Here is a 69,742-nt window from a genome sequence, read left to right as displayed (position 1 = left end):
CTAAGCGGTGAATCTAAGTGATGTGTCTAAGCGGTGAATCTAAGCGATGTGTCTAAGCGGTGAATCTAAGCGATGTGCCTAAGCGGTGAATCTAAGCGATGTGCCTAAGCGGTGAATCTAAGCGATGTGTCTAAGCAGTGAATCTAAGCGATGTGCCTAAGCGGTGAATCTAAGCGATGTGCCTAAGCGGTGAATCTAAGCGATGTGCCTAAGCGGTGAATCTAAGCGGTGAATCTAAGCGATGTGCTTAAGCGGTGAATCTAAGCGATGTGCCTATGCGGTGAATCTAAGCGATGTGCCTAAGCGGGTAGTCTAAGCGATGTGCCTGAGCGGTGAATCTAAGAGATGTGCCTGAGCGGTGAATCTAAGCGATGTGTCTAAGCGGTGAATCTAAGCGGTGAATCTAATGGGTGTGCATAAGCGGTGAATCTAAGCGGTGAATCTAAGCGGTGAATCTAAGCGATGTGCCTAAGCGATGAATCTAAGCGATGTGCCTGAGCGGTGAATCTAAGCGATGTGCCTAAGCGGTGAATCTAAGCGGTGAATCTAATGGGTGTGCATAAGCGGTGAATCTAAGCGGTGAATCTAAGCGGTGAATCTAAGCGGTGAATCTAAGCGATGTGCCTAAGCGATGAATCTAAGCGATGTGCCTGAGCGGTGAATCCAAGCGATGTGCCTAAGCGGTGAATCCAAGCGATGTGCCTGAGCGGTGAATCTAAGCGATGTGTCTAAGCGGTGAATCTAAGCGGTGAATCTAATGGGTGTGCATAAGCGGTGAATCTAAGCGGTGAATCTAAGCGGTGAATCTAAGCGATGTGCCTAAGCGATGAATCTAAGCGATGTGCCTGAGCGGTGAATCCAAGCGATGTGCCTAAGCGATGTGCCTAAGCGGTGAATCCAAGCGATGTGCCTAAGCGATGTGCCTAAGCGGTGAACCTAAGCGGTGAATCTAAGCGATGTGCCTAAGCGGTGAATCTAAGCGATGTGCCTGAGCGGTGAATCTAAGCGATGTGTCTAAGCGGTGAATCTAAGCGATAAGCCTAAGCGGTGAATCTTAGCGATGTGCCTAAGCGGTAAATCTAAGCGATGTGCCTAAGCGGTGAATCTAAGCGATGTGTCTAAGCGGTGAATCTAAGCGATGTGCCTAAGTGCTGAATCTAAGTGGTGAATCTAAGGGGTGTGCCTAAGCGGTGAATCTAAGCGGTGAATCTAAGCGGTGAATCTAAGCGATGTGCCTAAGCGGTGAATCTAAGCGATGTGTCTAAGCGGTGAATCTAAGCGATGTGCCTAAGCGGTGAATCTAAGCGGTGAATCTAAGCGGTGAATCTAAGCGATGTGCCTAAGCGGTGAATCTAAGCGATGTGCCTAAGCGGTGAATCTAAGTGATGTGTCTAAGCGGTGAATCTAAGCGATGTGTCTAAGCGGTGAATCTAAGCGATGTGCCTAAGCGGTGAATCTAAGCGATGTGCCTAAGCGGTGAATCTAAGCGATGTGTCTAAGCAGTGAATCTAAGCGATGTGCCTAAGCGGTGAATCTAAGCGATGTGCCTAAGCGGTGAATCTAAGCGATGTGCCTAAGCGGTGAATCTAAGCGGTGAATCTAAGCGATGTGCTTAAGCGGTGAATCTAAGCGATGTGCCTATGCGGTGAATCTAAGCGATGTGCCTAAGCGGGTAGTCTAAGCGATGTGCCTGAGCGGTGAATCTAAGCGATGTGCCTGAGCGGTGAATCTAAGCGATGTGCCTAAGCGGTGAATCTAAGAGATGTGCCTGAGCGGTGAATCTAAGCGATGTGTCTAAGCGGTGAATCTAAGCGGTGAATCTAATGGGTGTGCATAAGCGGTGAATCTAAGCGGTGAATCTAAGCGGTGAATCTAAGCGATGTGCCTAAGCGATGAATCTAAGCGATGTGCCTGAGCGGTGAATCTAAGCGATGTGCCTAAGCGGTGAATCTAAGCGGTGAATCTAATGGGTGTGCATAAGCGGTGAATCTAAGCGGTGAATCTAAGCGGTGAATCTAAGCGGTGAATCTAAGCGATGTGCCTAAGCGATGAATCTAAGCGATGTGCCTGAGCGGTGAATCCAAGCGATGTGCCTAAGCGGTGAATTTAAGCGATGTGCCTGAGCGGTGAATCTAAGCGATGTGCCTAAGTGCTGAATCTAAGTGGTGAATCTAAGGGGGGTGCCTAAGCGGTGAATCTAAGCGGTGAATCTAAGCGGTGAATCTAAGCGATGTGCCTAAGCGGTGAATCTAAGCGATGTGCCTGAGCGGTGAATCAAAGCGATGTGCCTAAGCGATGAATTTAAGCGATGTGCCTGAGCGGTGAATCTAAGCGATGTGCCTAAGTGCTGAATCTAAGTGGTGAATCTAAGGGGGGTGCCTAAGCGGTGAATCTAAGCGGTGAATCTAAGCGGTGAATCTAAGCGATGTGCCTAAGCGGTGAATCTAAGCGATGTGCCTAAGCGGTGAATCTAAGTGATGTGTCTAAGCGGTGAATCTAAGCGATGTGTCTAAGCGGTGAATCTAAGCGATGTGCCTAAGCGGTGAATCTAAGCGATGTGCCTAAGCGGTGAATCTAAGCGATGTGTCTAAGCAGTGAATCTAAGCGATGTGCCTAAGCGGTGAATCTAAGCGATGTGCCTAAGCGGTGAATCTAAGCGATGTGCCTAAGCGGTGAATCAAAGCGATGTGCCTGAGCGGTGAATCTAAGCGATGAGCCTAAGCGGTGAATCTCAGCGATGTGCCTGAATCTAAGCGGTGTGCCTAAGCGATGAATTTAAGCGATGTGCCTGAGCGGTGAATCTAAGCGATGTGCCTAAGCGGTGAATCTAAGCGATGTGCCTGAGCGGTAAATCTAAGCGATGTGCCTAAGCCGTGAATCTAAGCGATGTGCCCTAGCGGTGAATCTAAGCGATGTGTCTAAACGGTGAATCTAAGCAGTGTGCCTAAGCGGTGAATCTAAGCGATGTGTCTAAGCAGTGAATCTAAGCGATGTGCCTAAGCGGTGAATCTTAGCGATGTGCCTAAGCGGTGAATCTAAGCGATGTGCCTGAGCGGTGAATTTAAGCGATGTGCCTGAGCGGTGAATCTAAGCGATGTGCCTAAGCGGTGAATCTAAGCGGTGAATCTAAGCGATGTGCTTAAGCGGTGAATCTAAGCGATGTGCCTGAGCGGTGAATCTAAGTGGTGTGCCTAAGCGGTGAATCTAAGCGATGTGCCTGAGCGGTGAATCTAAGCGATGTGCCTGAGCGGTGAATCTAAGCGGTGAATCTAAGCGATGTGCTTAAGCGGTGAATCTAAGCGATGTGCCTAAGCGGTGAATCTAAGCGATGTGCCTAAGCGGTGAATCTAAGCGATGTGCCTGAGCGGTGAATCTAAGCGATGTGCCTGAGCGGTGACTCTAAGCGATGTGCCTAAGCAGTGAATCTAAGCAATGTGCCTAAGCGGTGAATCTAAGCAGTGTGCCTAAGCGGTGAATCTAAGCGATGTGCCTGAGCGGTGAATCTAAGCGATGTGCCTAAGCGGTGAATCTAAGCGATGTGTCTAAGCGGTGAATCTAAGCGATGTGCCTAAGTGCTGAATCTAAGTGGTGAATCTAAGGGGGGTGCCTAAGCTGTGAATCTAAGCGGTGAATCTAAGCGGTGAATCTAAGCGATGTGCCTAAGCGGTGAATCTAAGCGATGTGCCTAAGCGATGAATCTAAGTGATGTGTCTAAGCGGTGAATCTAAGCGATGTGTCTAAGCAGTGAATCTAAGCGATGTGCCTAAGCGGTGAATCTAAGCGATGTGCCTAAGCGGTGAATCTAAGCGGTGAATCTAAGCGATGTGCTTAAGCGGTGAATCTAAGCGATGTGCCTAAGCGGTGAATCTAAGCAGTGTGCCTAAGCGGTGAATCTAAGCGATGTGCCTGAGCGGTGAATCTAAGCGATGTGCCTAAGCGGTGAATCTAAGCGATGTGTCTAAGCGGTGAATCTAAGCGGCTGTGCCTAAGCGGTGAATCTAAGCGATGTGCCTAAGTGGTGAATCTAAGCGATGTGTCTAAGCAGTGAATCTAAGCGATGTGCCTAAGCGGTGAATCTAAGCGATGTGCCTAAGCGGTGAATCTAAGCGATGTGCCTAAGCGGTGAATCAAAGCGATGTGCCTAAGTGGTGAATCTAAGCGATGAGCCTAAGCGGTGAATCTCAGCGATGTGCCTGAATCTAAGCGGTGTGCCTAAGCGATGAATCTAAGCGATGTGCCTGAGCGGTGAATCCAAGCGATGTGCCTAAGCGATGTGCCTAAGCGGTGAACCTAAGCGATGTGCCTAAGCGATGTGCCTAAGCGGTGAATCTAAGCGATGTGCCTGAGCGGTGAATCTAAGCGATGTGCCTAAGCGGTGAATCTAAGTGATGTGTTTAAGCGGTGAATCTAAGCGATGTGTCTAAGCGGTGAATCTAAGTGGTGAATCTAAGGGGTGTGCCTAAGCGGTGAATCTAAGCGGTGAATCTAAGCGGTGAATCTAAGCGATGTGCCTAAGCAGTGAATCTAAGCAATGTGCCTAAGCGATGTGCCTAAGCGGTGAATCTAAGCGATGTGCCTGAGCGGTGAATCTAAGCGATGTGCCTAAGCAGTGAATCTAAGCAATGTGCCTAAGCGGTGAATCTAAGCAGTGTGCCTAAGCGGTGAATCTAAGCGATGTGCCTGATCGGTGAATCTAAGTGATGTGCCTAAGCGGTGAATCTAAGCGATAAGCCTAAGCGGTGAATCTAAGCGATGTGCCTAAGCGGTGAATCTAAGCGATGTGCCTAAGCGGTGAATCTAAGCGATGTGCCTAAGCGGTGAATCTAAGCGATGTGTCTAAGCGGTGAATCTAAGCGATGTGCCTAAGTGCTGAATCTAAGTGGTGAATCTAAGCGATGTGCCTCAGCGGTGAATCTAAGCGGTGAATCTAAGCGGTGAATCTAAGCGATGTGCCTAAGCGGTGAATCTAAGCGATGTGCCTAAGCGATGAATCTAAGTGATGTGTCTAAGCGGTGAATCTAAGCGATGTGTCTAAGCGGTGAATCTAAGCGGTGTGCCTAAGTGCTGAATCTAAGTGGTGAATCTAAGCGATGTGCCTCAGCGGTGAATCTAAGCGGTGAATCTAAGCGGTGAATCTAAGCGATGTGCCTAAGCGGTGAATCTAAGCGATGTGCCTCAGCGGTGAATCTAAGCGGTGAATCTAAGCGGTGAATCTAAGCGATGTGCCTCAGCGGTGAATCTAAGCGGTGAATCTAAGCGGTGAATCTAAGCGATGTGCCTAAGCGGTGAATCTAAGCGATGTGCCTAAGCGATGAATCTAAGTGATGTGTCTAAGCGGTGAATCTAAGCGATGTGTCTAAGCGGTGAATCTAAGCGGCTGTGCCTAAGCGGTGAATCTAAGCGATGTGCCTAAGCGGTGAATCTAAGCGATGTGTCTAAGCAGTGAATCTAAGCGATGTGCCTAAGCGGTGAATCTAAGCGATGTGCCTAAGCGGTGAATCTAAGCGATGTGCCTAAGCGGTGAATCAAAGCGATGTGCCTAAGTGGTGAATCTAAGCGATGAGCCTAAGCGGTGAATCTCAGCGATGTGCCTGAATCTAAGCGGTGTGCCTAAGCGATGAATCTAAGCGATGTGCCTGAGCGGTGAATCCAAGCGATGTGCCTAAGCGATGTGCCTAAGCGGTGAACCTAAGCGATGTGCCTAAGCGATGTGCCTAAGCGGTGAATCTAAGCGATGTGCCTAAGCGGTGAATCTAAGCGATGTGCCTAAGCGGTGAATCTAAGCGATGTGCCTGAGCGGTGAATCTAAGCGATGTGCCTGAGCGGTGAATCTAAGCGATGTGCCTAAGCAGTGAATCTAAGCGATGTGCCTAAGCGGTGAATCTAAGCGATGTGCCTGAGCGGTGAATCTAAGCGATGTGCCTAAGCGGTGAATCTAAGCGATGTGTCTAAGCGGTGAATCTAAGCGGCTGTGCCTAAGCGGTGAATCTAAGCGATGTGCCTAAGCGGTGAATCTAAGCGATGTGTCTAAGCAGTGAATCTAAGCGATGTGCCTGAGCGGTGAATCCAAGCGATGTGCCTAAGCGATGTGCCTAAGCGGTGAACCTAAGCGATGTGCCTAAGCGATGTGCCTAAGCGGTGAATCTAAGCGATGTGCCTGAGCGGTGAATCTAAGCAATGTGCCTAAGCGGTGAATCTAAGCGATGTGTCTAAGCAGTAAATCTAAGCGATGTGCCTAAGCGGTGAATCTAAGCGATGTGCCTAAGTGGTGAATCTAAGTGATGTGTCTAAGCGGTGAATCTAAGCGATGTGTCTAAGCGGTGAATCTAAGTGGTGAATCTAAGGGGTGTGCCTGAGCGGTGAATCTAAGCGGTGAATCTAAGCGATGTGCCTAAGCGGTGAATCTAAGCGATGAGCCTAAGCGGTGAATCTCAGCGATGTGCCTGAATCTAAGCGGTGTGCCTAAGCGATGAATCTAAGCGATGTGCCTGAGCGGTGAATCCAAGCGATGTGCCTAAGCGATGTGCCTAAGCGGTGAACCTAAGCGATGTGCCTAAGCGATGTGCCTAAGCGGTGAATCTAAGCGATGTGCCTAAGCGGTGAATCTAAGTGATGTGCCTAAGCGGTGAATCTAAGCGATGTGCCTACACGGTGAATCTAAGCGATGTGCCTGAGCGGTGAATCTAAGCGATGTGCCTAAGCGGTGAATCTAAGCGATGTGCCTGAGCGGTGAATCTAAGCGATAAGCCTAAGCGGTGAATCTAAGCGATGTGCCTAAGCAGTGAATCTAAGCAATGTGCCTAAGCGGTGAATCTAAGCGATGTGCCTAAGCGGTGAATCTAAGCGATGTGCCTAAGCGGTGAATCTAAGCGATGTGCCTGAGCGGTGAATCTAAGCGATAAGCCTAAGCGGTGAATCTAAGCGATGTGCCTAAGCGGTGAATCTAAGCGATGTGCCTAAGCGGTGAATCTAAGCGATGTGCCTGAGCGGTGAATCTAAGCGATGTGCCTAAGCAGTGAATCTAAGCAATGTGCCTAAGCGGTGAATCTAAGCGATGTGCCTGAGCGGTGAATCTAAGCGATGTGCCTAAGCGGTGAATCTAAGCGATAAGCCTAAGCGGTGAATCTAAGCGATGTGCCTAAGCGGTGAATCTAAGCGATGTGCCTGAGCGGTGAATCTAAGCGATGTGCCTGAGCGGTGAATCTAAGCGATGTGCCTAAGCAGTGAATCTAAGCGATGTGCCTAAGCGGTGAATCTAAGCGATGTGCCTGAGCGGTGAATCTAAGCGATGTGCCTAAGCGGTGAATCTAAGCGATAAGCCTAAGCGGTGAATCTAAGCGATGTGCCTAAGCGGTGAATCTAAGCGATGTGCCTAAGCGGTGAATCTAAGCGATGTGTCTAAGCGGTGAATCTAAGCGATGTGCCTAAGTGCTGAATCTAAGTGGTGAATCTAAGGGGGGTGCCTAAGCGGTGAATCTAAGCGGTGAATCTAAGCGGTGAATCTAAGCGATGTGCCTAAGCGGTGAATCTAAGCGATGTGCCTAAGCGATGAATCTAAGTGATGTGTCTAAGCGGTGAATCTAAGCGATGTGTCTAAGCGGTGAATCTAAGCGGCTGTGCCTAAGCGGTGAATCTAAGCGATGTGCCTAAGCGGTGAATCTAAGCGATGTGTCTAAGCAGTGAATCTAAGCGATGTGCCTAAGCGGTGAATCTAAGCGATGTGCCTAAGCGGTGAATCTAAGCGATGTGCCTAAGCGGTGAATCAAAGCGATGTGCCTAAGCGGTAAATCTCAGCGATGTGCCTGAATCTAAGCGGTGTGCCTAATCGATGAATCTAAGCGATGTGCCTGAGCGGTGAATCCAAGCGATGTGCCTAAGCGATGTGCCTAAGCGGTGAACCTAAGCGATGTGCCTAAGCGATGTGCCTAAGCGGTGAATCTAAGCGATGTGCCTAAGCGGTGAATCTAAGCAATGTGCCTAAGCGGTGAATCTAAGCAGTGTGCCTAAGCGGTGAATCTAAGCGATGTGCCTGAGCGGTGAATCTAAGCGATGTGCCTAAGCGGTGAATCTAAGCGATAAGCCTAAGCGGTGAATCTAAGCGATGTGCCTAAGCGGTGAATCTAAGCGATGTGCCTAAGCGGTGAATCTAAGCGATGTGCCTAAGCGGTGAATCTAAGCAGTGTGCCTAAGCGGTGAATCTAAGCGATGTGCCTGAGCGGTGAATCCAAGCGATGTGCCTAAGCGGTGAATCTAAGCGATGTGTCTAAGCGGTGAATCTAAGCGGCTGTGCCTAAGCGGTGAATCTAAGCGATGTGCCTAAGCGGTGAATCTAAGCGATGTGCCTAAGCGGTGAATCTAAGCGATGTGTCTAAGCAGTAAATCTAAGCGATGTGCCTAAGCGGTGAATCTAAGCGATGTGCCTAAGCGGTGAATCTAAGCGATGTGCCTGAGCGGTGAATCTAAGCGATGTGCCTAAGCGGTGAATCTAAGCGATGTGTCTAAGCAGTAAATCTAAGCGATGTGCCTAAGCGGTGAATCTAAGCGATGTGCCTAAGTGGTGAATCTAAGTGATGTGTCTAAGCGGTGAATCTAAGCGATGTGTCTAAGCGGTGAATCTAAGTGGTGAATCTAAGGGGTGTGCCTGAGCGGTGAATCTAAGCGGTGAATCTAAGCGATGTGCCTAAGCGGTGAATCTAAGCGATGTGCCTAAGCGGTGAATCTAAGTGATGTGTTTAAGCGGTGAATCTAAGCGATGTGTCTAAGCGGTGAATCTAAGCAGTGAATCTAAGCGATGTGCCTAAGCGGTGAATCTAAGCGATGTGCCTGAGCGGTGAATCTAAGCGATGTGCCTAAGCGGTGAATCTAAGCGATAAGCCTAAGCGGTGAATCTAAGCGATGTGCCTAAGCGGTGAATCTAAGCGATGTGCCTAAGCGGTGAATCTAAGCGATGTGTCTAAGCGGTGAATCTAAGCGATGTGCCTAAGCGGTGAATCAAAGCGATGTGCCTAAGCGGTAAATCTCAGCGATGTGCCTGAATCTAAGCGGTGTGCCTAAGCGATGAATCTAAGCGATGTGCCTGAGCGGTGAATCCAAGCGATGTGCCTAAGCGGTGAATCTAAGCGATGTGCCTAAGCGGTGAATCTAAGCAGTGTGCCTAAGCGGTGAATCTAAGCGATGTGCCTGAGCGATGAATCTAAGCGATGTGCCTAAGCGGTGAATCTAAGCGATGTGTCTAAGCGGTGAATCTAAGCGGCTGTGCCTAAGCGGTGAATCTAAGCGATGTGCCTAAGCGGTGAATCTAAGCGATGTGCCTAAGCGGTGAATCTAAGCGATGTGCCTAAGCGGTGAATCTAAGCAGTGTGCCTAAGCGGTGAATCTAAGCGATGTGCCTGAGCGGTGAATCTAAGCGATGTGCCTAAGCGGTGAATCTAAGCGATGTGTCTAAGCGGTGAATCTAAGCGGCTGTGCCTAAGCGGTGAATCTAAGCGATGTGTCTAAGCAGTGAATCTAAGCGATGTGCCTAAGCGGTGAATCTAAGCGGCTGTGCCTAAGCGGTGAATCTAAGCGATGTGTCTAAGCAGTGAATCTAAGCGATGTGCCTAAGCGGTGAATCTAAGCGATGTGCCTAAGCGGTGAATCTAAGCGATGTGCCTAAGCGGTGAATCAAAGCGATGTGCCTAAGTGGTGAATCTAAGCGATGAGCCTAAGCGGTGAATCTCAGCGATGTGCCTGAATCTAAGCGGTGTGCCTAAGCGATGAATCTAAGCGATGTGCCTGAGCGGTGAATCCAAGCAATGTGCCTAAGCGATGTGCCTAAGCGGTGAACCTAAGCGATGTGCCTAAGCGATGTGCCTAAGCGGTGAATCTAAGCGATGTGCCTGAGCGGTGAATCTAAGCGATGTGCCTAAGCGGTGAATCTAAGCGATGTGTCTAAGCAGTAAATCTAAGCGATGTGCCTAAGCGGTGAATCTAAGCGATGTGCCTACACGGTGAATCTAAGCGATGTGCCTGAGCGGTGAATCTAAGCGATGTGCCTAAGCGGTGAATCTAAGCGATGTGCCTGAGCGGTGAATCTAAGCGATAAGCCTAAGCGGTGAATCTAAGCGATGTGCCTAAGCAGTGAATCTAAGCAATGTGCCTAAGCGGTGAATCTAAGCGATGTGCCTAAGCGGTGAATCTAAGCGATGTGCCTAAGCGGTGAATCTAAGCGATGTGCCTGAGCGGTGAATCTAAGCGATAAGCCTAAGCGGTGAATCTAAGCGATGTGCCTAAGCGGTGAATCTAAGCGATGTGCCTAAGCGGTGAATCTAAGCGATGTGCCTGAGCGGTGAATCTAAGCGATGTGCCTAAGCAGTGAATCTAAGCAATGTGCCTAAGCGGTGAATCTAAGCGATGTGCCTGAGCGGTGAATCTAAGCGATGTGCCTAAGCGGTGAATCTAAGCGATAAGCCTAAGCGGTGAATCTAAGCGATGTGCCTAAGCGGTGAATCTAAGCGATGTGCCTGAGCGGTGAATCTAAGCGATGTGCCTGAGCGGTGAATCTAAGCGATGTGCCTAAGCAGTGAATCTAAGCGATGTGCCTAAGCGGTGAATCTAAGCGATGTGCCTGAGCGGTGAATCTAAGCGATGTGCCTAAGCGGTGAATCTAAGCGATAAGCCTAAGCGGTGAATCTAAGCGATGTGCCTAAGCGGTGAATCTAAGCGATGTGCCTAAGCGGTGAATCTAAGCGATGTGTCTAAGCGGTGAATCTAAGCGATGTGCCTAAGTGCTGAATCTAAGTGGTGAATCTAAGGGGGGTGCCTAAGCGGTGAATCTAAGCGGTGAATCTAAGCGGTGAATCTAAGCGATGTGCCTAAGCGGTGAATCTAAGCGATGTGCCTAAGCGATGAATCTAAGTGATGTGTCTAAGCGGTGAATCTAAGCGATGTGTCTAAGCGGTGAATCTAAGCGGCTGTGCCTAAGCGGTGAATCTAAGCGATGTGCCTAAGCGGTGAATCTAAGCGATGTGTCTAAGCAGTGAATCTAAGCGATGTGCCTAAGCGGTGAATCTAAGCGATGTGCCTAAGCGGTGAATCTAAGCGATGTGCCTAAGCGGTGAATCAAAGCGATGTGCCTAAGCGGTAAATCTCAGCGATGTGCCTGAATCTAAGCGGTGTGCCTAAGCGATGAATCTAAGCGATGTGCCTGAGCGGTGAATCCAAGCGATGTGCCTAAGCGATGTGCCTAAGCGGTGAACCTAAGCGATGTGCCTAAGCGATGTGCCTAAGCGGTGAATCTAAGCGATGTGCCTAAGCGGTGAATCTAAGCAATGTGCCTAAGCGGTGAATCTAAGCAGTGTGCCTAAGCGGTGAATCTAAGCGATGTGCCTGAGCGGTGAATCTAAGCGATGTGCCTAAGCGGTGAATCTAAGCGATAAGCCTAAGCGGTGAATCTAAGCGATGTGCCTAAGCGGTGAATCTAAGCGATGTGCCTAAGCGGTGAATCTAAGCGATGTGCCTAAGCGGTGAATCTAAGCAGTGTGCCTAAGCGGTGAATCTAAGCGATGTGCCTGAGCGGTGAATCCAAGCGATGTGCCTAAGCGGTGAATCTAAGCGATGTGTCTAAGCGGTGAATCTAAGCGGCTGTGCCTAAGCGGTGAATCTAAGCGATGTGCCTAAGCGGTGAATCTAAGCGATGTGCCTAAGCGGTGAATCTAAGCGATGTGTCTAAGCAGTAAATCTAAGCGATGTGCCTAAGCGGTGAATCTAAGCGATGTGCCTAAGCGGTGAATCTAAGCGATGTGCCTGAGCGGTGAATCTAAGCGATGTGCCTAAGCGGTGAATCTAAGCGATGTGTCTAAGCAGTAAATCTAAGCGATGTGCCTAAGCGGTGAATCTAAGCGATGTGCCTAAGTGGTGAATCTAAGTGATGTGTCTAAGCGGTGAATCTAAGCGATGTGTCTAAGCGGTGAATCTAAGTGGTGAATCTAAGGGGTGTGCCTGAGCGGTGAATCTAAGCGGTGAATCTAAGCGATGTGCCTAAGCGGTGAATCTAAGCGATGTGCCTAAGCGGTGAATCTAAGTGATGTGTTTAAGCGGTGAATCTAAGCGATGTGTCTAAGCGGTGAATCTAAGCAGTGAATCTAAGCGATGTGCCTAAGCGGTGAATCTAAGCGATGTGCCTGAGCGGTGAATCTAAGCGATGTGCCTAAGCGGTGAATCTAAGCGATAAGCCTAAGCGGTGAATCTAAGCGATGTGCCTAAGCGGTGAATCTAAGCGATGTGCCTAAGCGGTGAATCTAAGCGATGTGTCTAAGCGGTGAATCTAAGCGATGTGCCTAAGTGCTGAATCTAAGTGGTGAATCTAAGGGGGGTGCCTAAGCGGTGAATCTAAGCGGTGAATCTAAGCGGTGAATCTAAGCGATGTGCCTAAGCGGTGAATCTAAGCGATGTGCCTAAGCGATGAATCTAAGTGATGTGTCTAAGCGGTGAATCTAAGCGATGTGTCTAAGCGGTGAATCTAAGCGGCTGTGCCTAAGCGGTGAATCTAAGCGATGTGCCTAAGCGGTGAATCTAAGCGATGTGTCTAAGCAGTGAATCTAAGCGATGTGCCTAAGCGGTGAATCTAAGCGATGTGCCTAAGCGGTGAATCTAAGCGATGTGCCTAAGCGGTGAATCAAAGCGATGTGCCTAAGCGGTAAATCTCAGCGATGTGCCTGAATCTAAGCGGTGTGCCTAAGCGATGAATCTAAGCGATGTGCCTGAGCGGTGAATCCAAGCGATGTGCCTAAGCGATGTGCCTAAGCGGTGAACCTAAGCGATGTGCCTAAGCGATGTGCCTAAGCGGTGAATCTAAGCGATGTGCCTAAGCGGTGAATCTAAGCAATGTGCCTAAGCGGTGAATCTAAGCAGTGTGCCTAAGCGGTGAATCTAAGCGATGTGCCTGAGCGGTGAATCTAAGCGATGTGCCTAAGCGGTGAATCTAAGCGATAAGCCTAAGCGGTGAATCTAAGCGATGTGCCTAAGCGGTGAATCTAAGCGATGTGCCTAAGCGGTGAATCTAAGCGATGTGCCTAAGCGGTGAATCTAAGCAGTGTGCCTAAGCGGTGAATCTAAGCGATGTGCCTGAGCGATGAATCTAAGCGATGTGCCTAAGCGGTGAATCTAAGCGATGTGTCTAAGCGGTGAATCTAAGCGATGTGCCTAAGCGGTGAATCTAAGCGATGTGCCTAAGCGGTGAATCTAAGCGATGTGCCTAAGCGGTGAATCTAAGCAGTGTGCCTAAGCGGTGAATCTAAGCGATGTGCCTGAGCGGTGAATCTAAACGGTGTGTCTAAGCGGTGAATCTAAGCGGCTGTGCCTAAGCGGTGAATCTAAGCGATGTGCCTAAGCGGTGAATCTAAGCGATGTGCCTAAGCGGTGAATCTAAGCGATGTGCCTAAGCGGTGAATCTAAGCAGTGTGCCTAAGCGGTGAATCTAAGCGATGTGCCTGAGCGGTGAATCTAAGCGATGTGCCTAAGCGGTGAATCTAAGCGATGTGTCTAAGCGGTGAATCTAAGCGGCTGTGCCTAAGCGGTGAATCTAAGCGATGTGTCTAAGCAGTGAATCTAAGCGATGTGCCTAAGCGGTGAATCTAAGCGGCTGTGCCTAAGCGGTGAATCTAAGCGATGTGTCTAAGCAGTGAATCTAAGCGATGTGCCTAAGCGGTGAATCTAAGCGATGTGCCTAAGCGGTGAATCTAAGCGATGTGCCTAAGCGGTGAATCAAAGCGATGTGCCTAAGTGGTGAATCTAAGCGATGAGCCTAAGCGGTGAATCTCAGCGATGTGCCTGAATCTAAGCGGTGTGCCTAAGCGATGAATCTAAGCGATGTGCCTGAGCGGTGAATCCAAGCGATGTGCCTAAGCGATGTGCCTAAGCGGTGAACCTAAGCGATGTGCCTAAGCGATGTGCCTAAGCGGTGAATCTAAGCGATGTGCCTGAGCGGTGAATCTAAGCGATGTGCCTAAGCGGTGAATCTAAGCGATGTGTCTAAGCAGTAAATCTAAGCGATGTGCCTAAGCGGTGAATCTAAGCGATGTGCCTAAGTGGTGAATCTAAGTGATGTGTCTAAGCGGTGAATCTAAGCGATGTGTCTAAGCGGTGAATCTAAGTGGTGAATCTAAGGGGTGTGCCTGAGCGGTGAATCTAAGCGGTGAATCTAAGCGATGTGCCTAAGCGGTGAATCTAAGCGATGTGCCTAAGCGGTGAATCTAAGTGATGTGTTTAAGCGGTGAATCTAAGCGATGTGTCTAAGCGGTGAATCTAAGTGGTGAATCTAAGGGGTGTGCCTAAGCGGTGAATCTAAGCGGTGAATCTAAGCGGTGAATCTAAGCGATGTGCCTAAGCGGTGAATCTCAGCGATGTGCCTGAATCTAAGCGGTGTGCCTAAGCGATGAATCTAAGCGATGTGCCTGAGCGGTGAATCCAAGCGATGTGCCTAAGCGATGTGCCTAAGCGGTGAACCTAAGCGATGTGCCTAAGCGATGTGCCTAAGCGGTGAATCTAAGCGATGTGCCTGAGCGGTGAATCTAAGCGATGTGCCTAAGCAGTGAATCTAAGCAATGTGCCTAAGCGGTGAATCTAAGCAGTGTGCCTAAGCGGTGAATCTAAGCGATGTGCCTGAGCGGTGAATCTAAGTGATGTGCCTAAGCGGTGAATCTAAGCGATAAGCCTAAGCGGTGAATCTAAGCGATGTGCCTAAGCGGTGAATCTAAGCGATGTGCCTAAGCGGTGAATCTAAGCGATGTGCCTAAGCGGTGAATCTAAGCGATGTGTCTAAGCGGTGAATCTAAGCGATGTGCCTAAGTGCTGAATCTAAGTGGTGAATCTAAGGGGGGTGCCTCAGCGGTGAATCTAAGCGGTGAATCTAAGCGGTGAATCTAAGCGATGTGCCTAAGCGGTGAATCTAAGCGATGTGCCTAAGCGATGAATCTAAGTGATGTGTCTAAGCGGTGAATCTAAGCGATGTGTCTAAGCGGTGAATCTAAGCGGCTGTGCCTAAGCGGTGAATCTAAGCGATGTGCCTAAGCGGTGAATCTAAGCGATGTGTCTAAGCAGTGAATCTAAGCGATGTGCCTAAGCGGTGAATCTAAGCGATGTGCCTAAGCGGTGAATCTAAGCGATGTGCCTAAGCGGTGAATCAAAGCGATGTGCCTAAGTGGTGAATCTAAGCGATGAGCCTAAGCGGTGAATCTCAGCGATGTGCCTGAATCTAAGCGGTGTGCCTAAGCGATGAATCTAAGCGATGTGCCTGAGCGGTGAATCCAAGCGATGTGCCTAAGCGATGTGCCTAAGCGGTGAACCTAAGCGATGTGCCTAAGCGATGTGCCTAAGCGGTGAATCTAAGCGATGTGCCTAAGCGGTGAATCTAAGCGATGTGCCTAAGCGGTGAATCTAAGCGATGTGCCTGAGCGGTGAATCTAAGCGATGTGCCTGAGCGGTGAATCTAAGCGATGTGCCTCAGCAGTGAATCTAAGCGATGTGCCTAAGCGGTGAATCTAAGCGATGTGCCTGAGCGGTGAATCTAAGCGATGTGCCTAAGCGGTGAATCTAAGCGATGTGTCTAAGCGGTGAATCTAAGCGGCTGTGCCTAAGCGGTGAATCTAAGCGATGTGCCTAAGCGGTGAATCTAAGCGATGTGTCTAAGCAGTGAATCTAAGCGATGTGCCTGAGCGGTGAATCCAAGCGATGTGCCTAAGCGATGTGCCTAAGCGGTGAACCTAAGCGATGTGCCTAAGCGATGTGCCTAAGCGGTGAATCTAAGCGATGTGCCTGAGCGGTGAATCTAAGCAATGTGCCTAAGCGGTGAATCTAAGCGATGTGTCTAAGCAGTAAATCTAAGCGATGTGCCTAAGCGGTGAATCTAAGCGATGTGCCTAAGTGGTGAATCTAAGTGATGTGTCTAAGCGGTGAATCTAAGCGATGTGTCTAAGCGGTGAATCTAAGTGGTGAATCTAAGGGGTGTGCCTGAGCGGTGAATCTAAGCGGTGAATCTAAGCGATGTGCCTAAGCGGTGAATCTAAGCGATGTGCCTAAGCGGTGAATCTAAGTGATGTGTTTAAGCGGTGAATCTAAGCGATGTGTCTAAGCGGTGAATCTAAGTGGTGAATCTAAGGGGTGTGCCTAAGCGGTGAATCTAAGCGGTGAATCTAAGCGGTGAATCTAAGCGATGTGCCTAAGCGGTGAATCTAAGCGATGAGCCTAAGCGGTGAATCTCAGCGATGTGCCTGAATCTAAGCGGTGTGCCTAAGCGATGAATCTAAGCGATGTGCCTGAGCGGTGAATCCAAGCGATGTGCCTAAGCGATGTGCCTAAGCGGTGAACCTAAGCGATGTGCCTAAGCGATGTGCCTAAGCGGTGAATCTAAGCGATGTGCCTGAGCGGTGAATATAAGCGATGTGCCTAAGCAGTGAATCTAAGCAGTGTGCCTAAGCGGTGAATCTAAGCGATGTGTCTAAGCAGTGAATCTAAGCGATGTGCCTAAGCGGTGAATCTTAGCGATGTGCCTAAGCGGTGAATCTAAGCGATGTGCCTAAGCGGTGAATCTAAGCGGTGAATCTAAGCGATGTGCTTAAGCGGTAAATCTAAGCGATGTGCCTAAGCGGTGAATCTAAGCGATGTGCCTAAGCGGTGAATCTAAGCGATGTGCCTGAGCGGTGAATCTAAGCGATGTGCCTAAGCAGTGAATCTAAGCAATGTGCCTAAGCGGTGAATCTAAGCGATGTGCCTGAGCGGTGAATCTAAGCGATGTGCCTAAGCGGTGAATCTAAGCGATAAGCCTAAGCGGTGAATCTAAGCGATGTGCCTAAGCGGTGAATCTAAGCGATGTGCCTGAGCGGTGAATCTAAGCGATGTGCCTGAGCGGTGAATCTAAGCGATGTGCCTAAGCAGTGAATCTAAGCGATGTGCCTAAGCGGTGAATCTAAGCGATGTGCCTGAGCGGTGAATCTAAGCGATGTGCCTAAGCGGTGAATCTAAGCGATAAGCCTAAGCGGTGAATCTAAGTGATGTGCCTAAGCGGTGAATCTAAGCGATGTGCCTAAGCGGTGAATCTAAGCGATGTGTCTAAGCGGTGAATCTAAGCGATGTGCCTAAGTGCTGAATCTAAGTGGTGAATCTAAGGGGGGTGCCTAAGCGGTGAATCTAAGCGGTGAATCTAAGCGGTGAATCTAAGCGATGTGCCTAAGCGGTGAATCTAAGCGATGTGCCTAAGCGATGAATCTAAGTGATGTGTCTAAGCGGTGAATCTAAGCGATGTGTCTAAGCGGTGAATCTAAGCGGCTGTGCCTAAGCGGTGAATCTAAGCGATGTGCCTAAGCGGTGAATCTAAGCGATGTGCCTAAGCGGTGAATCTAAGCGATGTGCCTAAGCGGTGAATCTAAGCAGTGTGCCTAAGCGGTGAATCTAAGCGATGTGCCTGAGCGGTGAATCTAAGCGATGTGCCTAAGCGGTGAATCTAAGCGATGTGTCTAAGCGGTGAATCTAAGCGGCTGTGCCTAAGCGGTGAATCTAAGCGATGTGCCTAAGCGGTGAATCTAAGCGATGTGTCTAAGCAGTGAATCTAAGCGATGTGCCTAAGCGGTGAATCTAAGCGATGTGCCTAAGCGGTGAATCTAAGCGATGTGCCTAAGCGGTGAATCAAAGCGATGTGCCTAAGTGGTGAATCTAAGCGATGAGCCTAAGCGGTGAATCTCAGCGATGTGCCTGAATCTAAGCGGTGTGCCTAAGCGATGAATCTAAGCGATGTGCCTGAGCGGTGAATCCAAGCGATGTGCCTAAGCGATGTGCCTAAGCGGTGAACCTAAGCGATGTGCCTAAGCGATGTGCCTAAGCGGTGAATCTAAGCGATGTGCCTGAGCGGTGAATCTAAGCGATGTGCCTAAGCGGTGAATCTAAGCGATGTGTCTAAGCAGTAAATCTAAGCGATGTGCCTAAGCGGTGAATCTAAGCGATGTGCCTAAGTGGTGAATCTAAGTGATGTGTCTAAGCGGTGAATCTAAGCGATGTGTCTAAGCGGTGAATCTAAGTGGTGAATCTAAGGGGTGTGCCTGAGCGGTGAATCTAAGCGGTGAATCTAAGCGATGTGCCTAAGCGGTGAATCTAAGTGATGTGTTTAAGCGGTGAATCTAAGCGATGTGTCTAAGCGGTGAATCTAAGTGGTGAATCTAAGGGGTGTGCCTAAGCGGTGAATCTAAGCGGTGAATCTAAGCGGTGAATCTAAGCGATGTGCCTAAGCGGTGAATCTCAGCGATGTGCCTGAATCTAAGCGGTGTGCCTAAGCGATGAATCTAAGCGATGTGCCTGAGCGGTGAATCCAAGCGATGTGCCTAAGCGATGTGCCTAAGCGGTGAACCTAAGCGATGTGCCTAAGCGGTGAATCTAAGCGATGTGCCTGAGCGGTGAATCTAAGCGATGTGCCTAAGCAGTGAATCTAAGCAATGTGCCTAAGCGGTGAATCTAAGTGATGTGCCTAAGCGGTGAATCTAAGCGATAAGCCTAAGCGGTGAATCTAAGCGATGTGCCTAAGCGGTGAATCTAAGCGATGTGCCTAAGCGGTGAATCTAAGCGATGTGCCTAAGCGGTGAATCTAAGCGATGTGTCTAAGCGGTGAATCTAAGCGATGTGCCTAAGTGCTGAATCTAAGTGGTGAATCTAAGGGGGGTGCCTCAGCGGTGAATCTAAGCGGTGAATCTAAGCGGTGAATCTAAGCGATGTGCCTAAGCGATGAATCTAAGTGATGTGTCTAAGCGGTGAATCTAAGCGATGTGTCTAAGCGGTGAATCTAAGCGGCTGTGCCTAAGCGGTGAATCTAAGCGATGTGCCTAAGCGGTGAATCTAAGCGATGTGTCTAAGCAGTGAATCTAAGCGATGTGCCTAAGCGGTGAATCTAAGCGATGTGCCTAAGCGGTGAATCTAAGCGATGTGCCTAAGCGGTGAATCAAAGCGATGTGCCTAAGTGGTGAATCTAAGCGATGAGCCTAAGCGGTGAATCTCAGCGATGTGCCTGAATCTAAGCGGTGTGCCTAAGCGATGAATCTAAGCGATGTGCCTGAGCGGTGAATCCAAGCGATGTGCCTAAGCGATGTGCCTAAGCGGTGAACCTAAGCGATGTGCCTAAGCGATGTGCCTAAGCGGTGAATCTAAGCGATGTGCCTACGCGGTGAATCTAAGCGATGTGCCTAAGCGGTGAATCTAAGCGATGTGTCTAAGCAGTGAATCTAAGCGATGTGCCTAAGCGGTGAATCTAAGCGATGTGCCTAAGCGGTGAATCTAAGCGATGTGCCTAAGCGGTGAATCAAAGCGATGTGCCTGAGCGGTAAATCTAAGCGATGAGCCTAAGCGGTGAATCTCAGCGATGTGCCTGAATCTAAGCGGTGTGCCTAAGCGATGAATTTAAGCGATGTGCCTGAGCGGTGAATCTAAGCGATGTGCCTAAGCGGTGAATCTAAGCGATGTGCCTGAGCGGTAAATCTAAGCGATGTGTTTAAGAGGTGAATCTAAGCGATGTGCCTAAGCCGTGAATCTAAGCGATGTGCCCTAGCGGTGAATCTAAGCGATGTGTCTAAACGGTGAATCTAAGCAGTGTGCCTAAGCGGTGAATCTAAACGATGTGTCTAAGCAGTGAATCTAAGCGATGTGCCTAAGCGGTGAATCTTAGCGATGTGCCTAAGCGGTGAATCTAAGCGATGTGCCTAAGCGGTGAATCTAAGCGGTGAATCTAAGCGATGTGCTTAAGCGGTGAATCTAAGCGATGTGCCTAAGCGGTGAATCTAAGCGATGTGCCTAAGCGGTGAATCTAAGCGATGTGCCTGAGCGGTGAATCTAAGCGATGTGCCTGAGCGGTGAATCTAAGCGATGTGCCTAAGCAGTGAATCTAAGCAATGTGCCTAAGCGGTGAATCTAAGCGATGTGCCTGAGCGGTGAATCTAAGCGATGTGCCTAAGCGGTGAATCTAAGCGATGTGCCTAAGCGGTGAATCTAAGCGATGTGTCTAAGCAGTGAATCTAAGCGATGTGCCTAAGTGCTGAATCTAAGTGGTGAATCTAAGCGGTGAATCTAAGCGGTGAATCTAAGCGATGTGCCTAAGCGGTGAATCTAAGCGATGTGCCTAAGCGATGAATCTAAGTGATGTGTCTAAGCGGTGAATCTAAGCGATGTGTCTAAGCGGTGAATCTAAGCGATGTGTCTAAGCGGTGAATCTAAGCGGCTGTGCCTAAGCGGTGAATCTAAGCGATGTGCCTAAGCGGTGAATCTAAGCGATGTGTCTAAGCGGTGAATCTAAGCGATGTGCCTAAGCGGTGAATCTAAGCGATGTGCCTAAGCGGTGAATCTAAGCGATGTGCCTAAGCGGTGAATCAAAGCGATGTGCCTGAGCGGTGAATCTAAGCGATGTGCCTGAATCTAAGCGGTGTGCCTAAGCGATGAATCTAAGCGATGTGCCTGAGCGGTGAATCCAAGCGATGTGCCTAAGTGATGTGCCTAAGCGGTGAACCTAAGCGATGTGCCTAAGCGATGTGCCTAAGCGGTGAATCTAAGCGATGTGTCTAAGCAGTAAATCTAAGCGATGTGCCTAAGCGGTGAATCTAAACGATGTGCCTAAGTGGTGAATCTAAGTGATGTGTCTAAGCGGTGAATCTAAGCGATGTGTCTAAGCGGTGAATCTAAGTGGTGAATCTAAGGGGTGTGCCTGAGCGGTGAATCTAAGCGGTGAATCTAAGCGATGTGCCTAAGCGGTGAATCTAAGCGATGTGCCTAAGCGGTGAATCTAAGTGATGTGTTTAAGCGGTGAATCTAAGCGATGTGCCTAAGCGGTGAATCTAAGTGGTGAATCTAAGGGGTGTGCCTAAGCGGTGAATCTAAGCGATGTGCCTGAGCGGTGAATCTAAGTGATGTGCCTCAGCGGTGAATCTAAGCAGTGTGCCTAAGCGGTGAATCTAAGCGATGTGCCTGAGCGGTGAATCTAAGTGATGTGCCTAAGCGGTGAATCTAAGCGATGTGCCTAAGCGGTGAATCTAAGTGATGTGTTTAAGCGGTGAATCTAAGCGATGTGTCTAAGCGGTGAATCTAAGTGGTGAATCTAAGGGGTGTGCCTAAGCGGTGAATCTAAGCGATGTGCCTGAGCGGTGAATCTAAGTGATGTGCCTAAGCGGTGAATCTAAGCGATGTGCCTAAGCGGTGAATCTAAGCGATGTGTCTAAGCGGTGAATCTAAGCGATGTGCCTAAGTGCTGAATCTAATTGGTGAATCTAAGGGGGGTGCCTAAGCGGTGAATCTAAGCGGTGAATCTAAGCGGTGAATCTAAGCAGTGTGCCTAAGCGGTGAATCTAAGCGATGTGCCTGAGCGGTGAATCTAAGTGATGTGCCTAAGCGGTGAATCTAAGCGATGTGCCTAAGCGGTGAATCTAAGCGATGTGTCTAAGCGGTGAATCTAAGCGATGTGCCTAAGTGCTGAATCTAATTGGTGAATCTAAGGGGGGTGCCTAAGCGGTGAATCTAAGCGGTGAATCTAAGCGGTGAATCTAAGCGATGTGCCTAAGCGGTGAATCTAAGCGATGTGCCTAAGCGATGAATCTAAGTGATGTGTCTAAGCGGTGAATCTAAGCGATGTGTCTAAGCGGTGAATCTAAGCGGCTGTGCCTAAGCGGTGAATCTAAGCGATGTGCCTAAGCGGTGAATCTAAGCGATGTGTCTAAGCAGTGAATCTAAGCGATGTGCCTAAGCGGTGAATCTAAGCGATGTGCCTAAGCGGTGAATCTAAGCGATGTGCCTAAGCGGTGAATCTAAGAGGTGAATCTAAGCGATGTGCTTAAGCGGTGAATCTAAGCGATGTGCCTGAGCGGTGAATCTTAGCGATGTGCCTGAGCGGTGAATCTAAGCGGTGTGCCTAAGCGGTGAATCTAAGCGATGTGCCTAAGCGGTGAATCTAAGCGACAAGCCTAAGCGGTGAATCTAAGCGATGTGCCTAAGCGGTGAATCAAAGCGATGTGCCTAAGTGGTGAATCTAAGCGATGAGCCTATGCGGTAAATCTCAGCGATGTGCCTGAACCTAAGCGATGTGCCTAAGCGGTGAATCTAAGCGATGTGCCTAAGCGGTGAATCTAAGCGATGTGCCTAAGCGGTGAATCTAAACGATGTGCCTAAGCGGTGAATCTAAGCGATGTGTCTAAGCAGTGAATCTAAGCGATGTGCCTAAGCGGTGAATCTAAGCGATGTGCCTGAGCGGTGAATACAAGCGATGTGCCTAAGCGATGTGCCTAAGCGGTGAATCAAAGCGATGTGCCTAAGTGGTGAATCTAAGCGATGAGCCTAAGTGGTGAATCTAAGTGATGTGCCTGAATCTAAGCGGTGTGCCTAAGCGATGAATCTAAGCGATGTGCCTGAGCGGTAAATCCAAGCGATGTGCCTAAGCGATGTGCCTAAGCGGTGAACCTAAGCGATGTGCCTAAGCGATGTGCCTAAGCGGTGAATCTAAGCGATGTGCCTAAGCGGTAAATCTAAGCGATGTGCCTAAGCGGTGAATCTAAGCGGAGATGTGCCTGAGCGGTGAATCTAAGCGATGTGCCTAAGCGGTGAATCTAAGCGATGTGCCTGAGCGGTGAATCTAAGCGATGTGCCTAAGAGGTGAATCTAAGCGATGTGCTTGAGCGGTGAATCTAAGCGATGTGTCTAAACGGTGAATCTAAGCAGTGTGCCTAAGCGGTGAATCTAAGCGATGTGCCTAAGCGGTGAATCAAAGCGATGTGTCTAAGCGATGAATCTAAGCGATGTGCCTAAGCGGTGAATCTTAGCGATGTGCCTAAGCGGTGAATCTAAGCGATGTGCCTGAATCTAAGCGGTGAATCTAAGCGATGTGCCTAAGCGGTGAATCTAAACGATGTGTTAAGCGGTGAATCTAAGCGATGTGCCTAAGCGGTGAATCTAAACGGTGTGCCCAAGCGGTGAATCTAAGCGATGTGCCTAAGCGGTGAATCTAAGCGATGTGCCTAAGCGGTGAATCTAAGCGGTGTGTCTAAGCAGTGAATCTAAGCGGTGAATCTAAGCGATTAATCTAAGCGGTGAATCTAAGCGATGTTCCTAAGCGGTGAATCTAGGCGATGTGCCTGAACGGTGAATCTAAGCGATGTGCCTAAGCGGTAAATCTAAGCGATGTGCCAAAGCGGTGAATCTAAGCGATGTAACTGAATCTAAGCGGTGAATCTAAGCGATGTGCCTAAGCGGTGAATCTAAGCGATGTGTTAAGCGGTGAATCTAAGCGATGTGCCTAAGCGGTGAATCTAAACGGTGTGCCTAAGCGTTGAATCTAAGCGATGTGCCTAAGCGGTGAATCTAAGCGATGTGCCTAATCGGTGAATCTAAGTGATGTGTCTAAGCGGTGAATCTAAGCGATGTGCCTAAGCGGTGAATCTAAGCGATGTGCCTAAGCGGTGAATCTAAGCGATGTGCCTAAGCGGTGAATCAAAGCGATGTGCCTAAGTGGTGAATCTAAGCGATGAGCCTAAGTGGTGAATCTAAGCGATGAGCCTAAGCGATGTGCCTGAGCGGTGAATCTAAGCGATGTGCCTAAGCAGTGAATCTAAGCAATGTGCCTAAGCGGTGAATCTAAGCAGTGTGCCTAAGCGGTGAATCTAAGCGATGTGCCTGAGCGGTGAATCTAAGCGATGTGCCTAAGCGGTGAATCTAAGTGATGTGTCTAAGCGGTGAATCTAAGCGATGTGCCTAAGTGCTGAATCTAAGTGGTGAATCTAAGGGGTGTGCCTAAGCGGTGAATCTAAGCGGTGTGTCTAAGCAGTGAATCTAAGCGGTGTGCCTAAGCGGTGAATCTAAGCGATGTGCCTAAGCGGTGAATCAAAGCGATGTGCCTAAGTGGTGAATCTAAGCGATGAGCCTAAGCGGTGAATCTCAGCGATGTGCCTGAATCTAAGCGGTGTGCCTAAGCGATGAATCTAAGCGATGTGCCTGAGCGGTGAATACAAGCGATGTGCCTAAGCGATGTGCCTAAGCGGTGAATCTTAGCGATGTGCCTAAGCGGTGAATCTAAGCGATGTGCCTGAGCGGTGAATCTAAGCGATGTGCCTAAGAGGTGAATCTAAGCGATGTGCTTGAGCGGTGAATCTAAGCGATGTGTCTAAACGGTGAATCTAAGCAGTGTGCCTAAGCGGTGAATCTAAGCGATGTGCCTAAGCGGTGAATCAAAGCGATGTGTCTAAGCGATGAATCTAAGCGATGTGCCTAAGCGGTGAATCTTAGCGATGTGCCTAAGCGGTGAATCTAAGCGATGTGCCTAAGCGGTGAATCTAAGCGATGTGCCTGAATCTAAGCGGTGAATCTAAGCGATGTGCCTAAGCGGTGAATCTAAACGATGTGTTAAGCGGTGAATCTAAGCGATGTGCCTAAGCGGTGAATCTAAACGGTGTGCCCAAGCGGTGAATCTAAGCGATGTGCCTAAGCGGTGAATCTAAGCGATGTGCCTAAGCGGTGAATCTAAGCGGTGTGTCTAAGCAGTGAATCTAAGCGGTGAATCTAAGCGATTAATCTAAGCGGTGAATCTAAGCGATGTTCCTAAGCGGTGAATCTAGGCGATGTGCCTGAACGGTGAATCTAAGCGATGTGCCTAAGCGGTAAATCTAAGCGATGTGCCAAAGCGGTGAATCTAAGCGATGTAACTGAATCTAAGCGGTGAATCTAAGCGATGTGCCTAAGCGGTGAATCTAAGCGATGTGTTAAGCGGTGAATCTAAGCGATGTGCCTAAGCGGTGAATCTAAACGGTGTGCCTAAGCGGTGAATCTAAGCGATGTGCCTAAGCGGTGAATCTAAGCGATGTGCCTAAGCGGTGAATCTAAGTGATGTGTCTAAGCGGTGAATCTAAGCGATGTGCCTAAGCGGTGAATCTAAGCGATGTGCCTAAGCGGTGAATCTAAGCGATGTGCCTAAGCGGTGAATCAAAGCGATGTGCCTAAGTGGTGAATCTAAGCGATGAGCCTAAGCGATGTGCCTGAGCGGTGAATCTAAGCGATGTGCCTAAGCGGTGAATCTAAGCAGTGTGCCTTAGCGGTGAATCTAAGCGATGTGCCTGAGCGGTGAATCTAAGCGATGTGCCTAAGCGGTGAATCTAAGCGATGTGTCTAAGCGGTGAATCTAAGCGATGTGTCTAAGCGGTGAATCTAAACGGTGTGCCTAAGCGGTGAATCTAAGCGATGTGCCTAAGCGGTGAATCTAAGCGATGTGCCTAAGCGGTGAATCTAAGTGATGTGTCTAAGCGGTGAATCTAAGCGATGTGCCTAAGCGGTGAATCTAAGCGATGTGCCTAAGCGGTGAATCTAAGCGATGTGCCTAAGCGGTGAATCAAAGCGATGTGCCTAAGTGGTGAATCTAAGCGATGAGCCTAAGCGATGTGCCTGAGCGGTGAATCTAAGCGATGTGCCTAAGCGGTGAATCTAAGCAGTGTGCCTTAGCGGTGAATCTAAGCGATGTGCCTGAGCGGTGAATCTAAGCGATGTGCCTAAGCGGTGAATCTAAGCGATGTGCCTAAGCAGTGAATCTAAGCAATGTGCCTAAGCGGTGAATCTAAGCAGTGTGCCTTAGCGGTGAATCTAAGCGATGTGCCTGAGCGGTGAATCTAAGCGATGTGCCTAAGCGGTGAATCTAAGCGATGTGCCTAAGTGCTGAATCTAAGTGGTGAATCTAAGGGGTGTGCCTAAGCGGTGAATCTAAGCGGTGTGTCTAAGCAGTGAATCTAAGCGGTGTGCCTAAGCGGTGAATCTAAGCGATGTGCCTAAGCGGTGAATCTAAGCGACAAGCCTAAGCGGTGAATCTAAGCGATGTGCCTAAGCGGTGAATCTAAGCGATGAGCCTAAGCGGTGAATCTCAGCGATGTGCCTGAATCTAAGCGGTGTGCCTAAGCGATGAATCTAAGCGATGTGCCTGAGCGGTGAATACAAGCGATGTGCCTAAGCGATGTGCCTAAGCGGTGAATCTTAGCGATGTGCCTAAGCGGTGAATCTAAGCGGAGATGTGCCTGAGCGGTGAATCTAAGCGATGTGCCTAAGCGGTGAATCTAAGCGATGTGCCTAAGAGGTGAATCTAAGCGATGTGCTTGAGCGGTGAATCTAAGCGATGTGTCTAAACGGTGAATCTAAGCGATGTGCCTAAGCGGTGAATCTTAGCGATGTGCCTAAGCGGTGAATCTAAGCGATGTGCCTAAGCGGTGAATCAAAGCGATGTGTCTAAGCGATGAATCTAAGCGATGTGCCTAAGCGGTGAATCTTAGCGATGTGCCTAAGCGGTGAATCTAAGCGATGTGCCTAAGCGGTGAATCTAAGAGGTGAATCTAAGCGATGTGCTTAAGCGGTGAATCTAAGCGATGTGCCTAAGCGGTGAATCTAAGCGATGTGCCTGAGCGGTGAATCTAAGCGATGTGCCTAAGCAGTGAATCTAAGCGATGTGCCTAAGCGGTGAATCTAAGCAGTGTGCCTAAGCGGTGAATCTAAGCGATGTGCCTGAGCGGTGAATCTAAGCGATGTGCCTGAGCGGTGAATCTAAGCGATGTGTCTAAGCGGTGAATCTAAGCGATGTGCCTAAGTGCTGAATCTAAGTGGTGAATCTAAGGGGTGTGCCTAAGCGGTGAATCTAAGCGGTGAATCTAAGCGGTGAATCTAAGCGATGTGCCTAAGCGGTGAATCTAAGCGGTGAATCTAAGCGGTGAATCTAAGCGATGTGCCTAAGCGGTGAATCTAAGCGATGTGCCTAAGCGGTGAATCTTAGCGATGTGCCTGAGCGGTGAATCTAAGCGGTGTGCCTAAGCGGTGAATCTAAGCGATGTGCCTAAGCGGTGAATCTAAGCGACAAGCCTAAGCGGTGAATCTAAGCGATGTGCCTAAGCGGTGAATCAAAGCGATGTGCCTAAGTGGTGAATCTAAGCGATGAGCCTATGCGGTAAATCTCAGCGATGTGCCTGAACCTAAGCGATGTGCCTAAGCGGTGAATCTAAGCGATGTGCCTAAGCGGTGAATCTAAGCGATGTGCCTAAGCGGTGAATCTAAACGATGTGCCTAAGCGGTGAATCTAAGCGATGTGTCTAAGCAGTGAATCTAAGTGATGTGCCTAAGCGGTGAATCTAAGCGATGTGCCTGAGCGGTGAATACAAGCGATATGCCTAAGCGGTGAATCAAAGCGATGTGCCTAAGTGGTGAATCTAAGCGATGAGCCTAAGTGGTGAATCTAAGTGATGTGCCTGAATCTAAGCGGTGTGCCTAAGCGATGAATCTAAACGGTGTGCCCAAGCGGTGAATCTAAGCGATGTGCCTAAGCGGTGAATCTAAGCGATGTGCCTAAGCGGTGAATCTAAACGGTGTGCCCAAGCGGTGAATCTAAGCGATGTGCCTAAGCGGTGAATCTAAGCGATGTGCCTAAGCGGTGAATCTAAGCGGTGTGTCTAAGCAGTGAATCTAAGCGGTGAATCTAAGCGATTAATCTAAGCGGTGAATCTAAGCGATGTTCCTAAGCGGTGAATCTAGGCGATGTGCCTGAACGGTGAATCTAAGCGACGTGCCTAAGCGGTAAATCTAAGCGATGTGCCAAAGCGGTGAATCTAAGCGATGTAACTGAATCTAAGCGGTGAATCTAAGCGATGTGCCTAAGCGGTGAATCTAAGCGATGTGTTAAGCGGTGAATCTAAGCGATGTGCCTAAGCGGTGAATCTAAACGGTGTGCCTAAGCGGTGAATCTAAGCGATGTGCCTAAGCGGTGAATCTAAGCGATGTGCCTAAGCGGTGAATCTAAGTGATGTGTCTAAGCGGTGAATCTAAGCGATGTGCCTAAGCGGTGAATCTAAGCGATGTGCCTAAGCGGTGAATCTAAGCGATGTGCCTAAGCGGTGAATCAAAGCGATGTGCCTAAGTGGTGAATCTAAGCGATGAGCCTAAGCGATGTGCCTGAGCGGTGAATCTAAGCGATGTGCCTAAGCAGTGAATCTAAGCAATGTGCCTAAGCGGTGAATCTAAGCAGTGTGCCTGAGCGGTGAATCTAAGCGGTGTGCCTAAGCGGTGAATCTAAGCGATGTGCCTAAGCGGTGAATCTAAGCGACAAGCCTAAGCGGTGAATCTAAGCGATGTGCCTAAGCGGTGAATCAAAGCGATGTGCCTAAGTGGTGAATCTAAGCGATGAGCCTATGCGGTGAATCTCAGCGATGTGCCTGAACCTAAGCGATGTGTCTAAGCGGTGAATCTAAGCGATGTGCCTAAGTGCTGAATCTAAGTGGTGAATCTAAGGGGTGTGCCTAAGCGGTGAATCTAAGCGGTGAATCTAAGCGATGTGCCTAAGCGGTGAATCTAAGCGGTGAATCTAAGGGGTGTGCCTAAGCGGTGAATCTAAGCGGTGAATCTAAGCGATGTGCCTAAGCGGTGAATCTAAGCGGTGAATCTAAGCGATGTGCCTAAGCGGTGAATCTAAGCGGTGAATCTAAGCGGTGAATCTAAGCGATGTGCCTAAGCGGTGAATCTAAGCGATGTGCCTAAGCGGTGAATCTTAGCGATGTGCCTGAGCGGTGAATCTAAGCGGTGTGCCTAAGCGGTGAATCTAAGCGATGTGCCTAAGCGGTGAATCTAAGCGACAAGCCTAAGCGGTGAATCTAAGCGATGTGCCTAAGCGGTGAATCAAAGCGATGTGTCTAAGCAGTGAATCTAAGCGGTGTGCCTGAGCGGTGAATCTAAGCGATGTGCCTAAGCGGTGAATGTAAGCAATGTGCCTAAGCGGTGAATCTAAGCGATGTGCCTAAGCGGTGAATCTTAGCGATGTGCCTGAGCGGTGAGTCTAAGCGGTGTGCCTAAGCGGTGAATCTAAGCGATGTGCCTAAGCGGTGAATCTAAGCGACAAGCCTAAGCGGTGAATCTAAGCGATGTGCCTAAGCGGTGAATCAAAGCGATGTGCCTAAGTGGTGAATCAAAGCGATGTGCCTATGCGGTGAATCTAAGCGATGTGCCTAAGTGGTGAATCTAAGCGGTGAATCTAAACGGTGTGCCTAAGCGGTGAATCTAAGCGGTGAATCTAAACGGTGTGCCTAAGCGGTGAATCTAAGCGATGTGTCTAAGCAGTGAATCTAAGCGATGTGCCTAAGCGGTGAATCAAAGCGGTGTGCCTAAGTGGTGAATCAAAGCGGTGTGCCTAAGCGGTGAATCTAAGCGATGTGCCTAAGCGGTGAATCTAAGCGATGTGCCTAAGCGGTGAATCAAAGCGATGTGCCTAAGTGGTGAATCAAAGCGGTGTGCCTAAGCGGTGAATCTAAGCGATGTGCCTAAGCGGTGAATCTAAGCGATGTGCCTAAGCGGTGAATCTAAGCGATGTGCCTAAGCGGTGAATCTAAGCGATGTGCCTAAGCGGTGAATCTAAGCGACAAGCCTAAGCGGTGAATCAAAGCGATGTGCCTAAGTGGTGAATCAAAGCGATGTGCCTAAGCGGTGAATCTAAGCGATGTGCCTAAGCGGTGAATCAAAGCGATGTGTCTAAGCAGTGAATCTAAGCGATGTGCCTAAGCGGTGAATCTTAGCGATGTGCCTAAGCGGTGAATCTAAGCGATGTGCCTAAGCGGTGAATCTAAGCGGTGAATCTAAACGATAAGCCTAAGCGGTGAATCTAAGCGATGTGTCTAAGCAGTGAATCTAAGCGATGTGCCTAAGCGGTGAATCAAAGCGATGTGTCTAAGCAGTGAATCTAAGCGATGTGCCTAAGCGGTGAATCTTAGCGATGTGCCTAAGCGGTGAATCTAAGCGATGTGCCTAAGCGGTGAATCTAAGCGGTGAATCTAAGCGATAAGCCTAAGCGGTGAATCTAAGCGATGTGTCTAAGCAGTGAATCTAAGCGATGTGCCTAAGCGGTGAATCTAAGCGATGTGCCTGAGCGGTGAATCTCAGCGATGTGCCTAAGCGGTGAATCTAAGCGATGTGTCTAAGCGGTGAATCTAAGCGATGTGCCTAAGCGGTGAATCTAAGCGAAGTGCCTAAGCGGTGAATCTAAGCGATGTGCCTGAGCGGTGAATCTAAGCGGTGTGTTAAGCGGTGAATCTAAGCGATGTGCCTAAGCGGTGAATCTTAGCGATGTGCCTAAGCGGTGAATCTAAGCGGCGATGTGCCTGAGCGGTGAATCCAAGCGATGTGCCTAAGCGGTGAATCTACGCGATGTGCCTAAGCGGTGAATCTAAGCGATGTGCCTAAGCGGTGAATCTAAGCGATGTGCCTAAGCGGTGAATCTAAGTGATGTGCCTGAGCGGTGAATCTAAGCGATGTGCCTAAGAGGTGAATCTAAGCGATGTGCCTGAGCGGTGAATCTAAGCGATGTGCCTAAGCGGTGAATCAAAGCGATGTGTCTAAGCAGTGAATCTAAGCGATGTGCCTAAGCGGTGAATCTTAGCGATGTGCCTAAGCGGTGAATCTAAGCGATGTGCCTAAGCGGTGAATCTAAGCGACAAGCCTAAGCGGTGAATCTAAGCGATGTGCCTAAGCGGTGAATCTAAGCGATGTGCCTATGCGGTGAATCTTAGCGATGTGCCTGAGCGGTGAGTCTAAGCGGTGTGCCTAAGCGGTGAATCTAAGCGATGTCCCTAAGCGGTGAATCTAAGCGACAAGCCTAAGCGGTGAATCTAAGCGATGTGCCTAAGCGGTGAATCAAAGCGATGTCCCTAAGTGGTGAATCTAAGCGACAAGCCTAAGCGGTGAATCTAAGCGATGTGCCTAAGCGGTGAATCAAAGCGATGTGCCTAAGTGGTGAATCTAAGCGATGAGCCTAAGCGGTGAATCTAAGCGATGTGCCTAAGCGGTGAATCAAAGCGATGTGCCTAAGTGGTGAATCTAAGCGATGTGCCTAAGCGGTGAATCTAAGCGATGTGCCTAAGCGGTGAATCTAAGCGATGTGCCTAAGCGGTGAATCTAAACGATGTGTCTAAGCAGTGAATCTAAGCGATGTGCCTAAGCGGTGAATCTAAGCGATGTGCCTAAGCGGTGAATCTAAGCGATGTGCCTAAGCGGTGAATCTAAACGATGTGTCTAAGCAGTGAATCTAAGCGATGTGCCTAAGCGGTGAATCTAAGCGATGTGCCTAAGCGGTGAATCAAAGCGATGTGTCTAAGCAGTGAATCTAAGCGATGTGCCTAAGCGGTGAATCTAAGCGATGTGCCTAAGCGGTGAATCTAAGCGATGTGCCTAAGCGGTGAATCTAAACGATGTGTCTAAGCAGTGAATCTAAGCGATGTGCCTAAGCGGTGAATCTAAGCGATGTGTCTAAGCAGTGAATCTAAGCGATGTGCCTAAGCGGTGAATCTAAGCGGTGTGCCTGAGCGGTGAATCTAAGCGATGTGCCTAAGCGGTGAATGTAAGCAATGTGCCTAAGCGGTGAATCTAAGCGATGTGCCTATGCGGTGAATCTTAGCGATGTGCCTGAGCGGTGAGTCTAAGCGGTGTGCCTAAGCGGTGAATCTAAGCGATGTCCCTAAGCGGTGAATCTAAGCGACAAGCCTAAGCGGTGAATCTAAGCGATGTGCCTAAGCGGTGAATCAAAGCGATGTGCCTAAGTGGTGAATCTAAGCGATGAGCCTATGCGGTGAATCTCAGCGATGTGCCTGAACCTAAGCGATGTGTCTAAGCGGTGAATCTAAGTGGTGAATCTAAGGGGTGTGCCTAAGCGGTGAATCTAAGCGGTGAATCTAAGCGATGTGCCTAAGCGGTGAATCTAAGTGGTGAATCTAAGGGGTGTGCCTAAGCGGTGAATCTAAGCGGTGAATCTAAGCGAAGTGCCTAAGCGGTGAATCTAAGCGATGTGCCTGAGCGGTGAATCTAAGCGGTGTGTTAAGCGGTGAATCTAAACGATGTGCCTAAGCGGTGTGTCTAAGCAGTGAATCTAAGCGGTGAATCTAAGCGATTAATCTAAGCGGTGAATCTAAGCGGTGTGTCTAAGCAGTGAATCGAAGCGATGTGCCTAAGCGGTGAATCTTAGCGATGTGCCTAAGCGGTGAATCTAAGCGGCGATGTGCCTGAGCGGTGAATCCAAGCGATGTGCCTAAGCGGTGAATCTACGCGATGTGCCTAAGCGGTGAATCTAAGCGATGTGCCTAAGCGGTGAATCTAAGCGATGTGCCTAAGCGGTGAATCTAAGTGATGTGCCTAAGAGGTGAATCTAAGCGATGTGCCTGAGCGGTGAATCTAAGCGATGTGCCTAAGAGGTGAATCTAAGCGATGTGTCTAAACGGTGAATCTAAGCAGTGTGCCTAAGCGGTGAATCAAAGCGATGTGTCTAAGCAGTGAATCTAAGCGATGTGCCTAAGCGGTGAATCTTAGCGATGTGCCTAAGCGGTGAATCTTAGCGATGTGCCTAAGCGGTGAATCTAAGCGATGTGCCTAAGCGGTGAATCTAAGCGATGTGCCTAAGCGGTGAATCTAAGCGGTGTGCCTAAGCGGTGAATCTAAGCGATGTGCCTAAGCGGTGAATCTAAGCGACAAGCCTAAGCGGTGAATCTAAGCGATGTGCCTAAGCGGTGAATCAAAGCGATGTGCCTAAGTGGTGAATCTAAGCGATGAGCCTATGCGGTAAATCTCAGCGATGTGCCTGAACCTAAGCGATGTGCCTAAGCGGTGAATCTAAGCGATGTGCCTAAGCGGTGAATCTAAGCGATGTGCCTAAGCGGTGAATCTAAACGATGTGCCTAAGCGGTGAATCTAAGCGATGTGTCTAAGCAGTGAATCTAAGCGATGTGCCTAAGCGGTGAATCTAAGCGGTGTGCCTGAGCGGTGAATCTAAGCGATGTGCCTAAGCGGTGAATGTAAGCAATGTGCCTAAGCGGTGAATCTAAGCGATGTGCCTAAGCGGTGAATCTTAGCGATGTGCCTGAGCGGTGAGTCTAAGCGGTGTGCCTAAGCGGTGAATCTAAGCGATGTCCCTAAGCGGTGAATCTAAGCGACAAGCCTAAGCGGTGAATCTAAGCGATGTGCCTAAGCGGTGAATCAAAGCGATGTGCCTAAGTGGTGAATCTAAGCGATGAGCCTAAGCGGTGAATCTAAGCAGTGTGCCTAAGCGGTGAATCAAAGCGATGTGTCTAAGCAGTGAATCTAAGCGATGTGCCTAAGCGGTGAATCTTAGCGATGTGCCTAAGCGGTGAATCTAAGCGATGTGCCTAAGCGGTGAATCTAAGCGATGTGTCTAAGCAGTGAATCTAAGCGATGTGCCTAAGCGGTGAATCTAAGCGATGTGCCTGAGCGGTGAATCTCAGCGATGTGCCTAAGCGGTGAATCTAAGCGATGTGTCTAAGCGGTGAATCCAAGCGATGTGCCTAAGCGGTGAATCTACGCGATGTGCCTAAGCGGTGAATCTAAGCGATGTGCCTAAGCGGTGAATCTAAGCGATGTGCCTAAGCGGTGAATCTAAGTGATGTGCCTGAGCGGTGAATCTAAGCGATGTGCCTAAGAGGTGAATCTAAGCGATGTGCCTGAGCGGTGAATCTAAGCGATGTGCCTAAGCGGTGAATCAAAGCGATGTGTCTAAGCAGTGAATCTAAGCGATGTGCCTAAGCGGTGAATCGTAGCGATGTGCCTAAGCGGTGAATCTAAGCGATGTGCCTAAGCGGTGAATCTAAGCGATGTGTATAAGCGGTGAATCTCAGCGATGTGCCTAAGCGGTGAATCTAAGCGATGTGTCTAAGCGGTGAATCTAAGCGATGTGCCTAAGCGGTGAATCTAAGCGAAGTGCCTAAGCGGTGAATCTAAGCGATGTGCCTGAGCGGTGAATCTAAGCGGTGTGTTAAGCGGTGAATCTAAACGATGTGCCTAAGCGGTGTGTCTAAGCAGTGAATCTAAGCGGTGAATCTAAGCGATGTGCCTAAGCGGTGAATCTAAGCGATTAATCTAAGCGGTGAATCTAAGCGGTGTGTCTAAGCAGTGAATCTAAGCGATGTGCCTAAGCGGTGAATCTTAGCGATGTGCCTAAGCGGTGAATCTAAGCGGCGATGTGCCTGAGCGGTGAATCCAAGCGATGTGCCTAAGCGGTGAATCTACGCGATGTGCCTAAGCGGTGAATCTAAGCGATGTGCCTAAGCGGTGAATCTAAGCGATGTGCCTAAGCGGTGAATCTAAGTGATGTGCCTGAGCGGTGAATCTAAGCGATGTGCCTAAGAGGTGAATCTAAGCGATGTGCCTGAGCGGTGAATCTAAGCGATGTGTCTAAACGGTGAATCTAAGCAGTGTGCCTAAGCGGTGAATCAAAGCGATGTGTCTAAGCAGTGAATCTAAGCGATGTGCCTAAGCGGTGAATCTTAGCGATGTGCCTAAGCGGTGAATCTAAGCGATGTGCCTAAGCGGTGAATCTAAGCGGTGAATCTAAGCGATGTGCCTAAGCGGTGAATCTAAGCGATGTGCCTAAGCGGTGAATGTAAGCGATGTGCCTGAGCGGTGAATCTAAGCGATGTGCCTAAGCTATGTGCCTGAGCGTTGAATCTAAGCGATGTGCCTAAGCGGTGAATCTAAGCAGTGTGCCTAAGCGGTGAATCTAAGCGATGTGCCTGAGCGGTGAATCTAAGCAATGTGCCTAAGCGGTGAATCTAAGCGATGTGCCTAAGTGCTGAATCTAAGTGGTGAATCTAAGGGGTGTGCCTAAGCGGTGAATCTAAGCGGTGAATCTAAGCGGTGAATCTAAGCGGTGAATCTAAGCGATGTGCCTAAGCGGTGAATCAAAGCGATGTGCCTAAGTGCTGAATCTAAGTGGTGAATCTAAGGGGTGTGCCTAAGCGGTGAATCTAAGCGGTGAATCTAAGCGGTGAATCTAAGCGGTGAATCTAAGCGATGTGCCTAAGCGGTGAATCAAAGCGATGTGTCTAAGCAGTGAATCTAAGCGATGTGCCTAAGCGGTGAATCTTAGCGATGTGCCTAAGCGGTGAATCTAAGCGATGTGCCTAAGCGGTGAATCTAAGCGGTGAATCTAAGCGGTGAATCTAAGCGATGTGTCTAAGCGGTGAATCTAAGCGATGTGCCTAAGCGGTGAATCTAAGCGAAGTGCCTAAGCGGTGAATCTAAGCGATGTGCCTGAGCGGTGAATCTAAGCGGTGTGTTAAGCGGTGAATCTAAACGATGTGCCTAAGCGGTGTGACTAAGCAGTGAATCTAAGCGGTGAATCTAAGCGATGTGCCTAAGCGGTGAATCTAAGCGATTAATCTAAGCGGTGAATCTAAGCGGTGTGTCTAAGCAGTGAATCTAAGCGATGTGCCTAAGCGGTGAATCTTAGCGATGTGCCTAAGCGGTGAATCTAAGCGGCGATGTGCCTGAGCGGTGAATCCAAGCGATGTGCCTAAGCGGTGAATCTACGCGATGTGCCTAAGCGGTGAATCTAAGCGATGTGCCTAAGCGGTGAATCTAAGCGATGTGTCTAAGAGGTGAATCTAAGCGATGTGCCTGAGCGGTGAATCTAAGCGATGTGTCTAAACGGTGAATCTAAGCAGTGTGCCTAAGCGGTGAATCTAAGCGGTGAATCTAAGCGATGTGCTTAAGCGGTGAATCTAAGCGATGTGCCTAAGCGGTGAATCTTAGCGATGTGCCTAAGCGGTGAATCTTAGCGATGTGCCTAAGCGGTGAATCTAAGCGATGTGCCTAAGCGGTGAATCTAAGCGGTGAATCTAAGCGATGTGCTTAAGCGGTGAATCTAAGCGATGTGCCTAAGCGGTGAATGTAAGCGATGTGCCTGAGCGGTGAATCTAAGCGATGTGCCTAAGCGATGTGCCTGAGCGTTGAATCTAAGCGATGTGCCTAAGCAGTGAATCTAAGCAATGTGCCTAAGCGGTGAATCTAAGCAGTGTGCCTAAGCGGTGAATCTAAGCGATGTGCCTGAGCGGTGAATCTAAGCAATGTGCCTAAGTGCTGAATCTAAGTGGTGAATCTAAGGGGTGTGCCTAAGCGGTGAATCTAAGCGGTGAATCTAAGCGGTGAATCTAAGCGATGTGCCTAAGCGGTGAATCTAAGCGATGTGCCTAAGCGGTGAATCTAAGCGATGTGCCTGAGCGGTGAATCTAAGCGGTGTGCCTGAGCGGTGAATCTAAGCGATGTGCCTAAGCGGTGAATGTAAGCAATGTGCCTAAGCGGTGAATCTAAGCGATGTGCCTAAGCGGTGAATCTTAGCGATGTGCCTGAGCGGTGAATCTAAGCGGTGTGCCTGAGCGGTGAATCTAAGCGATGTGCCTAAGCGGTGAATCTAAGCGACAAGCCTAAGCGGTGAATCTAAGCGATGTGCCTAAGCGGTGAATCAAAGCGATGTGCCTAAGTGGTGAATCTAAGCGATGAGCCTAAGCGGTGAATCTCAGCGATGTGCCTGAATCTAAGCGGTGTGCCTAAGCGATGAATCTAAGCGATGTGCCTGAGCGGTGAATACAAGCGATGTGCCTAAGCGATGTGCCTAAGCGGTGAATCTTAGCGATGTGCCTAAGCTGTGAATCTAAGCGATGTGCCTAAGCGGTGAATCTAAGCGATGTGCCTGAGCGGTGAATCTAAGCGATGTGCCTAAGCGGTGAATCTAAGCGATGTGCCTGAGCGGTGAATCTAAGCGATGTGCCTAAGAGGTGAATCTAAGCGATGTGCTTGAGCGGTGAATCTAAGCGATGTGTCTAAACGGTGAATCTAAGCAGTGTGCCTAAGCGGTGAATCTAAGCGATGTGCCTAAGCGGTGAATCAAAGCGATGTGTCTAAGCAGTGAATCTAAGCGATGTGCCTAAGCGGTGAATCTTAGCGATGTGCCTAAGCGGTGAATCTAAGCGATGTGCCTAAGCGGTGAATCTAAGAGGTGAATCTAAGCGATGTGCTTAAGCGGTGAATCTAAGCGATGTGCCTAAGCGGTGAATCTAAGCGATGTGCCTAAGCGGTGAATCTAAGCGATGTGCCTGAGCGGTGAATCTAAGCGATGTGCCTAAGCGATGTGCCTGAGCGGTGAATCTAAGCGATGTGCCTAAGCAGTGAATCTAAGCAATGTGCCTAAGCGGTGAATCTAAGCAGTGTGCCTAAGCGGTGAATCTAAGCGATGTGCCTGAGCGGTGAATCTAAGCGATGTGCCTAAGCGGTGAATCTAAGCGATGTGTCTAAGCGGTGAATCTAAGCGATGTGCCTAAGTGCTGAATCTAAGTGGTGAATCTAAGGGGTGTGCCTAAGCGGTGAATCTAAGCGGTGAATCTAAGCGGTGAATCTAAGCGATGTGCCTAAGCGGTGAATCTAAGCGGTGAATCTAAGCGGTGAATCTAAGCGATGTGCCTAAGCGGTGAATCTAAGCGATGTGCCTAAGCGGTGAATCTTAGCGATGTGCCTGAGCGGTGAATCTAAGCGGTGTGCCTAAGCGGTGAATCTAAGCGATGTGCCTAAGCGGTGAATCTAAGCGACAAGCCTAAGCGGTGAATCTAAGCGATGTGCCTAAGCGGTGAATCTAAGCGATGTGCCTAAGCGGTGAATCTAAGCGACAAGCCTAAGCGGTGAATCTAAGCGATGTGCCTAAGCGGTGAATCTAAACGATGTGCCTAAGCGGTGAATCTAAGCGATGTGTCTAAGCAGTGAATCTAAGCGATGTGCCTAAGCGGTGAATCTAAGCGATGTGTCTAAGCAGTGAATCTAAGCGATGTGCCTAAGCGGTGAATCTAAGCGGCTGTGCCTAAGCAGTGAATCTAAGCGATGTGTCTAAGCGGTGAATCTAAGCGGCTGTGCCTAAGCGGTGAATCTAAGCGATGTGTCTAAGCAGTGAATCTAAGCGATGTGCCTAAGCGGTGAATCTAAGCGGCTGTGCCTAAGCGGTGAATCTAAGCGATGTGTCTAAGCAGTGAATCTAAGCGATGTGCCTAAGCGGTGAATCTAAGCGATGTGCCTAAGCGGTGAATCTAAGCGATGTGCCTAAGCGGTGAATCAAAGCGATGTGCCTAAGTGGTGAATCTAAGCGATGAGCCTAAGCGGTGAATCTCAGCGATGTGCCTGAATCTAAGCGGTGTGCCTAAGCGATGAATCTAAGCGATGTGCCTGAGCGGTGAATCCAAGCGATGTGCCTAAGCGATGTGCCTAAGCGGTGAACCTAAGCGATGTGCCTAAGCGATGTGCCTAAGCGGTGAATCTAAGCGATGTGCCTGAGCGGTGAATCTAAGCGATGTGCCTAAGCGGTGAATCTAAGCGATGTGTCTAAGCAGTAAATCTAAGCGATGTGCCTAAGCGGTGAATCTAAGCGATGTGCCTAAGTGGTGAATCTAAGTGATGTGTCTAAGCGGTGAATCTAAGCGATGTGTCTAAGCGGTGAATCTAAGTGGTGAATCTAAGGGGTGTGCCTGAGCGGTGAATCTAAGCGGTGAATCTAAGCGATGTGCCTAAGCGGTGAATCTAAGCGATGTGCCTAAGCGGTGAATCTAAGTGATGTGTTTAAGCGGTGAATCTAAGCGATGTGTCTAAGCGGTGAATCTAAGTGGTGAATCTAAGGGGTGTGCCTAAGCGGTGAATCTAAGCGGTGAATCTAAGCGGTGAATCTAAGCGATGTGCCTAAGCGGTGAATCTCAGCGATGTGCCTGAATCTAAGCGGTGTGCCTAAGCGATGAATCTAAGCGATGTGCCTGAGCGGTGAATCCAAGCGATGTGCCTAAGCGATGTGCCTAAGCGGTGAACCTAAGCGATGTGCCTAAGCGATGTGCCTAAGCGGTGAATCTAAGCGATGTGCCTGAGCGGTGAATCTAAGCGATGTGCCTAAGCAGTGAATCTAAGCAATGTGCCTAAGCGGTGAATCTAAGCAGTGTGCCTAAGCGGTGAATCTAAGCGATGTGCCTGAGCGGTGAATCTAAGTGATGTGCCTAAGCGGTGAATCTAAGCGATAAGCCTAAGCGGTGAATCTAAGCGATGTGCCTAAGCGGTGAATCTAAGCGATGTGCCTAAGCGGTGAATCTAAGCGATGTGCCTAAGCGGTGAATCTAAGCGATGTGTCTAAGCGGTGAATCTAAGCGATGTGCCTAAGTGCTGAATCTAAGTGGTGAATCTAAGGGGGGTGCCTCAGCGGTGAATCTAAGCGGTGAATCTAAGCGGTGAATCTAAGCGATGTGCCTAAGCGGTGAATCTAAGCGATGTGCCTAAGCGATGAATCTAAGTGATGTGTCTAAGCGGTGAATCTAAGCGATGTGTCTAAGCGGTGAATCTAAGCGGCTGTGCCTAAGCGGTGAATCTAAGCGATGTGCCTAAGCGGTGAATCTAAGCGATGTGTCTAAGCAGTGAATCTAAGCGATGTGCCTAAGCGGTGAATCTAAGCGATGTGCCTAAGCGGTGAATCTAAGCGATGTGCCTAAGCGGTGAATCAAAGCGATGTGCCTAAGTGGTGAATCTAAGCGATGAGCCTAAGCGGTGAATCTCAGCGATGTGCCTGAATCTAAGCGGTGTGCCTAAGCGATGAATCTAAGCGATGTGCCTGAGCGGTGAATCCAAGCGATGTGCCTAAGCGATGTGCCTAAGCGGTGAACCTAAGCGATGTGCCTAAGCGATGTGCCTAAGCGGTGAATCTAAGCGATGTGCCTAAGCGGTGAATCTAAGCGATGTGCCTAAGCGGTGAATCTAAGCGATGTGCCTGAGCGGTGAATCTAAGCGATGTGCCTGAGCGGTGAATCTAAGCGATGTGCCTCAGCAGTGAATCTAAGCGATGTGCCTAAGCGGTGAATCTAAGCGATGTGCCTGAGCGGTGAATCTAAGCGATGTGCCTAAGCGGTGAATCTAAGCGATGTGTCTAAGCGGTGAATCTAAGCGGCTGTGCCTAAGCGGTGAATCTAAGCGATGTGCCTAAGCGGTGAATCTAAGCGATGTGTCTAAGCAGTGAATCTAAGCGATGTGCCTGAGCGGTGAATCCAAGCGATGTGCCTAAGCGATGTGCCTAAGCGGTGAACCTAAGCGATGTGCCTAAGCGATGTGCCTAAGCGGTGAATCTAAGCGATGTGCCTGAGCGGTGAATCTAAGCAATGTGCCTAAGCGGTGAATCTAAGCGATGTGTCTAAGCAGTAAATCTAAGCGATGTGCCTAAGCGGTGAATCTAAGCGATGTGCCTAAGTGGTGAATCTAAGTGATGTGTCTAAGCGGTGAATCTAAGCGATGTGTCTAAGCGGTGAATCTAAGTGGTGAATCTAAGGGGTGTGCCTGAGCGGTGAATCTAAGCGGTGAATCTAAGCGATGTGCCTAAGCGGTGAATCTAAGCGATGTGCCTAAGCGGTGAATCTAAGTGATGTGTTTAAGCGGTGAATCTAAGCGATGTGTCTAAGCGGTGAATCTAAGTGGTGAATCTAAGGGGTGTGCCTAAGCGGTGAATCTAAGCGGTGAATCTAAGCGGTGAATCTAAGCGATGTGCCTAAGCGGTGAATCTAAGCGATGAGCCTAAGCGGTGAATCTCAGCGATGTGCCTGAATCTAAGCGGTGTGCCTAAGCGATGAATCTAAGCGATGTGCCTGAGCGGTGAATCCAAGCGATGTGCCTAAGCGATGTGCCTAAGCGGTGAACCTAAGCGATGTGCCTAAGCGATGTGCCTAAGCGGTGAATCTAAGCGATGTGCCTGAGCGGTGAATATAAGCGATGTGCCTAAGCAGTGAATCTAAGCAGTGTGCCTAAGCGGTGAATCTAAGCGATGTGTCTAAGCAGTGAATCTAAGCGATGTGCCTAAGCGGTGAATCTTAGCGATGTGCCTAAGCGGTGAATCTAAGCGATGTGCCTAAGCGGTGAATCTAAGCGGTGAATCTAAGCGATGTGCTTAAGCGGTAAATCTAAGCGATGTGCCTAAGCGGTGAATCTAAGCGATGTGCCTAAGCGGTGAATCTAAGCGATGTGCCTGAGCGGTGAATCTAAGCGATGTGCCTAAGCAGTGAATCTAAGCAATGTGCCTAAGCGGTGAATCTAAGCGATGTGCCTGAGCGGTGAATCTAAGCGATGTGCCTAAGCGGTGAATCTAAGCGATAAGCCTAAGCGGTGAATCTAAGCGATGTGCCTAAGCGGTGAATCTAAGCGATGTGCCTGAGCGGTGAATCTAAGCGATGTGCCTGAGCGGTGAATCTAAGCGATGTGCCTAAGCAGTGAATCTAAGCGATGTGCCTAAGCGGTGAATCTAAGCGATGTGCCTGAGCGGTGAATCTAAGCGATGTGCCTAAGCGGTGAATCTAAGCGATAAGCCTAAGCGGTGAATCTAAGTGATGTGCCTAAGCGGTGAATCTAAGCGATGTGCCTAAGCGGTGAATCTAAGCGATGTGTCTAAGCGGTGAATCTAAGCGATGTGCCTAAGTGCTGAATCTAAGTGGTGAATCTAAGGGGGGTGCCTAAGCGGTGAATCTAAGCGGTGAATCTAAGCGGTGAATCTAAGCGATGTGCCTAAGCGGTGAATCTAAGCGATGTGCCTAAGCGATGAATCTAAGTGATGTGTCTAAGCGGTGAATCTAAGCGATGTGTCTAAGCGGTGAATCTAAGCGGCTGTGCCTAAGCGGTGAATCTAAGCGATGTGCCTAAGCGGTGAATCTAAGCGATGTGCCTAAGCGGTGAATCTAAGCGATGTGCCTAAGCGGTGAATCTAAGCAGTGTGCCTAAGCGGTGAATCTAAGCGATGTGCCTGAGCGGTGAATCTAAGCGATGTGCCTAAGCGGTGAATCTAAGCGATGTGTCTAAGCGGTGAATCTAAGCGGCTGTGCCTAAGCGGTGAATCTAAGCGATGTGCCTAAGCGGTGAATCTAAGCGATGTGTCTAAGCAGTGAATCTAAGCGATGTGCCTAAGCGGTGAATCTAAGCGATGTGCCTAAGCGGTGAATCTAAGCGATGTGCCTAAGCGGTGAATCAAAGCGATGTGCCTAAGTGGTGAATCTAAGCGATGAGCCTAAGCGGTGAATCTCAGCGATGTGCCTGAATCTAAGCGGTGTGCCTAAGCGATGAATCTAAGCGATGTGCCTGAGCGGTGAATCCAAGCGATGTGCCTAAGCGATGTGCCTAAGCGGTGAACCTAAGCGATGTGCCTAAGCGATGTGCCTAAGCGGTGAATCTAAGCGATGTGCCTGAGCGGTGAATCTAAGCGATGTGCCTAAGCGGTGAATCTAAGCGATGTGTCTAAGCAGTAAATCTAAGCGATGTGCCTAAGCGGTGAATCTAAGCGATGTGCCTAAGTGGTGAATCTAAGTGATGTGTCTAAGCGGTGAATCTAAGCGATGTGTCTAAGCGGTGAATCTAAGTGGTGAATCTAAGGGGTGTGCCTGAGCGGTGAATCTAAGCGGTGAATCTAAGCGATGTGCCTAAGCGGTGAATCTAAGTGATGTGTTTAAGCGGTGAATCTAAGCGATGTGTCTAAGCGGTGAATCTAAGTGGTGAATCTAAGGGGTGTGCCTAAGCGGTGAATCTAAGCGGTGAATCTAAGCGGTGAATCTAAGCGATGTGCCTAAGCGGTGAATCTCAGCGATGTGCCTGAATCTAAGCGGTGTGCCTAAGCGATGAATCTAAGCGATGTGCCTGAGCGGTGAATCCAAGCGATGTGCCTAAGCGATGTGCCTAAGCGGTGAACCTAAGCGATGTGCCTAAGCGGTGAATCTAAGCGATGTGCCTGAGCGGTGAATCTAAGCGATGTGCCTAAGCAGTGAATCTAAGCAATGTGCCTAAGCGGTGAATCTAAGTGATGTGCCTAAGCGGTGAATCTAAGCGATAAGCCTAAGCGGTGAATCTAAGCGATGTGCCTAAGCGGTGAATCTAAGCGATGTGCCTAAGCGGTGAATCTAAGCGATGTGCCTAAGCGGTGAATCTAAGCGATGTGTCTAAGCGGTGAATCTAAGCGATGTGCCTAAGTGCTGAATCTAAGTGGTGAATCTAAGGGGGGTGCCTCAGCGGTGAATCTAAGCGGTGAATCTAAGCGGTGAATCTAAGCGATGTGCCTAAGCGATGAATCTAAGTGATGTGTCTAAGCGGTGAATCTAAGCGATGTGTCTAAGCGGTGAATCTAAGCGGCTGTGCCTAAGCGGTGAATCTAAGCGATGTGCCTAAGCGGTGAATCTAAGCGATGTGTCTAAGCAGTGAATCTAAGCGATGTGCCTAAGCGGTGAATCTAAGCGATGTGCCTAAGCGGTGAATCTAAGCGATGTGCCTAAGCGGTGAATCAAAGCGATGTGCCTAAGTGGTGAATCTAAGCGATGAGCCTAAGCGGTGAATCTCAGCGATGTGCCTGAATCTAAGCGGTGTGCCTAAGCGATGAATCTAAGCGATGTGCCTGAGCGGTGAATCCAAGCGATGTGCCTAAGCGATGTGCCTAAGCGGTGAACCTAAGCGATGTGCCTAAGCGATGTGCCTAAGCGGTGAATCTAAGCGATGTGCCTACGCGGTGAATCTAAGCGATGTGCCTAAGCGGTGAATCTAAGCGATGTGTCTAAGCAGTGAATCTAAGCGATGTGCCTAAGCGGTGAATCTAAGCGATGTGCCTAAGCGGTGAATCTAAGCGATGTGCCTAAGCGGTGAATCAAAGCGATGTGCCTGAGCGGTAAATCTAAGCGATGAGCCTAAGCGGTGAATCTCAGCGATGTGCCTGAATCTAAGCGGTGTGCCTAAGCGATGAATTTAAGCGATGTGCCTGAGCGGTGAATCTAAGCGATGTGCCTAAGCGGTGAATCTAAGCGATGTGCCTGAGCGGTAAATCTAAGCGATGTGTTTAAGAGGTGAATCTAAGCGATGTGCCTAAGCCGTGAATCTAAGCGATGTGCCCTAGCGGTGAATCTAAGCGATGTGTCTAAACGGTGAATCTAAGCAGTGTGCCTAAGCGGTGAATCTAAACGATGTGTCTAAGCAGTGAATCTAAGCGATGTGCCTAAGCGGTGAATCTTAGCGATGTGCCTAAGCGGTGAATCTAAGCGATGTGCCTAAGCGGTGAATCTAAGCGGTGAATCTAAGCGATGTGCTTAAGCGGTGAATCTAAGCGATGTGCCTAAGCGGTGAATCTAAGCGATGTGCCTAAGCGGTGAATCTAAGCGATGTGCCTGAGCGGTGAATCTAAGCGATGTGCCTGAGCGGTGAATCTAAGCGATGTGCCTAAGCAGTGAATCTAAGCAATGTGCCTAAGCGGTGAATCTAAGCGATGTGCCTGAGCGGTGAATCTAAGCGATGTGCCTAAGCGGTGAATCTAAGCGATGTGCCTAAGCGGTGAATCTAAGCGATGTGTCTAAGCAGTGAATCTAAGCGATGTGCCTAAGTGCTGAATCTAAGTGGTGAATCTAAGCGGTGAATCTAAGCGGTGAATCTAAGCGATGTGCCTAAGCGGTGAATCTAAGCGATGTGCCTAAGCGATGAATCTAAGTGATGTGTCTAAGCGGTGAATCTAAGCGATGTGTCTAAGCGGTGAATCTAAGCGATGTGTCTAAGCGGTGAATCTAAGCGGCTGTGCCTAAGCGGTGAATCTAAGCGATGTGCCTAAGCGGTGAATCTAAGCGATGTGTCTAAGCGGTGAATCTAAGCGATGTGCCTAAGCGGTGAATCTAAGCGATGTGCCTAAGCGGTGAATCTAAGCGATGTGCCTAAGCGGTGAATCAAAGCGATGTGCCTGAGCGGTGAATCTAAGCGATGTGCCTGAATCTAAGCGGTGTGCCTAAGCGATGAATCTAAGCGATGTGCCTGAGCGGTGAATCCAAGCGATGTGCCTAAGTGATGTGCCTAAGCGGTGAACCTAAGCGATGTGCCTAAGCGATGTGCCTAAGCGGTGAATCTAAGCGATGTGTCTAAGCAGTAAATCTAAGCGATGTGCCTAAGCGGTGAATCTAAACGATGTGCCTAAGTGGTGAATCTAAGTGATGTGTCTAAGCGGTGAATCTAAGCGATGTGTCTAAGCGGTGAATCTAAGTGGTGAATCTAAGGGGTGTGCCTGAGCGGTGAATCTAAGCGGTGAATCTAAGCGATGTGCCTAAGCGGTGAATCTAAGCGATGTGCCTAAGCGGTGAATCTAAGTGATGTGTTTAAGCGGTGAATCTAAGCGATGTGCCTAAGCGGTGAATCTAAGTGGTGAATCTAAGGGGTGTGCCTAAGCGGTGAATCTAAGCGATGTGCCTGAGCGGTGAATCTAAGTGATGTGCCTCAGCGGTGAATCTAAGCAGTGTGCCTAAGCGGTGAATCTAAGCGATGTGCCTGAGCGGTGAATCTAAGTGATGTGCCTAAGCGGTGAATCTAAGCGATGTGCCTAAGCGGTGAATCTAAGTGATGTGTTTAAGCGGTGAATCTAAGCGATGTGTCTAAGCGGTGAATCTAAGTGGTGAATCTAAGGGGTGTGCCTAAGCGGTGAATCTAAGCGATGTGCCTGAGCGGTGAATCTAAGTGATGTGCCTAAGCGGTGAATCTAAGCGATGTGCCTAAGCGGTGAATCTAAGCGATGTGTCTAAGCGGTGAATCTAAGCGATGTGCCTAAGTGCTGAATCTAATTGGTGAATCTAAGGGGGGTGCCTAAGCGGTGAATCTAAGCGGTGAATCTAAGCGGTGAATCTAAGCAGTGTGCCTAAGCGGTGAATCTAAGCGATGTGCCTGAGCGGTGAATCTAAGTGATGTGCCTAAGCGGTGAATCTAAGCGATGTGCCTAAGCGGTGAATCTAAGCGATGTGTCTAAGCGGTGAATCTAAGCGATGTGCCTAAGTGCTGAATCTAATTGGTGAATCTAAGGGGGGTGCCTAAGCGGTGAATCTAAGCGGTGAATCTAAGCGGTGAATCTAAGCGATGTGCCTAAGCGGTGAATCTAAGCGATGTGCCTAAGCGATGAATCTAAGTGATGTGTCTAAGCGGTGAATCTAAGCGATGTGTCTAAGCGGTGAATCTAAGCGGCTGTGCCTAAGCGGTGAATCTAAGCGATGTGCCTAAGCGGTGAATCTAAGCGATGTGTCTAAGCAGTGAATCTAAGCGATGTGCCTAAGCGGTGAATCTAAGCGATGTGCCTAAGCGGTGAATCTAAGCGATGTGCCTAAGCGGTGAATCTAAGAGGTGAATCTAAGCGATGTGCTTAAGCGGTGAATCTAAGCGATGTGCCTGAGCGGTGAATCTTAGCGATGTGCCTGAGCGGTGAATCTAAGCGGTGTGCCTAAGCGGTGAATCTAAGCGATGTGCCTAAGCGGTGAATCTAAGCGACAAGCCTAAGCGGTGAATCTAAGCGATGTGCCTAAGCGGTGAATCAAAGCGATGTGCCTAAGTGGTGAATCTAAGCGATGAGCCTATGCGGTAAATCTCAGCGATGTGCCTGAACCTAAGCGATGTGCCTAAGCGGTGAATCTAAGCGATGTGCCTAAGCGGTGAATCTAAGCGATGTGCCTAAGCGGTGAATCTAAACGATGTGCCTAAGCGGTGAATCTAAGCGATGTGTCTAAGCAGTGAATCTAAGCGATGTGCCTAAGCGGTGAATCTAAGCGATGTGCCTGAGCGGTGAATACAAGCGATGTGCCTAAGCGATGTGCCTAAGCGGTGAATCAAAGCGATGTGCCTAAGTGGTGAATCTAAGCGATGAGCCTAAGTGGTGAATCTAAGTGATGTGCCTGAATCTAAGCGGTGTGCCTAAGCGATGAATCTAAGCGATGTGCCTGAGCGGTAAATCCAAGCGATGTGCCTAAGCGATGTGCCTAAGCGGTGAACCTAAGCGATGTGCCTAAGCGATGTGCCTAAGCGGTGAATCTAAGCGATGTGCCTAAGCGGTAAATCTAAGCGATGTGCCTAAGCGGTGAATCTAAGCGGAGATGTGCCTGAGCGGTGAATCTAAGCGATGTGCCTAAGCGGTGAATCTAAGCGATGTGCCTGAGCGGTGAATCTAAGCGATGTGCCTAAGAGGTGAATCTAAGCGATGTGCTTGAGCGGTGAATCTAAGCGATGTGTCTAAACGGTGAATCTAAGCAGTGTGCCTAAGCGGTGAATCTAAGCGATGTGCCTAAGCGGTGAATCAAAGCGATGTGTCTAAGCGATGAATCTAAGCGATGTGCCTAAGCGGTGAATCTTAGCGATGTGCCTAAGCGGTGAATCTAAGCGATGTGCCTGAATCTAAGCGGTGAATCTAAGCGATGTGCCTAAGCGGTGAATCTAAACGATGTGTTAAGCGGTGAATCTAAGCGATGTGCCTAAGCGGTGAATCTAAACGGTGTGCCCAAGCGGTGAATCTAAGCGATGTGCCTAAGCGGTGAATCTAAGCGATGTGCCTAAGCGGTGAATCTAAGCGGTGTGTCTAAGCAGTGAATCTAAGCGGTGAATCTAAGCGATTAATCTAAGCGGTGAATCTAAGCGATGTTCCTAAGCGGTGAATCTAGGCGATGTGCCTGAACGGTGAATCTAAGCGATGTGCCTAAGCGGTAAATCTAAGCGATGTGCCAAAGCGGTGAATCTAAGCGATGTAACTGAATCTAAGCGGTGAATCTAAGCGATGTGCCTAAGCGGTGAATCTAAGCGATGTGTTAAGCGGTGAATCTAAGCGATGTGCCTAAGCGGTGAATCTAAACGGTGTGCCTAAGCGTTGAATCTAAGCGATGTGCCTAAGCGGTGAATCTAAGCGATGTGCCTAATCGGTGAATCTAAGTGATGTGTCTAAGCGGTGAATCTAAGCGATGTGCCTAAGCGGTGAATCTAAGCGATGTGCCTAAGCGGTGAATCTAAGCGATGTGCCTAAGCGGTGAATCAAAGCGATGTGCCTAAGTGGTGAATCTAAGCGATGAGCCTAAGTGGTGAATCTAAGCGATGAGCCTAAGCGATGTGCCTGAGCGGTGAATCTAAGCGATGTGCCTAAGCAGTGAATCTAAGCAATGTGCCTAAGCGGTGAATCTAAGCAGTGTGCCTAAGCGGTGAATCTAAGCGATGTGCCTGAGCGGTGAATCTAAGCGATGTGCCTAAGCGGTGAATCTAAGTGATGTGTCTAAGCGGTGAATCTAAGCGATGTGCCTAAGTGCTGAATCTAAGTGGTGAATCTAAGGGGTGTGCCTAAGCGGTGAATCTAAGCGGTGTGTCTAAGCAGTGAATCTAAGCGGTGTGCCTAAGCGGTGAATCTAAGCGATGTGCCTAAGCGGTGAATCAAAGCGATGTGCCTAAGTGGTGAATCTAAGCGATGAGCCTAAGCGGTGAATCTCAGCGATGTGCCTGAATCTAAGCGGTGTGCCTAAGCGATGAATCTAAGCGATGTGCCTGAGCGGTGAATACAAGCGATGTGCCTAAGCGATGTGCCTAAGCGGTGAATCTTAGCGATGTGCCTAAGCGGTGAATCTAAGCGATGTGCCTGAGCGGTGAATCTAAGCGATGTGCCTAAGAGGTGAATCTAAGCGATGTGCTTGAGCGGTGAATCTAAGCGATGTGTCTAAACGGTGAATCTAAGCAGTGTGCCTAAGCGGTGAATCTAAGCGATGTGCCTAAGCGGTGAATCAAAGCGATGTGTCTAAGCGATGAATCTAAGCGATGTGCCTAAGCGGTGAATCTTAGCGATGTGCCTAAGCGGTGAATCTAAGCGATGTGCCTAAGCGGTGAATCTAAGCGATGTGCCTGAATCTAAGCGGTGAATCTAAGCGATGTGCCTAAGCGGTGAATCTAAACGATGTGTTAAGCGGTGAATCTAAGCGATGTGCCTAAGCGGTGAATCTAAACGGTGTGCCCAAGCGGTGAATCTAAGCGATGTGCCTAAGCGGTGAATCTAAGCGATGTGCCTAAGCGGTGAATCTAAGCGGTGTGTCTAAGCAGTGAATCTAAGCGGTGAATCTAAGCGATTAATCTAAGCGGTGAATCTAAGCGATGTTCCTAAGCGGTGAATCTAGGCGATGTGCCTGAACGGTGAATCTAAGCGATGTGCCTAAGCGGTAAATCTAAGCGATGTGCCAAAGCGGTGAATCTAAGCGATGTAACTGAATCTAAGCGGTGAATCTAAGCGATGTGCCTAAGCGGTGAATCTAAGCGATGTGTTAAGCGGTGAATCTAAGCGATGTGCCTAAGCGGTGAATCTAAACGGTGTGCCTAAGCGGTGAATCTAAGCGATGTGCCTAAGCGGTGAATCTAAGCGATGTGCCTAAGCGGTGAATCTAAGTGATGTGTCTAAGCGGTGAATCTAAGCGATGTGCCTAAGCGGTGAATCTAAGCGATGTGCCTAAGCGGTGAATCTAAGCGATGTGCCTAAGCGGTGAATCAAAGCGATGTGCCTAAGTGGTGAATCTAAGCGATGAGCCTAAGCGATGTGCCTGAGCGGTGAATCTAAGCGATGTGCCTAAGCGGTGAATCTAAGCAGTGTGCCTTAGCGGTGAATCTAAGCGATGTGCCTGAGCGGTGAATCTAAGCGATGTGCCTAAGCGGTGAATCTAAGCGATGTGTCTAAGCGGTGAATCTAAGCGATGTGTCTAAGCGGTGAATCTAAACGGTGTGCCTAAGCGGTGAATCTAAGCGATGTGCCTAAGCGGTGAATCTAAGCGATGTGCCTAAGCGGTGAATCTAAGTGATGTGTCTAAGCGGTGAATCTAAGCGATGTGCCTAAGCGGTGAATCTAAGCGATGTGCCTAAGCGGTGAATCTAAGCGATGTGCCTAAGCGGTGAATCAAAGCGATGTGCCTAAGTGGTGAATCTAAGCGATGAGCCTAAGCGATGTGCCTGAGCGGTGAATCTAAGCGATGTGCCTAAGCGGTGAATCTAAGCAGTGTGCCTTAGCGGTGAATCTAAGCGATGTGCCTGAGCGGTGAATCTAAGCGATGTGCCTAAGCGGTGAATCTAAGCGATGTGCCTAAGCAGTGAATCTAAGCAATGTGCCTAAGCGGTGAATCTAAGCAGTGTGCCTTAGCGGTGAATCTAAGCGATGTGCCTGAGCGGTGAATCTAAGCGATGTGCCTAAGCGGTGAATCTAAGCGATGTGCCTAAGTGCTGAATCTAAGTGGTGAATCTAAGGGGTGTGCCTAAGCGGTGAATCTAAGCGGTGTGTCTAAGCAGTGAATCTAAGCGGTGTGCCTAAGCGGTGAATCTAAGCGATGTGCCTAAGCGGTGAATCTAAGCGACAAGCCTAAGCGGTGAATCTAAGCGATGTGCCTAAGCGGTGAATCTAAGCGATGAGCCTAAGCGGTGAATCTCAGCGATGTGCCTGAATCTAAGCGGTGTGCCTAAGCGATGAATCTAAGCGATGTGCCTGAGCGGTGAATACAAGCGATGTGCCTAAGCGATGTGCCTAAGCGGTGAATCTTAGCGATGTGCCTAAGCGGTGAATCTAAGCGGAGATGTGCCTGAGCGGTGAATCTAAGCGATGTGCCTAAGCGGTGAATCTAAGCGATGTGCCTAAGAGGTGAATCTAAGCGATGTGCTTGAGCGGTGAATCTAAGCGATGTGTCTAAACGGTGAATCTAAGCGATGTGCCTAAGCGGTGAATCTTAGCGATGTGCCTAAGCGGTGAATCTAAGCGATGTGCCTAAGCGGTGAATCAAAGCGATGTGTCTAAGCGATGAATCTAAGCGATGTGCCTAAGCGGTGAATCTTAGCGATGTGCCTAAGCGGTGAATCTAAGCGATGTGCCTAAGCGGTGAATCTAAGAGGTGAATCTAAGCGATGTGCTTAAGCGGTGAATCTAAGCGATGTGCCTAAGCGGTGAATCTAAGCGATGTGCCTGAGCGGTGAATCTAAGCGATGTGCCTAAGCAGTGAATCTAAGCAATGTGCCTAAGCGGTGAATCTAAGCAGTGTGCCTAAGCGGTGAATCTAAGCGATGTGCCTGAGCGGTGAATCTAAGCGATGTGCCTAAGCGGTGAATCTAAGCGATGTGTCTAAGCGGTGAATCTAAGCGATGTGCCTAAGTGCTGAATCTAAGTGGTGAATCTAAGGGGTGTGCCTAAGCGGTGAATCTAAGCGGTGAATCTAAGCGGTGAATCTAAGCGATGTGCCTAAGCGGTGAATCTAAGCGGTGAATCTAAGCGGTGAATCTAAGCGATGTGCCTAAGCGGTGAATCTAAGCGATGTGCCTAAGCGGTGAATCTTAGCGATGTGCCTGAGCGGTGAATCTAAGCGGTGTGCCTAAGCGGTGAATCTAAGCGATGTGCCTAAGCGGTGAATCTAAGCGACAAGCCTAAGCGGTGAATCTAAGCGATGTGCCTAAGCGGTGAATCAAAGCGATGTGCCTAAGTGGTGAATCTAAGCGATGAGCCTATGCGGTAAATCTCAGCGATGTGCCTGAACCTAAGCGATGTGCCTAAGCGGTGAATCTAAGCGATGTGCCTAAGCGGTGAATCTAAGCGATGTGCCTAAGCGGTGAATCTAAACGATGTGCCTAAGCGGTGAATCTAAGCGATGTGTCTAAGCAGTGAATCTAAGTGATGTGCCTAAGCGGTGAATCTAAGCGATGTGCCTGAGCGGTGAATACAAGCGATGTGCCTAAGCGGTGAATCAAAGCGATGTGCCTAAGTGGTGAATCTAAGCGATGAGCCTAAGTGGTGAATCTAAGTGATGTGCCTGAATCTAAGCGGTGTGCCTAAGCGATGAATCTAAACGGTGTGCCCAAGCGGTGAATCTAAGCGATGTGCCTAAGCGGTGAATCTAAGCGATGTGCCTAAGCGGTGAATCTAAACGGTGTGCCCAAGCGGTGAATCTAAGCGATGTGCCTAAGCGGTGAATCTAAGCGATGTGCCTAAGCGGTGAATCTAAGCGGTGTGTCTAAGCAGTGAATCTAAGCGGTGAATCTAAGCGATTAATCTAAGCGGTGAATCTAAGCGATGTTCCTAAGCGGTGAATCTAGGCGATGTGCCTGAACGGTGAATCTAAGCGACGTGCCTAAGCGGTAAATCTAAGCGATGTGCCAAAGCGGTGAATCTAAGCGATGTAACTGAATCTAAGCGGTGAATCTAAGCGATGTGCCTAAGCGGTGAATCTAAGCGATGTGTTAAGCGGTGAATCTAAGCGATGTGCCTAAGCGGTGAATCTAAACGGTGTGCCTAAGCGGTGAATCTAAGCGATGTGCCTAAGCGGTGAATCTAAGCGATGTGCCTAAGCGGTGAATCTAAGTGATGTGTCTAAGCGGTGAATCTAAGCGATGTGCCTAAGCGGTGAATCTAAGCGATGTGCCTAAGCGGTGAATCTAAGCGATGTGCCTAAGCGGTGAATCAAAGCGATGTGCCTAAGTGGTGAATCTAAGCGATGAGCCTAAGCGATGTGCCTGAGCGGTGAATCTAAGCGATGTGCCTAAGCAGTGAATCTAAGCAATGTGCCTAAGCGGTGAATCTAAGCAGTGTGCCTGAGCGGTGAATCTAAGCGGTGTGCCTAAGCGGTGAATCTAAGCGATGTGCCTAAGCGGTGAATCTAAGCGACAAGCCTAAGCGGTGAATCTAAGCGATGTGCCTAAGCGGTGAATCAAAGCGATGTGCCTAAGTGGTGAATCTAAGCGATGAGCCTATGCGGTGAATCTCAGCGATGTGCCTGAACCTAAGCGATGTGTCTAAGCGGTGAATCTAAGCGATGTGCCTAAGTGCTGAATCTAAGTGGTGAATCTAAGGGGTGTGCCTAAGCGGTGAATCTAAGCGGTGAATCTAAGCGATGTGCCTAAGCGGTGAATCTAAGCGGTGAATCTAAGGGGTGTGCCTAAGCGGTGAATCTAAGCGGTGAATCTAAGCGATGTGCCTAAGCGGTGAATCTAAGCGGTGAATCTAAGCGATGTGCCTAAGCGGTGAATCTAAGCGGTGAATCTAAGCGGTGAATCTAAGCGATGTGCCTAAGCGGTGAATCTAAGCGATGTGCCTAAGCGGTGAATCTTAGCGATGTGCCTGAGCGGTGAATCTAAGCGGTGTGCCTAAGCGGTGAATCTAAGCGATGTGCCTAAGCGGTGAATCTAAGCGACAAGCCTAAGCGGTGAATCTAAGCGATGTGCCTAAGCGGTGAATCAAAGCGATGTGTCTAAGCAGTGAATCTAAGCGGTGTGCCTGAGCGGTGAATCTAAGCGATGTGCCTAAGCGGTGAATGTAAGCAATGTGCCTAAGCGGTGAATCTAAGCGATGTGCCTAAGCGGTGAATCTTAGCGATGTGCCTGAGCGGTGAGTCTAAGCGGTGTGCCTAAGCGGTGAATCTAAGCGATGTGCCTAAGCGGTGAATCTAAGCGACAAGCCTAAGCGGTGAATCTAAGCGATGTGCCTAAGCGGTGAATCAAAGCGATGTGCCTAAGTGGTGAATCAAAGCGATGTGCCTATGCGGTGAATCTAAGCGATGTGCCTAAGTGGTGAATCTAAGCGGTGAATCTAAACGGTGTGCCTAAGCGGTGAATCTAAGCGGTGAATCTAAACGGTGTGCCTAAGCGGTGAATCTAAGCGATGTGTCTAAGCAGTGAATCTAAGCGATGTGCCTAAGCGGTGAATCAAAGCGGTGTGCCTAAGTGGTGAATCAAAGCGGTGTGCCTAAGCGGTGAATCTAAGCGATGTGCCTAAGCGGTGAATCTAAGCGATGTGCCTAAGCGGTGAATCAAAGCGATGTGCCTAAGTGGTGAATCAAAGCGGTGTGCCTAAGCGGTGAATCTAAGCGATGTGCCTAAGCGGTGAATCTAAGCGATGTGCCTAAGCGGTGAATCTAAGCGATGTGCCTAAGCGGTGAATCTAAGCGATGTGCCTAAGCGGTGAATCTAAGCGACAAGCCTAAGCGGTGAATCAAAGCGATGTGCCTAAGTGGTGAATCAAAGCGATGTGCCTAAGCGGTGAATCTAAGCGATGTGCCTAAGCGGTGAATCAAAGCGATGTGTCTAAGCAGTGAATCTAAGCGATGTGCCTAAGCGGTGAATCTTAGCGATGTGCCTAAGCGGTGAATCTAAGCGATGTGCCTAAGCGGTGAATCTAAGCGGTGAATCTAAACGATAAGCCTAAGCGGTGAATCTAAGCGATGTGTCTAAGCAGTGAATCTAAGCGATGTGCCTAAGCGGTGAATCAAAGCGATGTGTCTAAGCAGTGAATCTAAGCGATGTGCCTAAGCGGTGAATCTTAGCGATGTGCCTAAGCGGTGAATCTAAGCGATGTGCCTAAGCGGTGAATCTAAGCGGTGAATCTAAGCGATAAGCCTAAGCGGTGAATCTAAGCGATGTGTCTAAGCAGTGAATCTAAGCGATGTGCCTAAGCGGTGAATCTAAGCGATGTGCCTGAGCGGTGAATCTCAGCGATGTGCCTAAGCGGTGAATCTAAGCGATGTGTCTAAGCGGTGAATCTAAGCGATGTGCCTAAGCGGTGAATCTAAGCGAAGTGCCTAAGCGGTGAATCTAAGCGATGTGCCTGAGCGGTGAATCTAAGCGGTGTGTTAAGCGGTGAATCTAAGCGATGTGCCTAAGCGGTGAATCTTAGCGATGTGCCTAAGCGGTGAATCTAAGCGGCGATGTGCCTGAGCGGTGAATCCAAGCGATGTGCCTAAGCGGTGAATCTACGCGATGTGCCTAAGCGGTGAATCTAAGCGATGTGCCTAAGCGGTGAATCTAAGCGATGTGCCTAAGCGGTGAATCTAAGTGATGTGCCTGAGCGGTGAATCTAAGCGATGTGCCTAAGAGGTGAATCTAAGCGATGTGCCTGAGCGGTGAATCTAAGCGATGTGCCTAAGCGGTGAATCAAAGCGATGTGTCTAAGCAGTGAATCTAAGCGATGTGCCTAAGCGGTGAATCTTAGCGATGTGCCTAAGCGGTGAATCTAAGCGATGTGCCTAAGCGGTGAATCTAAGCGACAAGCCTAAGCGGTGAATCTAAGCGATGTGCCTAAGCGGTGAATCTAAGCGATGTGCCTATGCGGTGAATCTTAGCGATGTGCCTGAGCGGTGAGTCTAAGCGGTGTGCCTAAGCGGTGAATCTAAGCGATGTCCCTAAGCGGTGAATCTAAGCGACAAGCCTAAGCGGTGAATCTAAGCGATGTGCCTAAGCGGTGAATCAAAGCGATGTCCCTAAGTGGTGAATCTAAGCGACAAGCCTAAGCGGTGAATCTAAGCGATGTGCCTAAGCGGTGAATCAAAGCGATGTGCCTAAGTGGTGAATCTAAGCGATGAGCCTAAGCGGTGAATCTAAGCGATGTGCCTAAGCGGTGAATCAAAGCGATGTGCCTAAGTGGTGAATCTAAGCGATGTGCCTAAGCGGTGAATCTAAGCGATGTGCCTAAGCGGTGAATCTAAGCGATGTGCCTAAGCGGTGAATCTAAACGATGTGTCTAAGCAGTGAATCTAAGCGATGTGCCTAAGCGGTGAATCTAAGCGATGTGCCTAAGCGGTGAATCTAAGCGATGTGCCTAAGCGGTGAATCTAAACGATGTGTCTAAGCAGTGAATCTAAGCGATGTGCCTAAGCGGTGAATCTAAGCGATGTGCCTAAGCGGTGAATCAAAGCGATGTGTCTAAGCAGTGAATCTAAGCGATGTGCCTAAGCGGTGAATCTAAGCGATGTGCCTAAGCGGTGAATCTAAGCGATGTGCCTAAGCGGTGAATCTAAACGATGTGTCTAAGCAGTGAATCTAAGCGATGTGCCTAAGCGGTGAATCTAAGCGATGTGTCTAAGCAGTGAATCTAAGCGATGTGCCTAAGCGGTGAATCTAAGCGGTGTGCCTGAGCGGTGAATCTAAGCGATGTGCCTAAGCGGTGAATGTAAGCAATGTGCCTAAGCGGTGAATCTAAGCGATGTGCCTATGCGGTGAATCTTAGCGATGTGCCTGAGCGGTGAGTCTAAGCGGTGTGCCTAAGCGGTGAATCTAAGCGATGTCCCTAAGCGGTGAATCTAAGCGACAAGCCTAAGCGGTGAATCTAAGCGATGTGCCTAAGCGGTGAATCAAAGCGATGTGCCTAAGTGGTGAATCTAAGCGATGAGCCTATGCGGTGAATCTCAGCGATGTGCCTGAACCTAAGCGATGTGTCTAAGCGGTGAATCTAAGTGGTGAATCTAAGGGGTGTGCCTAAGCGGTGAATCTAAGCGGTGAATCTAAGCGATGTGCCTAAGCGGTGAATCTAAGTGGTGAATCTAAGGGGTGTGCCTAAGCGGTGAATCTAAGCGGTGAATCTAAGCGAAGTGCCTAAGCGGTGAATCTAAGCGATGTGCCTGAGCGGTGAATCTAAGCGGTGTGTTAAGCGGTGAATCTAAACGATGTGCCTAAGCGGTGTGTCTAAGCAGTGAATCTAAGCGGTGAATCTAAGCGATTAATCTAAGCGGTGAATCTAAGCGGTGTGTCTAAGCAGTGAATCGAAGCGATGTGCCTAAGCGGTGAATCTTAGCGATGTGCCTAAGCGGTGAATCTAAGCGGCGATGTGCCTGAGCGGTGAATCCAAGCGATGTGCCTAAGCGGTGAATCTACGCGATGTGCCTAAGCGGTGAATCTAAGCGATGTGCCTAAGCGGTGAATCTAAGCGATGTGCCTAAGCGGTGAATCTAAGTGATGTGCCTAAGAGGTGAATCTAAGCGATGTGCCTGAGCGGTGAATCTAAGCGATGTGCCTAAGAGGTGAATCTAAGCGATGTGTCTAAACGGTGAATCTAAGCAGTGTGCCTAAGCGGTGAATCAAAGCGATGTGTCTAAGCAGTGAATCTAAGCGATGTGCCTAAGCGGTGAATCTTAGCGATGTGCCTAAGCGGTGAATCTTAGCGATGTGCCTAAGCGGTGAATCTAAGCGATGTGCCTAAGCGGTGAATCTAAGCGATGTGCCTAAGCGGTGAATCTAAGCGGTGTGCCTAAGCGGTGAATCTAAGCGGTGAATCTTAGCGATGTGCCTGAGCGGTGAATCTAAGCGGTGTGCCTAAGCGGTGAATCTAAGCGATGTGCCTAAGCGGTGAATCTAAGCGACAAGCCTAAGCGGTGAATCTAAGCGATGTGCCTAAGCGGTGAATCAAAGCGATGTGCCTAAGTGGTGAATCTAAGCGATGAGCCTATGCGGTAAATCTCAGCGATGTGCCTGAACCTAAGCGATGTGCCTAAGCGGTGAATCTAAGCGATGTGCCTAAGCGGTGAATCTAAGCGATGTGCCTAAGCGGTGAATCTAAACGATGTGCCTAAGCGGTGAATCTAAGCGATGTGTCTAAGCAGTGAATCTAAGCGATGTGCCTAAGCGGTGAATCTAAGCGGTGTGCCTGAGCGGTGAATCTAAGCGATGTGCCTAAGCGGTGAATGTAAGCAATGTGCCTAAGCGGTGAATCTAAGCGATGTGCCTAAGCGGTGAATCTTAGCGATGTGCCTGAGCGGTGAGTCTAAGCGGTGTGCCTAAGCGGTGAATCTAAGCGATGTCCCTAAGCGGTGAATCTAAGCGACAAGCCTAAGCGGTGAATCTAAGCGATGTGCCTAAGCGGTGAATCAAAGCGATGTGCCTAAGTGGTGAATCTAAGCGATGAGCCTAAGCGGTGAATCTAAGCAGTGTGCCTAAGCGGTGAATCAAAGCGATGTGTCTAAGCAGTGAATCTAAGCGATGTGCCTAAGCGGTGAATCTTAGCGATGTGCCTAAGCGGTGAATCTAAGCGATGTGCCTAAGCGGTGAATCTAAGCGATGTGTCTAAGCAGTGAATCTAAGCGATGTGCCTAAGCGGTGAATCTAAGCGATGTGCCTGAGCGGTGAATCTCAGCGATGTGCCTAAGCGGTGAATCTAAGCGATGTGTCTAAGCGGTGAATCCAAGCGATGTGCCTAAGCGGTGAATCTACGCGATGTGCCTAAGCGGTGAATCTAAGCGATGTGCCTAAGCGGTGAATCTAAGCGATGTGCCTAAGCGGTGAATCTAAGTGATGTGCCTGAGCGGTGAATCTAAGCGATGTGCCTAAGAGGTGAATCTAAGCGATGTGCCTGAGCGGTGAATCTAAGCGATGTGCCTAAGCGGTGAATCAAAGCGATGTGTCTAAGCAGTGAATCTAAGCGATGTGCCTAAGCGGTGAATCGTAGCGATGTGCCTAAGCGGTGAATCTAAGCGATGTGCCTAAGCGGTGAATCTAAGCGATGTGTATAAGCGGTGAATCTCAGCGATGTGCCTAAGCGGTGAATCTAAGCGATGTGTCTAAGCGGTGAATCTAAGCGATGTGCCTAAGCGGTGAATCTAAGCGAAGTGCCTAAGCGGTGAATCTAAGCGATGTGCCTGAGCGGTGAATCTAAGCGGTGTGTTAAGCGGTGAATCTAAACGATGTGCCTAAGCGGTGTGTCTAAGCAGTGAATCTAAGCGGTGAATCTAAGCGATGTGCCTAAGCGGTGAATCTAAGCGATTAATCTAAGCGGTGAATCTAAGCGGTGTGTCTAAGCAGTGAATCTAAGCGATGTGCCTAAGCGGTGAATCTTAGCGATGTGCCTAAGCGGTGAATCTAAGCGGCGATGTGCCTGAGCGGTGAATCCAAGCGATGTGCCTAAGCGGTGAATCTACGCGATGTGCCTAAGCGGTGAATCTAAGCGATGTGCCTAAGCGGTGAATCTAAGCGATGTGCCTAAGCGGTGAATCTAAGTGATGTGCCTGAGCGGTGAATCTAAGCGATGTGCCTAAGAGGTGAATCTAAGCGATGTGCCTGAGCGGTGAATCTAAGCGATGTGTCTAAACGGTGAATCTAAGCAGTGTGCCTAAGCGGTGAATCAAAGCGATGTGTCTAAGCAGTGAATCTAAGCGATGTGCCTAAGCGGTGAATCTTAGCGATGTGCCTAAGCGGTGAATCTAAGCGATGTGCCTAAGCGGTGAATCTAAGCGGTGAATCTAAGCGATGTGCCTAAGCGGTGAATCTAAGCGATGTGCCTAAGCGGTGAATGTAAGCGATGTGCCTGAGCGGTGAATCTAAGCGATGTGCCTAAGCTATGTGCCTGAGCGTTGAATCTAAGCGATGTGCCTAAGCGGTGAATCTAAGCAGTGTGCCTAAGCGGTGAATCTAAGCGATGTGCCTGAGCGGTGAATCTAAGCAATGTGCCTAAGCGGTGAATCTAAGCGATGTGCCTAAGTGCTGAATCTAAGTGGTGAATCTAAGGGGTGTGCCTAAGCGGTGAATCTAAGCGGTGAATCTAAGCGGTGAATCTAAGCGGTGAATCTAAGCGATGTGCCTAAGCGGTGAATCAAAGCGATGTGCCTAAGTGCTGAATCTAAGTGGTGAATCTAAGGGGTGTGCCTAAGCGGTGAATCTAAGCGGTGAATCTAAGCGGTGAATCTAAGCGGTGAATCTAAGCGATGTGCCTAAGCGGTGAATCAAAGCGATGTGTCTAAGCAGTGAATCTAAGCGATGTGCCTAAGCGGTGAATCTTAGCGATGTGCCTAAGCGGTGAATCTAAGCGATGTGCCTAAGCGGTGAATCTAAGCGGTGAATCTAAGCGGTGAATCTAAGCGATGTGTCTAAGCGGTGAATCTAAGCGATGTGCCTAAGCGGTGAATCTAAGCGAAGTGCCTAAGCGGTGAATCTAAGCGATGTGCCTGAGCGGTGAATCTAAGCGGTGTGTTAAGCGGTGAATCTAAACGATGTGCCTAAGCGGTGTGACTAAGCAGTGAATCTAAGCGGTGAATCTAAGCGATGTGCCTAAGCGGTGAATCTAAGCGATTAATCTAAGCGGTGAATCTAAGCGGTGTGTCTAAGCAGTGAATCTAAGCGATGTGCCTAAGCGGTGAATCTTAGCGATGTGCCTAAGCGGTGAATCTAAGCGGCGATGTGCCTGAGCGGTGAATCCAAGCGATGTGCCTAAGCGGTGAATCTACGCGATGTGCCTAAGCGGTGAATCTAAGCGATGTGCCTAAGCGGTGAATCTAAGCGATGTGTCTAAGAGGTGAATCTAAGCGATGTGCCTGAGCGGTGAATCTAAGCGATGTGTCTAAACGGTGAATCTAAGCAGTGTGCCTAAGCGGTGAATCTAAGCGGTGAATCTAAGCGATGTGCTTAAGCGGTGAATCTAAGCGATGTGCCTAAGCGGTGAATCTTAGCGATGTGCCTAAGCGGTGAATCTTAGCGATGTGCCTAAGCGGTGAATCTAAGCGATGTGCCTAAGCGGTGAATCTAAGCGGTGAATCTAAGCGATGTGCTTAAGCGGTGAATCTAAGCGATGTGCCTAAGCGGTGAATGTAAGCGATGTGCCTGAGCGGTGAATCTAAGCGATGTGCCTAAGCGATGTGCCTGAGCGTTGAATCTAAGCGATGTGCCTAAGCAGTGAATCTAAGCAATGTGCCTAAGCGGTGAATCTAAGCAGTGTGCCTAAGCGGTGAATCTAAGCGATGTGCCTGAGCGGTGAATCTAAGCAATGTGCCTAAGTGCTGAATCTAAGTGGTGAATCTAAGGGGTGTGCCTAAGCGGTGAATCTAAGCGGTGAATCTAAGCGGTGAATCTAAGCGATGTGCCTAAGCGGTGAATCTAAGCGATGTGCCTAAGCGGTGAATCTAAGCGATGTGCCTGAGCGGTGAATCTAAGCGGTGTGCCTGAGCGGTGAATCTAAGCGATGTGCCTAAGCGGTGAATGTAAGCAATGTGCCTAAGCGGTGAATCTAAGCGATGTGCCTAAGCGGTGAATCTTAGCGATGTGCCTGAGCGGTGAATCTAAGCGGTGTGCCTGAGCGGTGAATCTAAGCGATGTGCCTAAGCGGTGAATCTAAGCGACAAGCCTAAGCGGTGAATCTAAGCGATGTGCCTAAGCGGTGAATCAAAGCGATGTGCCTAAGTGGTGAATCTAAGCGATGAGCCTAAGCGGTGAATCTCAGCGATGTGCCTGAATCTAAGCGGTGTGCCTAAGCGATGAATCTAAGCGATGTGCCTGAGCGGTGAATACAAGCGATGTGCCTAAGCGATGTGCCTAAGCGGTGAATCTTAGCGATGTGCCTAAGCTGTGAATCTAAGCGATGTGCCTAAGCGGTGAATCTAAGCGATGTGCCTGAGCGGTGAATCTAAGCGATGTGCCTAAGCGGTGAATCTAAGCGATGTGCCTGAGCGGTGAATCTAAGCGATGTGCCTAAGAGGTGAATCTAAGCGATGTGCTTGAGCGGTGAATCTAAGCGATGTGTCTAAACGGTGAATCTAAGCAGTGTGCCTAAGCGGTGAATCTAAGCGATGTGCCTAAGCGGTGAATCAAAGCGATGTGTCTAAGCAGTGAATCTAAGCGATGTGCCTAAGCGGTGAATCTTAGCGATGTGCCTAAGCGGTGAATCTAAGCGATGTGCCTAAGCGGTGAATCTAAGAGGTGAATCTAAGCGATGTGCTTAAGCGGTGAATCTAAGCGATGTGCCTAAGCGGTGAATCTAAGCGATGTGCCTAAGCGGTGAATCTAAGCGATGTGCCTGAGCGGTGAATCTAAGCGATGTGCCTAAGCGATGTGCCTGAGCGGTGAATCTAAGCGATGTGCCTAAGCAGTGAATCTAAGCAATGTGCCTAAGCGGTGAATCTAAGCAGTGTGCCTAAGCGGTGAATCTAAGCGATGTGCCTGAGCGGTGAATCTAAGCGATGTGCCTAAGCGGTGAATCTAAGCGATGTGTCTAAGCGGTGAATCTAAGCGATGTGCCTAAGTGCTGAATCTAAGTGGTGAATCTAAGGGGTGTGCCTAAGCGGTGAATCTAAGCGGTGAATCTAAGCGGTGAATCTAAGCGATGTGCCTAAGCGGTGAATCTAAGCGGTGAATCTAAGCGGTGAATCTAAGCGATGTGCCTAAGCGGTGAATCTAAGCGATGTGCCTAAGCGGTGAATCTTAGCGATGTGCCTGAGCGGTGAATCTAAGCGGTGTGCCTAAGCGGTGAATCTAAGCGATGTGCCTAAGCGGTGAATCTAAGCGACAAGCCTAAGCGGTGAATCTAAGCGATGTGCCTAAGCGGTGAATCTAAGCGATGTGCCTAAGCGGTGAATCTAAGCGACAAGCCTAAGCGGTGAATCTAAGCGATGTGCCTAAGCGGTGAATCTAAACGATGTGCCTAAGCGGTGAATCTAAGCGATGTGTCTAAGCAGTGAATCTAAGCGATGTGCCTAAGCGGTGAATCTAAGCGGTGAATCTAAGCGATGTGCCTAAGCGGTGAATCTAAGCGGTGAATCTAAGCGGTGAATCTAAGCGATGTGCCTGAATCTCAGCGATGTGCCTGAATCTAAGCGGTGTGCCTAAGCGATGAATCTAAGCGATGTGCCTGAGCGGTGAATACAAGCGATGTGCCTAAGCGATGTGCCTAAGCGGTGAATCTTAGCGATGTGCCTAAGCTGTGAATCTAAGCGATGTGCCTAAGCGGTGAATCTAAGCGATGTGCCTGAGCGGTGAATCTAAGCGATGTGCCTAAGCGGTGAATCTAAGCGATGTGCCTGAGCGGTGAATCTAAGCGATGTGCCTAAGAGGTGAATCTAAGCGATGTGCTTGAGCGGTGAATCTAAGCGATGTGTCTAAACGGTGAATCTAAGCAGTGTGCCTAAGCGGTGAATCTAAGCGATGTGCCTAAGCGGTGAATCAAAGCGATGTGTCTAAGCAGTGAATCTAAGCGATGTGCCTAAGCGGTGAATCTTAGCGATGTGCCTAAGCGGTGAATCTAAGCGATGTGCCTAAGCGGTGAATCTAAGAGGTGAATCTAAGCGATGTGCTTAAGCGGTGAATCTAAGCGATGTGCCTAAGCGGTGAATCTAAGCGATGTGCCTAAGCGGTGAATCTAAGCGATGTGCCTGAGCGGTGAATCTAAGCGATGTGCCTAAGCGATGTGCCTGAGCGGTGAATCTAAGCGATGTGCCTAAGCAGTGAATCTAAGCAATGTGCCTAAGCGGTGAATCTAAGCAGTGTGCCTAAGCGGTGAATCTAAGCGATGTGCCTGAGCGGTGAATCTAAGCGATGTGCCTAAGCGGTGAATCTAAGCGATGTGTCTAAGCGGTGAATCTAAGCGATGTGCCTAAGTGCTGAATCTAAGTGGTGAATCTAAGGGGTGTGCCTAAGCGGTGAATCTAAGCGGTGAATCTAAGCGGTGAATCTAAGCGATGTGCCTAAGCGGTGAATCTAAGCGGTGAATCTAAGCGGTGAATCTAAGCGATGTGCCTAAGCGGTGAATCTAAGCGATGTGCCTAAGCGGTGAATCTTAGCGATGTGCCTGAGCGGTGAATCTAAGCGGTGTGCCTAAGCGGTGAATCTAAGCGATGTGCCTAAGCGGTGAATCTAAGCGACAAGCCTAAGCGGTGAATCTAAGCGATGTGCCTAAGCGGTGAATCTAAGCGATGTGCCTAAGCGGTGAATCTAAGCGACAAGCCTAAGCGGTGAATCTAAGCGATGTGCCTAAGCGGTGAATCTAAACGATGTGCCTAAGCGGTGAATCTAAGCGATGTGTCTAAGCAGTGAATCTAAGCGATGTGCCTAAGCGGTGAATCTAAGCGGTGAATCTAAGCGATGTGCCTAAGCGGTGAATCTAAGCGGTGAATCTAAGCGGTGAATCTAAGCGATGTGCCTAAGCGGTGAATCTAAGCGATGTGCCTAAGCGGTGAATCTTAGCGATGTGCCTGAGCGGTGAATCTAAGCGGTGTGCCTAAGCGGTGAATCTAAGCGATGTGCCTAAGCGGTGAATCTAAGCGACAAGCCTAAGCGGTGAATCTAAGCGATGTGCCTAAGCGGTGAATCAAAGCGATGTGCCTAAGCGGTGAATCTAAACGATGTGCCTAAGCGGTGAATCTAAGCGATGTGTCTAAGCAGTGAATCTAAGCGATGTGCCTAAGCGGTGAATCTAAGCGATGTGCCTGAGCGGTGAATACAAGCGATGTGCCTAAGCGATGTGCCTAAGCGGTGAATCAAAGCGATGTGCCTAAGTGGTGAATCTAAGCGATGAGCCTAAGTGGTGAATCTAAGTGATGTGCCTGAATCTAAGCGGTGTGCCTAAGCGATGAATCTAAGCGATGTGCCTGAGCGGTAAATCCAAGCGATGTGCCTAAGCGATGTGCCTAAGCGGTGAACCTAAGCGATGTGCCTAAGCGATGTGCCTAAGCGGTGAATCTAAGCGGTGTGTCTAAGCAGTGAATCTAAGCGGTGAATCTAAGCGATTAATCTAAGCGGTGAATCTAAGCGATGTTCCTAAGCGGTGAATCTAGGCGATGTGCCTGAACGGTGAATCTAAGCGATGTGCCTAAGCGGTAAATCTAAGCGATGTGCCAAAGCGGTGAATCTAAGTGATGTGTTAAGCGGTGAATCTAAGCGATGTGCCTAAGCGGTGAATCTAAACGATGTGCCTAAGCGGTGAATCTAAGCGATGTGCCTAAGCGGTGAATCTAAGCGGTGTGTCTAAGCAGTGAATCTAAGCGGTGAATCTAAGCGATTAATCTAAGCGGTGAATCTAAGCGATGTTCCTAAGCGGTGAATCTAGGCGATGTGCCTGAACGGTGAATCTAAGCGATGTGCCTAAGCAGTGAATCTAAGCAATGTGCCTAAGCGGTGAATCTAAGCAGTGTGCCTAAGCGGTGAATCTAAGCGATGTGCCTGAGCGGTGAATCTAAGCGATGTGCCTAAGTGCTGAATCTAAGTGGTGAATCTAAGGGGTGTGCCTAAGCGGTGAATCTAAGCGGTGAATCTAAGCGGTGAATCTAAGCGATGTGCCTAAGCGGTGAATCTAAGCGGTGAATCTAAGCGGTGAATCTAAGCGATGTGCCTAAGCGGTGAATCTAAGCGATGTGCCTAAGCGGTGAATCTAAGCGATGTGTCTAAGCGGTGAATCTAAGCGATGTGCCTAAGTGCTGAATCTAAGTGGTGAATCTAAGGGGTGTGCCTAAGCGGTGAATCTAAGCGGTGAATCTAAGCGGTGAATCTAAGCGATGTGCCTAAGCGGTGAATCTAAGCGGTGAATCTAAGCGGTGAATCTAAGCGATGTGCCTAAGCGGTGAATCTAAGCGATGTGCCTAAGCGGTGAATCTTAGCGATGTGCCTGAGCGGTGAATCTAAGCGGTGTGCCTAAGCGGTGAATCTAAGCGATGTGCCTAAGCGGTGAATCTAAGCGACAAGCCTAAGCGGTGAATCTAAGCGATGTGCCTAAGTGGTGAATCTAAGCAATGTGCCTAAGCGGTGAATCTAAGCGATGTGCCTAAGCGGTGAATCTAAGCGATGTGCCTAAGCGGTGAATCTAAGCGATGTGTCTAAGCGGTGAATCTAAGCGATGTGCCTAAGTGCTGAATCTAAGTGGTGAATCTAAGGGGTGTGCCTAAGCGGTGAATCTAAGCGGTGAATCTAAGCGGTGAATCTAAGCGATGTGCCTAAGCGGTGAATCTAAGCGGTGAATCTAAGCGGTGAATCTAAGCGATGTGCCTAAGCGGTGAATCTAAGCGATGTGCCTAAGCGGTGAATCTTAGCGATGTGCCTGAGCGGTGAATCTAAGCGGTGTGCCTAAGCGGTGAATCTAAGCGATGTGCCTAAGCGGTGAATCTAAGCGACAAGCCTAAGCGGTGAATCTAAGCGATGTGCCTAAGCGGTGAATCAAAGCGATGTGCCTAAGTGGTGAATCTAAGCGATGAGCCTATGCGGTGAATCTCAGCGATGTGCCTGAACCTAAGCGATGTGCCTAAGCGGTGAATCTAAGCGATGTGCCTAAGCGGTGAATCTAAGCGATGTGCCTAAGCGGTGAATCTAAACGATGTGCCTAAGCGGTGAATCTAAGCAATGTGTCTAAGCAGTGAATCTAAGCGATGTGCCTAAGCGGTGAATCTAAGCGATGTGCCTGAGCGGTGAATCTAAGCGATGAGCCTAAGTGGTGAATCTAAGTGATGTGCCTGAATCTAAGCGGTGTGCCTAAGCGATGAATCTAAGCGATGTGCCTGAGCGGTAAATCCAAGCGATGTGCCTAAGCGATGTGCCTAAGCGGTGAACCTAAGCGATGTGCCTAAGCGATGTGCCTAAGCGGTGAATCTAAGCGGTGTGTCTAAGCGGTGAATCTAAGCGGTGAATCTAAGCGATTAATCTAAGCGGTGAATCTAAGCGATGTTCCTAAGCGGTGAATCTAGGCGATGTGCCTGAACGGTGAATCTAAGCGATGTGCCTAAGCGGTAAATCTAAGCGATGTGCCAAAGCGGTGAATCTAAGCGATGTGCCTGAATCTAAGCGGTGAATCTAAGCGATGTGCCTAAGCGGTGAATCTAAACGATGTGTTAAGCGGTGAATCTAAGCGATGTGCCTAAGAGGTGAATCTAAACGGTGTGCCTAAGCGGTGAATCTAAGCGATGTGCCTAAGCGGTGAATCTAAGCGATGTGCCTAAGCGGTGAATCTAAGCGGTGTGTCTAAGCAGTGAATCTAAGCGGAGAATCTAAGCGATTAATCTAAGCGGTGAATCTAAGCGATGTTCCTAAGCGGTGAATCTAGGCGATGTGCCTGAACGGTGAATCTAAGCGATGTGCCTAAGCGGTAAATCTAAGCGATGTGCCAAAGCGGTGAATCTAAGCGATGTGCCTGAATCTAAGCGGTGAATCTAAGCGATGTGCCTAAGCGGTGAATCTAAACGGTGTGCCTAAGCGGTGAATCTAAGCGATGTGCCTAAGCGGTGAATCTAAGCGATGTGCCTAAGCGGTGAATCTAAGTGATGTGTCTAAGCGGTGAATCTAAGCGATGTGCCTAAGCGGTGAATCTAAGCGATGTGCCTAAGCGGTGAATCTACGCGATGTGCCTAAGCGGTGAATCAAAGCGATGTGCCTAAGTGGTGAATCTAAGCGATGAGCATATGTGGTGAATCTAAGCGATGTGCCTGAATCTAAGCGGTGTGCCTAAGCGATGAATCTAAGCGATGTGCCTGAGCGGTAAATCCAAGCGATGTGCCTAAGCGATGTGCCTAAGCGGTGAACCTAAGCGATGTGCCTGAATCTAAGCGATGTGCCTAAGCAATGTGCCTAAGCGGAGAATTTAAGTGATGTGCCTAAGCAGTGAATCTAAGCGGTGTGCCTAAGCGGTGAATCTAAGCGATGTGCCTGAGCGGTGAATCTAAGCGATTTGCCTAAGCGATGTGCCTGAGCGGTGAATCTAAGCGGTGTGCCTAAGCGGTGAATCTAAGCGATGTGCCTGAGCGGTGAATCTAAGCGATGTGCCTAAGCGATGTGCCTAAGCGGTGAATCTAAGCAGTGTGCCTAAGCGGTGAATCTAAGCGATGTGCCTGAGCGGTGAATCTAAGCGATGTGCCTAAGCGGTGAATCTAAGCGATGTGTCTAAGCGGTGAATCTAAGCGATGTGCCTAAGTGCTGAATCTAAGTGGTGAATCTAAGGGGTGTGCCTAAGCGGTGAATCTAAGCGGTGAATCTAAGCGGTGAATCTAAGCGATGTGCCTAAGCGGTGAATCTAAGCGATGTGCCTAAGTGGTGAATCTAAGCGATGTGCCTGAGCGGTGAATCTAAGCGGTGTGCCTGAGCGGTGAATCTAAGCGATGTGCCTAAGCGGTGAATGTAAGCAATGTGCCTAAGCGATGAATCTAAGCGATGTGCCTAAGCGGTGAATCTTAGCGATGTGCCTGAGTGGTGAATCTAAGCGGTGTGCCTAAGCGGTGAATCTAAGCGATGTGCCTAAGCGGTGAATCTAAGCGACAAGCCTAAGCGGTGAATATAAGCGATGTGCCTAAGCGGTGAATCAAAGCGATGTGCCTAAGTGGTGAATCTAAGCGATGAGCCTAAGCGGTGAATCTCAGCGATGTGCCTGAATACAAGCGATGTGCCTAAGCGATGTGCCTAAGCGGTGAACCTAAGCGATGTGCCTAAGCGGTGAATCTAAGCGATGTGCCTAAGCGGTGAATCTAAGCGATGTGCCTAAGCGGTGAATCTAAGTGATGTGTCTAAGCGGTGAATCTAAGCGATGTGTCTAAGCGGTGAATCTAAGCGATGTGCCTAAGCGGTGAATCTAAACGATGTGCCTAAGCGGTGAATCTAAGCGATGTGTCTAAGCAGTGAATCTAAGCGATGTGCCTAAGCGGTGAATCTAAGCGATGTGTCTAAGCGGTGAATCTAAGCGATGTGCCTAAGCGGTGAATCTAAACGATGTGCCTAAGCGGTGAATCTAAGCGATGTGTCTAAGCAGTGAATCTAAGCGATGTGCCTAAGCGGTGAATCTAAGCGATGTGCCTAAGCGGTGAATCTAAGCGATGTGCCTAAGCGGTGAATCAAAGCGATGTGCCTAAGTGGTGAATCTAAGCGATGAGCCTAAGTGGTGAATCTAAGCGATGTGCCTAAGCGGTGAATCTACGCGATGTGCCTAAGCCGTGAATCTAAGCGATGTGCCTAAGCGGTGAATCAAAGCGATGTGCCTAAGTGGTGAATCTAAGCGATGAGCCTAAGTGGTGAATCTAAGCGATGTGCCTAAGCGGTGAATCTACGCGATGTGCCTAAGCCGTGAATCTAAGCGATTAATCTAAGCGGTGAATCTAAGCGATGTGCCTAAGCGGTGAATCTAAGTGATTAATCTAAGTGGTATATCTAAGCGATGTGCCAAAGCGGTGAATCTAAGCGATGTTCCAAAGCATTGAATCTAAGCGATTAATCTAAGCGGTGAATCTAAGCGATGTGCCTAAGCAGTGAATCTAAGCGATTAATCTAAGCGGTGAATATAAGCGATGTGCCTAAGCAGTGAATCTAAGCGATTACTCTAAGCAGTGAATCTAAGCGATTAATCTAAGCGGTGAATCTAAGCGAAGTGCCTAAACGGTGAATCTAAGCGATGTGCCTAAGCGGTGAATCTAAGCGATGTGCCTAAGCGGTGAATCTAAGCGACAAGCCTAAGCGGTGAATATAAGCGATGTGCCTAAGCGGTGAATCAAAGCGATGTGCCTAAGTGGTGAATCTAAGCGATGAGCCTAAGCGGTGAATCTCAGCGATGTGCCTGAATCTAAGCGGTGTGCCTAAGCGATGAATCTAAGCGATGTGCCTGAGCGGTGAATACAAGCGATGTGCCTAAGCGATGTGCCTAAGCGGTGAACCTAAGCGATGTGCCTAAGCGGTGAATCTAAGCGATGTGCCTAAGCGGTGAATCTAAGCGATGTGCCTAAGCGGTGAATCTAAGTGATGTGTCTAAGCGGTGAATCTAAGCGATGTGTCTAAGCGGTGAATCTAAGCGATGTGTCTAAGCAGTGAATCTAAGCGATGTGCCTAAGCGGTGAATCTAAGCGATGTGCCTAAGCGGTGAATCAAAGCGATGTGCCTAAGTGGTGAATCTAAGCGATGTGTCTAAGCAGTGAATCTAAGCGATGTGCCTAAGCGGTGAATCTAAGCGATGTGCCTAAGCGGTGAATCTAAGCGATGTGCCTAAGCGGTGAATCTAAGCGATGTGCCTAAGCGGTGAATCAAAGCGATGTGCCTAAGTGGTGAATCTAAGCGATGAGCCTAAGTGGTGAATCTAAGCGATGTGCCTAAGCGGTGAATCAAAGCGATGTGCCTAAGTGGTGAATCTAAGCGATGAGCCTAAGCGGTGAATCTAAACGATGTGCCTAAGCGGTGAATCTAAGCGATGTGTCTAAGCAGTGAATCTAAGCGATGTGCCTAAGCGGTGAATCTAAGCGATGTGCCTAAGCGGTGAATCTAAGCGATGTGCCTAAGCGGTGAATCAAAGCGATGTGCCTAAGTGGTGAATCTAAGCGATGAGCCTAAGTGGTGAATCTAAGCGATGTGCCTAAGCGGTGAATCTACGCGATGTGCCTAAGCCGTGAATCTAAGCGATGTGCCTAAGCGGTGAATCTAAGCGATGAGCCTAAGTGGTGAATCTAAGCGATGTGCCTAAGTGGTGAATCTAAGCGATGAGCCTAAGTGGTGAATCTAAGCGATGTGCCTAAGCGGTGAATCTACGCGATGTGCCTAAGCCGTGAATCTAAGCGATGTGCCTAAGCGGTGAATATAAGCGATGTGCCTAAGCAGTGAATCTAAGCGATTAATCTAAGCGGTGAATCTAAGCGATGTGCCTAAGCGGTGAATCTAAGTGATT

Source organism: Trichomycterus rosablanca, assembly GCF_030014385.1.
Source record: "Trichomycterus rosablanca isolate fTriRos1 chromosome 5 unlocalized genomic scaffold, fTriRos1.hap1 SUPER_5_unloc_1, whole genome shotgun sequence".
Lineage (NCBI taxonomy): Eukaryota > Metazoa > Chordata > Actinopteri > Siluriformes > Trichomycteridae > Trichomycterus > Trichomycterus rosablanca.
This window is presented reverse-complemented; position numbering follows the sequence as displayed.